The sequence below is a fragment of the Vigna unguiculata genome, chromosome 7 (genome assembly GCF_004118075.2).
Source record: "Vigna unguiculata cultivar IT97K-499-35 chromosome 7, ASM411807v1, whole genome shotgun sequence".
NCBI classification, from domain to species: domain Eukaryota; kingdom Viridiplantae; phylum Streptophyta; class Magnoliopsida; order Fabales; family Fabaceae; genus Vigna; species Vigna unguiculata.
This window is the reverse complement of record NC_040285.1, coordinates 480994-534189: the sequence shown is the minus strand read 5'-3', so window position 1 is coordinate 534189 and position 53196 is coordinate 480994. Positions and strand designations below refer to the sequence as shown.

Below are 53196 nucleotides of genomic sequence, written 5' to 3'. Positions count from 1 at the left end.
AAATATATATTTAGTTCTTATATAGAAGTAAATATTTATTTTGGCTCTTTTTTGTTTGTTTAATTAAATACTGTCCATAATATTATATAATCTTAATAGTGTATTCAGCAAAATATATTTTATATGACACACATTGGTGTTCTAACAGACATGTGTTATCTAACAAGCTATAAAAATTTATACAAATATTATTTATTTACCGTGAAAAAAAAATTGAAAAAAAAAATTAAAAGAAAAATTCACATATTTTATAAAGATTAAAAAAAGAAAATTTGAAATTTATAGGAATAAAAAATAAAGAATTTTTTTACAGAAATAAAAATGAAAACTAGTTCATTTTAGAAAAAAAAACATAATTAAGTTTATATATAACTCTGTTTTTACTTCTAATATACTAATATTTTTATTATTACCACTTATTCATACAATTATTATGTTATTTTCGTTCACTCGTTACTAATGTTAAGCTAATTAATGAAATGTTTATAAATAATAATATCTCATATTTATCACCACAAAATATGCAACAGTAAAATATATAAATAAGAGACTTAAGGTTTATAAACATATAATTATTTTTTATTATTGATAAACATACAATTTTTTTTTTACCTAGAAGTTAATTAATCAATAAACAATGTAGAATGTAATAAATAGAAACTCAACTGGTAAATTTTTGTAAGGTAACTTTTTTATAGAAGTGTAAAATATGTTTTTTATAATTTATTTTCAGCGTAGTTTTTGAGTTATTGTATTGTAGGGGTCTATTTCTCACAAAGGTTGATTGGGATTCAGAAATTTGCACAACGTTGATTGGCGTTCAGGTCGCGCCATATGTTCCACATTGTTGGTTATCTTGCAATCCAACAGTTAGAGTTTGAAGTTGTGACTAGTTGATGTGACAATTACACCGAAATGAAGTTATGTGGCAACAATCGAACCGTGATTGTGCTTGGTTGACAATGGCATGTCATGGTCCATGTTGATCAATTCCATATCGAATAATGTTTGGAGTCGACAGCCAAATGGTTCGCTAGCTTGTAAAGTTGTAAGTCTGGAAATAGAATTTATGTCGACAATGTCATGTAGGCAAATGAAACAAAACAATGTCGTCCGGTAACTCTCGTCGGACGGTCGTAACATGGATCAAGTAAGTGTTTATGTAATTAAGGTAAACAAGTTACTAATCAAGTTTACAAAACAATTGGACCTCAATTAAGCCAACCTTAATCAAAAGCCTAGGTAAAAAATTATAAATAAGACTCAACCATAGGTTGGCAAGAAGTTTTACCTCACATTTATTATAATATTAATTGCTTAGATTGAACGAATACCTACTTACTTAAGCATCATAGCCTAATTGACAGGTACCCTGGTCATTGACAGATACCCCGGTTGCATGGATCACCGAACGGGAGAAAGGAGACCGAAGATTTTATGTGAAGATTACAAACAAAGTGTTTAAGTAGACACATAATCCCTACACCTTAAACATTTTGTTGAACAATTACTTTTAAACCTTACGGTGAGAAAAAAACATGACGAACAATCTTTAAAGACATAAAGATAAAAAATATAAATTAACTAAATTTATATTAATTTAAATGCTCCAGCTTTGCTTGTTAGTATATAAGTAACCATTAATAAAAAGTTTCCAACCCTCCATGTAATTATATTTTGACCAAAAGCCCTATATATGTTTCTAACACATTCATGAGAGTTTTCACATTGTGTGGTAGTTATAAGTTTGCTTGACCAAAAGGGAAGTTGACTTTATACCAAAAGACATATGTTGTAAGAAAACATGATAACATGATTTTGATTCATTTCTATTGACCAGGAATTACAAAATTTTGATGAAACTTTATAACTTATTTAATGTCTTGTTCTTGATTTTGTAATTTTTTAATAAAATTTATTCAAATGTTAGAAAAGACGTGTTAAAGAAAGTGCTTTTAACACTGATCTTATGAATTTGTTTAAATCATTAAATATAAGTTATTCTTTAAACACTTTTTAAATTGTGAAACTTTCTCGTGCAAAATTAAATATCCCTTAACCAAATGAAAAGAGCGTGCTTGATTTTGATTTACGTGTTTTTATTATTAATTCAAAATTTCCTACTTCATGCATTTTCATGGTGGAAATGCTAAAAATAAACATACCAATATATAACATGGCAAAAGCAAAAAATTATTCTTAGATATTTTACGTCAATTATAGATAAGACAAAAATATATAAATAGATACAAATATCACCGTACAAACTGATATAAATAATTAGATTTGAAGGTTACTTCTTACAATGGTATCAAAGTAATTTGAAGTTTATTTTGATAGATTTTATTTTATGAAATTTGTTGTTTAATGGATATAATTGTCACTGATATCGAACTATTATCATATTATTAATTAATGTTTAGTCTCACCCTTAAGATATATATATATAAACTTTGATATGAAAAGTATATTAAAGATTTCATATAAACTATAAATGAGACAAATTGGCATGAGAAAAGGACTTCAAGATCCTACCTACAAATAAAACAAATTTAATTTAATCTAAACTTTACCTTATAAACTAATTCTATAAAATTATAGAATTAAGCTAGGATTAAAATTTACATTTTAAAATATATTGATTTATCTATTTTCATAACACTAACCACAAACTAAAAGTAAAAACATTCAATAAAATTTATATTAACTAACAAATTTTTTTCATCGAATTGAGAATTTAAGGTAATCCATAAAGTCCCATGTCGAAAATGACGTCATGATGGCGTGAAGATCCCGTTGATGGTGGCTTCGTAACCCAATATATGATAATGAAACTCCCACATAACATGTCACTAAAAATCAATTATAACATGTCACTAAAAATCAATTAGGAAGAAGCAGACCATAGAAGTTGTTTGAAGTTGGATACACAGAACAATAACTGTTTATATTCTTTCAAACCTCTCCATATTCCAGTCTTCTCCAATTATACGCATAGTTGAACTTTCTCGTAAATTAATTTATATTAAAATTCAATAATTGCAACTACACTCAATTTAGAAGTGAATTTTAAGCCTAATTCAACTCCACAAAATCGGCTTCTAAAAATGTGAGGTTTGTACTTCACTTATATATTATAAATTGACTTTATCTCTAATCGATGTGAGACTTTCTGATACCATATTAAAAGTGTGCTTTAAGCCTAACTCAACTCCACAAAATTGGCTTGTAAAGTGAGTTATATATTATGAATTAGCCTTATCTCTAGTCGAGATAGGACTTCCAACACTTACTCTTTTAATCACACTTTTGCAACTGTCGATATTAAAGTGATCGTTAAAATCTGAGAATTTTTTTTAACAGTGGTTGGTTTGATACGTAGGGTTGTGTGTATAAAATTGTTGTTATATGTTCTTCTTAATATTTTCTTAAGTTGGGTATCTTGTAAGAATATGAATCTATCAAAAATACACTAAGCTCACTCAAAAGATTAATACCTTTTAGTATATAATTATTTTATACATAAAGCTTATAATATTTTACATGTTTGAATAATATAAGATTATAATAACTCTCTCAATCATATCACATTTGTCCACTTCATTATTATTGATGTCATAATTTTGAATGCTCTCACTGTGAACCCTTTAGTGGGACTTAGTGTATCACATGCTTTACATCAATTTGTCAACAAAATTATAATAATATTAATACAGTTTTCATGACTTGAGCCAATTTCACATCAAATTATTGGACAAACTTTCCAATTCATGAGGTGTGTAGAAGAAATTGGAGTTAGGTTGAGAAAAAGGTTAGATTTTAATAATTGGACAAATAAGAATTGGGCAAAGATATGTGTAAGGTACATTTTCTTACTATTTTTTAGTATGCTCCTTTTATTTTATGTTATTACTTAGTATGGCATGTTTTGGCCATTTTTGGTGTGGCCAAAGTAATGTCTATCACTATATTTTATTTTATTTTATTTCATACAAATTCCACTCAAAAAGATAGAATAAGCATGACATTTGCATATTATAGTGTCGAAAACATTAAAATGAATTTCAAAGTTCACCACTCAAATGAGATCCCTTCAATAAAATTATGCATTCTGCAACTTGATTCATTCCACCCAGAAGAACTTTCTCAATGATGATGCCTTTAGTCACAACATATATTTATGGTTTTGTGGCCAAAGAAAAAGAAGAAGAAGAAGAAGAAAAACATCTTATGCACCATATTTTTGGTTTGAATTTTTTAAACTGAAAAGAAAATAACAAGTGTGCATCTGCATGAAAACTTTTATAAACATGAGAATATATTATTATATATTTTTAGTTAGTAATATTCCTTATACTAACTAAAATTATGTAAAATATGAATTTAAAACGAAAGAGTTAGAAGAAGACGCATTAAAATAACCTAGTGAAATATATATCTTTAAAAAGATTATAGTTTTTTTTTTTTTGAATCAAATAATTATTTTCTTAAGTGATGAGAGGCGATGAAATAAAATATACGTATATAATGGATATGTTTTTCTACTTTGGGCAAAGTCAAAGGTCTTCCTATTGTGTTCTTGTATAGCTTACCTTTCTAATATATTAATTATGATTTAACAAAGAATTACGCTTATGTACAATGAGATGCATAGATAATATAATATTAAGACAATGATGTTATGATTCTCATTTTTTATTTTTTTTTATCTTTTATTTTTTAATATAATTTAATGTAGATCATTGATTAATGTACCATTATAACAATGTATTGGAGAATATTTATTATGTAGGAATTTGATAACATCAAGACAATAACACTTTCAAAATTAAAAAAAAATAATTAAAGAACAAAGAAAAATCTTAAAATAGAAGAACAATGCAAAAACTTATTTTTCTAATGACCAACCTCCCCTTGATGATTCCAATGGTGAAAATAGAGAATCATAACTGGAAACTTGTGGTCAAAATTTTAACCTGATTAACGATGAACGAAACACGAATCATATATATTTTATTAAAACACTTTGGTAAATATGTGAATCAATTTTCTCTTTCAAAGACAGCAAAATTTACACTTTTTTTCACTTGAAAAAACCCTTAAATATTAAGTGATAAAAAAGACTTGACTAATGTGAATCTTTATGTATAGCTGAAAGCTGAACCCAACTCATCATTATCTCTAATTCCGATAGTGCTTCTTCAATGGAGACTTAATATACATTGCAATTTATCTTAATTTACAAACTTCCTTTTCTGATTAATTTTCTACATATCATATTCACATATATGTGGTTATTTTCCTTAGGAAAAAAATGTTTGATTTGAAGTATTTTATATGTACAAGAAGGCGATGATCGAATGATATATATTACAGTTGCACATTTTGATTTTGATTTTTTAATTTAATTATCCATCTAAATAAGAGGGATCATACTCATATTACACTAACAAGTACGTGATATATTCTGTCATTTACGTATAACACACTCTAATGTAGAGTAGAAGAATTTGAGAAGAATAAGCAGCCACAAACTTTAACAACTAAGTCACTTTTATGCATTATACACTGAAGAAAAAAAAAAACTCATCATTGGCTCTATATACGTGTCTAACTCCAAGAAACTTTCTTCAAACTTTAGCAGTAACGTTTCACACAAATATACGTTAACTGCATTAATATATTGCATGCGTGCAAGTTTACAGAAAACGTTATTTTAATATTTTGTCATGCCACGGGTTCATTTTATTTTGTTAGAAGTGGGTTTTAAGTCTAACTCAATTAACTTGTGAGGTAAAGTTATACATCTCGTACATGTTAGAAGTGAACTTTAAGCTTAACTCAATCCCATAAAACTGGTTTATAAGGTGAGATTTGCATCTCACTTATATACTATGAAATTGCTTTATTTATGATCGATGTGGAACTTCTAACGTATTTTGCCATAAGTTTTCGTAGTAGACAGAGATTGAATATGAATTTTCTGCTATTTTATCTAACCCACTTTCTATTATGTTTTTGAAGTGCAATGGGATATTATCATAATACTAAATTATAGGTTGAAAAGTGTTCATGGTAAAAGAGAATATATATAGCAAAAAGAAATAGGTTTTTAATTTGAAGAAAAGAAAAAAAAAAAGAGGGAATAAGGGAATTGCTTAGTGGATTTTGCATTATGGTGGTTTGATTATTAATAAAGTACAATATTTTGATATGTGGTGAGCCTATAGAGAGGACTTGTTATTGGTAGACAGATTGACAATGATCTGGTATATAGCACCACTGTTGAAAGTGTGCACTAAGAATTAGGAGCAGTTATAATTTTATGTATGTAGTATATGTATGTGTATTAAGGATTTAAAGTAAACACATGATCCATCTTATCTTAAAAATGGTAAATTAAAAAAAACATTCCATGACTCTTGTGAAAGGATAGAGCCATCTTATATCAGATGAGACTATAAAACAAGCTCAAATACTCCTCTTCATTATAGTAACTAAGCTTATGCATATATATAAAGAAAAAAGAAAAGGAACAAGTAAATTAATATAAAATAAACTAAATATATTATATAAAAGCCTATTTTGATGAACTAATCCTAGTGCTTCTTGCCCTTTTTCCCATACCGAAAACACTTATTTGAGAGATGGACCAAAACGACAAATCAGAATTCCCAAAAACTGTGTAAAAAGATTCTTAACTTTGTGATTTCCAAACCCTAGTGTTCATTACAACATTGACTTAGGGATATCCATTAATACTGATAAGGTGTAAGGAGGGAAAAGTAAGCAACATTCCTTATAATAATATTAAGTAATATTCTTGCTGCTAGTTTAGTTATACAGTGTGTGGATGAGATAATAAGATTCTGCATGTGTAGCCTCCTCAACATTATTGGGCCAATCTAATCTTAAACTGTGTTAGCGTAGAATTTGAATTTTTTGTTGTTGATTTTTTGCGTGTTATTTTTTTACCGTGTTTTCATAATATACTGATTACCACTAATTTAAACATTTTAAAATATATTAAAAAGATATTTAAAATATCAGTACAGTGTATTTTTAATGCCTAACAAATGATAATATAAAAAAACAGTAGAAAATTTAGACTCCTTATTATAAAACATAAATTAAATATTAATGTAGTATGATTAACGTATATGCTATTTTTAGTAAATGGCAGTTATTTATATAGTAGGAAAAAAATGTTTAGGGTGCTAAAATCGATTAACGTTCATGTACTTTGCAGTTGATAGACATTTAGTTCTTATTCTTTATAGATAAAATGGGTTTTGTCCCTGATTTCAAATGGTTCAACATGTTTTTCCTTTTACAGAAAAATAGTTCATTATGGTTTCTAAAACACTAGGAAATTATTAGCATATGGTTCATGAACCTTGTATATCACATTTATTAGCTCATTTCGTGCCACACGTCCTAACTTGTATATCTTAATCAGCTTTTATATTACTTTTTGAATTTAGAAAAAATATAATTAATAGTATTTGATTATATCTATGTAAAAATCAATTATTAAGATTATAATATCTATGTAATCCTTTCTTGTTTTAATTAAGATTTAATTTTTTTTAATTAAGATTTTAGATTTAATTTTCCTAGATAAAAAACTCAATTAAAAGAAAAGACTTAGCTTGTAAAAATAAAAAATAAATTATCTACACCATTGATATCAAAACACCTTAACAAATCATACTAATTTCGAATATTGCAATATCATAAGATTCTTATCAAGTTTCTGCTGTCCATAAAGCAGAGACATTACTTCCACAAGAACATATTGACTATGTCAAGATTACTACACTCTCATATGTTCTTAACATGAAGTTTTTGGGAAAAAATTCAATTCAAATATATTTAATAACATAAAATTTGAACCTATAAAATTCAACAAATCTCATTAAAACAAATCATGGTAATATTTAAAAAAAAAATTAACTTAAACTTATAAAACTAACTTCAAAAATAATATTTACATTTATACATAACGAGTTAACAACCCAAAGTCTTCTCACATGTTAGAAGTCTCATATTCATTTAGAGATAAGACCAATTTACAATATTTAAGTGAGTGCAAATCTCACCTTACAAACTGGTTTTGTAAGATTGATTTAGACTTAGTCCACTTCTTAATATGGTTCCAGAGCTATTATTTAGAGTTTATCCTAGCAAAAATATTTTGTTGGGTCAATTGTTTCATTCGTTATCGGACCAAGAGCGTATTGGAAGTCTCATTATCTAGAAATAAGACCAATTTACATAATATAAATATATGTAAATATAATCTTACAAGCCGATTTTGTAGAATTGAATTAACTTAAAGTCTATTTTTTTTAATGACACCCACTGAACTTTTGTTTCAAGGCATGGAATTTTTGTTCTTTTTGAAATGAATTAATCAAAACTTGGCATTCACCAAGGGCCATTCCTATACAATCCCAATAACTTTAAAGCAATGTATATTTTATATAAGAGATATTGTGTTGTGTATTAGTGGGAGCAACATAATAACAATTATGGGCACCTCCATGTACCAACGTCATGATCCACATTAAAATGAGAATTATTGTGTAAATTGGCTGTGGTGCCACTAAAGAAAAAAAAAAGAAACAAGTTGTTTTATCACAAACACTGTAGTGAACAACTATGCAATAGTTGAAGCAAGATCCTGTGTGGGGTGTAGATTGGCCATGTTTCTGTTTGCATTTAGAAAGTAGGTCATGTTCGTAGATTCTGGTGGAAGGGAATCTAAACACGTGGTTTTAGACAACAAAACCTCCCCATTACTAATCGTGCCTTTGCTCTGTCATCGAGAGTGATTTTTTAAACCATTTAAAAGATGACATCTCATGTTGTAAGAAAAAATTATCAAAATTTAGTAGTCAAAATATCATTATCTTTTTCAAAAAAAATGATTTTTTTACTACTAAATTTTGACAACTTTCTCTTACAATTTTATGTGTCATCGTTTAAGTGGTTTTCCATTTTTTCTTTTTTCTCATTCTCAATATTTCAAAACCACTTAGAAGATGACATATTGTAAGAGAAAATTGTTAAAATTTAGTAGTCAAAATATTATTATCTAATTTCCATGTACCATTGTCTACACATACACAAGTGTTGCAAATCTCACTCAACTGATACCATCGACTTCAACTATATAAATACAAAACTTTTATCTTTTAAATTGGATTTATATGACGGAGGTAGAGTTTACTTCAGTTCATGACATTAAAAACTATTTTGATTATTGTTGTTAAGGTTATCAAGTACTTTATCATTTATAGATAGATATTTGGTACATTAGGTTTATTATTATCATGATCTTGTTAAATTTTCACATTAAATTTTATTTATCTGTTTTTATTTGACTAAAAGTTAGTGTATTCAATTTTTCATTTACCTTTTATCATAGTCACAATTAATTTTAGTAGTGTTAGGATATTGAGGAAAACCACAAAACAAAAACAAAATTGAGAAATTTTCTTTTTTAATAAACTCTCGACCTTGGGAGGTCAGTTATAGGAATACCGAGACAATGTCATTTCTAATGGATGACATCTTGTTAGACATACTTAACAACAAAATTGCCATACTAAGATAATACACATCATGCTTAATCTACTGGTTTTTTTTATTGTTTTTTGTTGTGCATTAAAAATATATTATACGGATATGTTAAATATATTTTTAATATATGTTAAAACGTTAAAATTAGTGGTAATCACTGTATTATGAAAACACAGTAAAAAAATAATACAGATAAAACTAATAGAGAATCCAAATTCTTTGATCGGATCTAAACAACTTAAACTCATATTAAAATAATATAAAAAGATACCAATTACGAGATATTTATTACTTATTAATAGTATTTATTACACATATTTATATGGACAATGATACTATAATTCTTCTTTTTTTGACTTTCATCCTTTATTCTCTGGTATGACGTAGTGTGAGTCATGAATTAATGTACCATTATCTTTACTTTTAAAAAAATCAATAATTTACATTAAATCATAATAAAACATAAAAGATGAAAATAAAAAATTAGGAGTCATAATATAATTTTTCTATTTACATAATTTATAAAATGTCACTACAGACACTGAAAAATCCTTCAAATTCAAAATATATCAAATATCGAGGATATAATGATAAGTGAATATTAAGGTTTTATGAGGACAACTTCCTTGTAAGAATAATTACATAGTCTATTTTGCCAACTAATGCTATCAATAATCTCACCCAATACGAAATGATGCATTATATAACATAAATACATAAAAATACGACTAATGATTTTCAAATAGTTCATATCATCATGTACAAATTTATATTTTTATCTAATTGTTAATATTTTAAATATAATTTTTTCAAAAATTATATTTTATTCATACCAATAATTCATAATTAGATGACGATGATGTAATTTTTACACAAGTAATATATTTTAATTAATGTAGTATTAAAAAATTCTTGAGATATTTTGAAAAGTTGAATCTACACTCAATTAGTATAATGATGACCAAGAGATAAGATAAAGTCATGGTGATAAATTACGTATAAAATTAACAACACTAAAAGTTTATTGACCTAAAAAAAGGATAATTCTTGTGTAGAGGAAAAAGTTTATTCATACATATATATTTCTTTTGTGAAAGCCAATCCCTAGCCAAATACGTGTTAGCTTCAGATTTCACACTTTAGAGATTCATATGCATAATATTATTATTATTAATAAAAATATATTATACATTTTTTTCTTTTTCGTCGTATTTATACATTATACATAGATGTGGATTGTGCTTATGTTTGCTAGCCAATATAAGAGGAAATAAGTGTTATTCTTGTTCATTATTAATTAGGTAGCCAATAATTTGAAAGCACTTTTCAAGAAGCTTAATTGAGTAAGAGATTTGTGATGAATAATGCTTATCCATGATTCAAAGGAATAATATATTTATTCAATTCACATTTTAAACATCAAGATATGAAGCTAATGGACACACATTTTAATATTTTTACAATGTCTTGATTTTGCAGATTATTATGAAAATGATCTATGTTTTGTTATATTTTCAGCATTTGAGATATGTATTCAATTGAAATATTATCGTGAAATTATTTAAACGTTGTCCTTTCCAAATATTAATTCAAAGAAAATACTTTTTTTTAAAAAATAATATAATAACTTATCTTCATAGTAATCTAAATGGAAGGAGAAATCATTTTCCAATTAACTTAAAAGTGATGACACATTATGGAACACTAAGAACAAAAGTTAGTCATCATATTATATTTAACTCCCATTCCCTTTTTCTATTTTTACCTTTTCCAAGCTCAACCCTTTCTTAAATCTATGCTGAATTTCAAAAACCACTTAACTTTGTTGCAATTAATTACTTAAATATAAAATTACTATGAAATGTTAAAAAGCATTAACAAAGTGTATCTCCTCTATATACATATATATATATATATATATATATATATATATATATATATATATATATATATATATATTCGTGTATATGTATGTATTTGTTGCCAATTAAGTGTTAAGATACGTATCAAAGTCGCCAATGAAATACAAAATCAAAAGCATTTTGTAAACCTATTTGGCATTAATAAAGCATCGAAAAAACTGTATATCATTAATAGTTGTGAAAAACAATTATGTTTAGTAATTTACTAATTATTCTATCTTTTTCTCTAAAAAATTGCATAAGGGGTTTTTCAGTTGTTCACTCCTATGCAAAATAACAATAATAAATAAATAAATAAAAACTATCAATCGAATCCCTATGATTAATATGAAGCAGATAAAAAGTTGGAGGAGTTTTAATTATGGATTGTGGAAGATGAGGTAGCATACGCAGAAGCAATAATTTGGCGTCCTTCATTTAGTTCCACAACTTCACTAACCTTGCAGATTATGATGTTAGAGCTTTCCCCAACCTTAATTAAGTTGCATTAATTAAGTTTTTTATTTGGGAATATTCTGAGTAGATACCTCTTTCACATTAAAAAGTATAGACCCTTTTCAGTCTCCACTATTAAAGAAAAGAATGCAAGTAAAATGTTGAGGGATTCCAGCTACAAACTTTTTAGTGTGCACTTTGATCTTCACAAAAAGTTATAGAAAACATTCCAAATTGGAACTTGACAAAATGTTTATATACAAGATGGAAGTTTTATTTCTTTAATAATTTTTAGTTTTGTTTAGAGATGTTAAAATGAGTTTTAACCCGTGAGTCAATCTGGCTTACCATGGGTTCGAATCGGTTTGGGTTGAAAAAAATTCAATTTTTTCAAAAGTGGGTTGAACTCAATCCGACTCACTTAACCTACGGGTTAAACAGTTTCAAGCCGGATTGAAGGTGGGTTGACTCACTTAACCCACTAACATTTTTTTATAATTTTTTAAATTTTTTAATGATTATTTACTACTCCTATTATATATGTTCAAAAAAATGTATAATTTTTTTATTTATATTTTGTTGAATAACATAACAGAAAATTTGTAATATTAGCCATGTTTCTTAGACTATATGGATATTTTCTTGGAAACAATTCTTCATATATTGGTGGTGAGCATGATCAAGACATTGGTTCTTGATTTTACTATAATTGTCATCTCATGGGTTACTTAAAAATTTATTTAAATATTTGAATACTAAAAAATGAATAAATAAATAATTTTTTTTATGTGGGTTGGTGAGCCAATCCACTTAACCCACTAACCCGTGGTGGGTTGAGCCAGGTTACAAAATTTCTGGTTCACCATAAAGTGAGTCAGGTTGGATTCACTCATTTCTAACCCGGCTCGTGGTGAGTCAACCCGTGTGAGCCGAGTTGGTTCACTTTGACATGTCTAGTTTTATTCAACAAATTTGTCAAATTATAATAATAATTATGATTTTTTTTAAAAAATTTAAATGTGAGTTCAGGTTTTATGTTAAATAAGATAAAAAAGTTGAATAATATATAAAAAAAAACTCTTAAATAAATTATTTTAAGATTTTAGATTATAATTATGTGAAATTCTTATGTAGGTCTCGCTCGGATTTAATTATTGTCGAACCTTTTCGATAATTTTTTGAAAGACTCATTTGTTTTTACTATGAGATTAGGTAATTTGATTTTGATTGTTTTGGTCATTGGTTTTGTGTTTTTTTGTTATAGATTGTTTTGTTTGATTTTATAGTTTGGACAGTGGTTAAATGATTTGTGTAGACAAGATTGTTGATTTTGATTGCTACATTTACTTTCCTATTTTGTTTTCAAACTGTGTTTTTTTCTGTTAGTTTTCATAATCAAATAACACTTTATACAAAAATGTCTCAAACTAGAAGTATTTTACCACATGAAAACCACATCAAAATAGTAGTTAACATGATGATGTTAAATGGATGGAACTAAAAGTAATGATAAATAATAGTTCAAACTAGAAATTTCATAAAGAGATAAAAATTAAAATAAATAAAAAATTGTTGAAAAATTAAAAGTATAAGTTTCATAAAAAGATGACGAATAAAACTAGTTTAAAAAATAATTAGGCGTATATATAATAATTACTTATATGGTTATTACGTCTTTACTTCATAGTGATATTTAATAATAAAAACTAGAAAGTGCTAATAATACTAAATTATAGTTAATTTTGTAGAATTTAAAAGTGAGGTTAAAGAGATTAAAAATTAAAAACATATTTAATCAATGTAATTTCTATATCACTAGTAATTATAACTAATTTAATAACATATTTCATAATTTTAATTTTATAGCCAGTATATACAAGGTTTTTAAGAGCAGTTAGTCATACTCTTAATAATGATGTTTAAACTATCATTATAAAATATATATAATATATAACATTTTAAATCATCCACATTAATAATGCTTTTAAAAACAGTTTTAAAAAGAACCATCACTAAAAGTATCATTATCAATTTTTTCCTCAATTGTCATTGAACGTGAGTTAAAAAATAAAATACTTTTGCAGGTATATGCCAACCATGTTAGAAAGAATCATTGTATGTGAATTTTATTTTTATTAAAAAAATTGGTTTGCTTTTGATGGTGTTTTTAACTTCAAATAATCTGATACCTAACGATACTTCATAGGAATAATTTTGTCCGAATTATCGCATAAAACCAATATAAAAAAATCCATAAATTAATATATAACTTACTTAAATGCCTAATTAAAATTTAATCGCATTGTAATTAAATATGTAAATTATTAAAAATGTAAATAAAGTTTCAATTAAAATTGAAAGTTTTGTAAAGAGATAATACCATAAAAATTATACTTTTGTTGTTATAAATACTAATGAAATGTTTCGTTTACGTGTTCTTATTGTAATTCAAGGTTTTTAGTCTAGGGTTCTGATTTGCGTGAAAAGTTCCAGCATAGTTATATGAAAGTTAGTTCAAGTTCATGAATAAATAAATAATAAATAGTGTTATATATATATATATATATATATATATATATATATATATCATTCAATTAATTATAATATACTAGATAATTTTAATATTATAATAAATAAAAGTTATAATACATCACTTTATCAAAATCATGTAAAGAACAAACATTAAACTAATAATAAATAAATCTTAACATAGATCTCCTATGTTTTGAACTTCAATATATGTTGATGGTAATAAAAAAAATCATGGCAATTACATTAAATTTTTATATTATAGTAAATAAAATTTATCTATACAATTATAGTGACAAAATTAAATTATGATTCATAATGAATTAGAAAATAAAAAATAATTGGTTAAATTATTCTTTTGGTCCCTCTATTTGTCAAGAAATTTTAGTTTGGTCCTCGAATTTTTCGTTGTCTCAATTTGATCCTCATTTTCTTAAAAATGATTCAATTTGGTCCTTACCGTTAGTTTGACCAGACGGTGTTAAAGTCAATCCCACATGTCAATTTCTGTTTTTTTTTTAATTTTTTTTGAATTTTTTTGAATTTTTTACACGTGTCACTTCATAGTTGTGCCACATGTCAAAGTGACTCAATTTGGTCCCTATATTTGGTTTTAGTTTCAATTTAGTCACAATTTTTGTAAAAATGAAGTAATATTGTTCTTCCTTAAATTGACACTAAATTTACTTTTTTATAAATCTTATGGTGATATTCTTACTAAAATTAACGTTTTTATTAAATATTTCTATAAATATTTAAAATTAAATTTAAATTCTATACAAAACATTAGACTTTGGTTTTGTTTTGAACTCGAAATTTAGTTCATAAACTTTTTGTGATAAGTTATTTGATTTTTAATCTTCACTAAGTTTGTATAATATGATACACTTGATGCCTTTTTATATATGATGACAAAATTGTTAAATTTTGAAATTATGTTTGGGGTTTAACTTTGTTTAATAATAAAACTAAAAAAAGAAGTTGTTTAAAAATATTTCTACAAATATTTAATAAAAACTTCAATTTTATTAAGAATATCATCATAAGTTATATACAAAAATTAAATTGAGTGTCAATCTAAGGAGAGACAATATTGCTTCATTTTTACAAAAATTGGGACTAAATTGAAACTAAAAATAAATATAGGGACCAAATTGAGTCATTTTGACACGTGACACAACTGTAAAATGACACGTGTAAAAAATAAAAAAAAATTCAAAAAAAAAACCAGAAATTGACACGTGGGGTTGACTTAAACACCGTCTTGTCAAAATTAAAGCAAGGACCAAATTGAATCATTTTTAAGAAAATGAGGACAAAATTGAGACAACGAAAAATTTGAGGACCAAACTGAAATTTCTTGACAAATAGAAGGACCAAAAGAGTAATTTAACAAAAATAATTATATAAAATATATCAAAATAGTATTTTATATGATAAAAATAAACAACAAATAAAAATATTAAAAAATTATCAAATGTTTGTCTTAGAAACAATTTGAGAGATTATTGAACGAAATCGAACAAAGGAAAGCGATGTATAATTAAGGGTATGATAAGATGAAAAATACCTTAAAGATCTAAGAAAACTTGTCAAATATCAACATAGTTAATGGTTGAGAGATAACGAAAATTGTTTTAGCAAAACAAAAGAATTTTTCAAATGAAACAAAAGTTAATAATAATAGAGTAAAGAAGATAAATTTTTTATATTACCTAGTAAATGAAAGGTTTATGTTATTAAACACTTGAATTGAGAGTGTTAAATATTCTTATGTGAAAGAAATAATAGAAATATTCAAATGTGAGAAAAAAAATATTTAATTAACATACATAATTTCATAAAGACTATGATAAGATGAGAAATATATTGGAGATGCGAATGAATTTCATGACAAATCAAACAATTGGAAGAAATAAAAAGTAGAAAGTGTGTGTAATAAGATATATAAGGTTACTTATTTAATATTTAATTGTGAATATTTTAATAATTTAAATGGTGACGAAAATATAACGGGAACGAATATTATGGCGGGTATGGGTATGGGGATGGAGACGAGGCGTATATGTACATTCATATGCTCATCATCCCCATACTCAATTGAAAAAGTTAAAGATTCTCCATACCCATACCCAATGTGGGATTGACCGTCAAAACGAGAACGAGTTCGGGTAATACTCACGGATCATCCCTATGTTTAAGTAATAAAAAAGATATTTAAAATACTAGAAAATTTGTTATTATTGACGATAAGAAATTCGTCGATAAATAAAAAATTTACCAATAATTTTCTATTGATAATTACTAACAAAATATTTCTCATTAAACAGTGGACGAAAATTTGACACTCGATCTACTGATAGATTTTTTTTGTCAATAATCAAAATTTTAAATTATCGATAAATTTTAAAAAATTCAATTACCAACATATTTTATCAAAAATCAAAGCATAAAATATAGTGTTGGAAAACTCCATCGATGATAACAATTTTAAATTACTTACAAATATCTCTCAATAATTTTAATTTTAATTTACCAATAAATTTTAAAGACGAATTTATTTTTGTTGTTAAAATCTATCTATAAATATTATTTTACCGAAAAATTTATTTCTATCGGTAATTAAAAAATTTCTCATAATGTACTTTGTACAAATAATCTATGGAGAAAATATTGGTCATCTATGTCTTTTAACATCTATATCCTTATCGCAATACATATTACACAAATAGTTAGAACAATGTTAATAAAGTATTAGAACGACTTGAATATAACTAAAGTCTTTACAAGAAAATATATATTAAAATATCGTATAATACTAATCATATATTTAAGTATTCAATATCATAATATAAACAATTCGATGCGTATGAAGCAATTTTAGTTAGCATTTAGTCAACACTATCAAACTCATATATTAATTTAAGGCAAGATAAGATATATATGAGATGAAGGCACCATTCATAAATATGAAAATTTAGCCTTTAAATATTTGTTAATTATCCAACTTTGAATATTTAAAAAAGAGACATATTAAGATAGAGGAAACAGCGCAACTCATTTTTGTTGAAGTTATCTTACAATACTTGCAAGAACAAACTTCATTTTAAATATATTTGGATAATTAAGTATTCATTAAAACTTCTAAAGAAGAAAAAGAAGTAATTAATTTCTCTATAACTTAAACAAAATAGTTCAGTTTATGCATAAATTAAACTTTGTAAAATTCTCTCATCCAACTTATGTAAATTATTTTACAAATTTGTATAATTTTTTTTTCTTATTTTTTTGTTGCAAAAGTGTCGGGTTAAATATGTTTTTATTCCTTAACTTTCAGTTAATTTTGAAATTAGTCTATTTCAAAACTTTGCATCAAAATATTTCTTTCATTTTCGAAATACGTGAATTTAGTCATTCTAATCAAATGTTGTTAGGTTTATTTTATGAGTTGTTTATACTATTTGACACATTTTTACTCTAATTTTAAGTCAAATACTATTATGAAACACGGTTGAAATGTCAAATAAATTTGACAAAATTTGATTAAAATGACTAAATCCATGTATTTCGAAGTTAATTTTGAAATTAGTCTATTTCGAAACTTTGGACCAATTTAGTCATTTATCTTTCGAAATACATGGATTTAGTCATTTTAATCAAATTTTGTCAAGTTTATTTGACATTTCAAGCGTGTTTCATAATAGTATTTGACTTAAAATTAGAGTAAAAATGTGTCAAATAGTATAAAAAATTCATAAAATAAACCTAACAATATTTTATTAAAATGACTAAATTCACGTATTTCGAAAATGAAAAAAATATTTTGATGCAAAATTTTGAAATGAACTAATTTCAAAATTTACTGAAAATTAAAAGATTAAAAACATATTTAACCACAAAAGTGTATGGGATATTCCAAATTTTTTTTAATCCCATTTTTCTGTCAATCCTATTCTTCTCATTAAGGCAAACAGTAATCCAAAGCATGTATGAAAAAGCAATGTAAGCATTTTTTTTTTCTTAAAGTTGTCCACACTTCTCTTATAAAATCCCCCCTTCATCACATTCTCAATCTCTCACACTCTTCTCTTTCTCTTCTCTTTCTCTTTCTCTTTTTCACACCACAAAAACCAAACCAAAAATGGTGAAATTCTCAAAAGAGCTTGAAGCTCAGCTAATACCCGAATGGAAGGAAGCTTTTGTGAACTACAGACAGCTCAAGAAATACATCAAAATCATCAAAATCAAAAGAGTTCTCAACCAATCACAGCCCCCCAAACAAACCTTTGGTCGTTCCATTTTCGATTCTTTTCGCTTTCTAATCAACAAGCTCTACAATTCACACAACAACAACAACATGCAACAAGAAATCATTCAGGTAAAGTATATTGCAATAAATATATATATATATATATATATATATATATATATATATATATATATATATATACACACACACATAAGTAAGATATCATCACTGTGTATAGTTTCTAAAGTCTCTGCATGTGTGTTTTCTGGTTTTGTCTGTCACCTTTGTTTTCCCTTTTTGTGGTTTCCGGTAAAGTATGAGTTCCAGGGACATGTCTGAAACCTTTGCGTGTGTTTATGATGTTCTGTGTGCTTGTCTTTGTTTTGTCTTATCATGTACTTTTTTTTTTTATCAGAAAATTAAAATGAAGAAATAAATGACAGTGAAATTTCTTCGAGGCTATTTATTAATTAGCACGTATTTAAAGTTAACTATATAGCTCATGCAATATTCAGAAGCTAGCTAGCTGGTAATTTTGTATAGGAAATTTAACATAATTCAAGTAACTTAATTAGTTTATGGCTAAGAGGGTTTGAAATTACGTGAGTATAACAGCCACGTGAATTGCTTGTGGTGAATATGAACCACGAAAAAGTAACGGGGGTGAAAAGAGTCAATGATCTATGCTTTTCACACAACCTAATATATATATATATATATATTAGAAAAAAATATTTTAACAACTAAATTATTACAACTTTTTCTTATAATATGAGGTGACATTTTGGTATTGGAATATAGAGAAATAAAAAAACAGAAAAATTGAAAGTTACTTAGAAGATGTCACATTAGATTGTAAGAGAAAGTTTTCAAAAAATTATTTTCATATATATATATATATGTGTGTGTTTGGAACGTGGTGTATCACATTAAGCATCTTGGTAGGGTTAAAGCTATTCTCTTTATTGGTGAAAAAAAATGTGATTATTAACCTTTTGATCATTAATATGTAACTTCTAATTTTAACCTGCTTTAAATCCATTATTTTATGATCCAAAAATCGTACGGTATTCTCTAAAGGAAACTGAAACTGAACTGAAGGAAATACATTATTTTAACCTGCTTTAAATACATTATTTTAAGAAAACTGAAGGAAATATATAAACAATATAAGGTAATGAAGAATAACAAATATTAATGAAAGGTTTGACACATTACTCAAATAAATGTTTTACATGTAATTATTATTAATTATATATATATATATACATATATATATATATATATATATATATATATATATATATATATACACACACACATAAGTAAGATATCATCACTGTGTATAGTTTCTAAAGTCTCTGCATGTGTGTTTTCTGGTTTTGTCTGTCACCTTTGTTTTCCCTTTTTGTGGTTTCCGGTAAAGTATGAGTTCCAGGGACATGTCTGAAACCTTTGCGTGTGTTTATGATGTTCTGTGTGCTTGTCTTTGTTTTGTCTTATCATGTACTTTTTTTTTTTATCAGAAAATTAAAATGAAGAAATAAATGACAGTGAAATTTCTTCGAGGCTATTTATTAATTAGCACGTATTTAAAGTTAACTATATAGCTCATGCAATATTCAGAAGCTAGCTAGCTGGTAATTTTGTATAGGAAATTTAACATAATTCAAGTAACTTAATTAGTTTATGGCTAAGAGGGTTTGAAATTACGTGAGTATAACAGCCACGTGAATTGCTTGTGGTGAATATGAACCACGAAAAAGTAACGGGGGTGAAAAGAGTCAATGATCTATGCTTTTCACACAACCTAATATATATATATATATATATTAGAAAAAAATATTTTAACAACTAAATTATTACAACTTTTTCTTATAATATGAGGTGACATTTTGGTATTGGAATATAGAGAAATAAAAAAACAGAAAAATTGAAAGTTACTTAGAAGATGTCACATTAGATTGTAAGAGAAAGTTTTCAAAAAATTATTTTCATATATATATATATATGTGTGTGTTTGGAACGTGGTGTATCACATTAAGCATCTTGGTAGGGTTAAAGCTATTCTCTTTATTGGTGAAAAAAAATGTGATTATTAACCTTTTGATCATTAATATGTAACTTCTAATTTTAACCTGCTTTAAATCCATTATTTTATGATCCAAAAATCGTACGGTATTCTCTAAAGGAAACTGAAACTGAACTGAAGGAAATACATTATTTTAACCTGCTTTAAATACATTATTTTAAGAAAACTGAAGGAAATATATAAACAATATAAGGTAATGAAGAATAACAAATATTAATGAAAGGTTTGACACATTACTCAAATAAATGTTTTACATGTAATTATTATTAATTATATATATATATATACATATATATATATATATATATATATATATATATATATATAGTAGCATACCCTATAAATTTATATACTCACGAGGAGACTAAATTGGCGTTTTAAGAGAAAAAAATAATAATAAAATTTATTAAAAAAAAAAACATATACTTTTATACACAAAACATTGAAATTTGGTTCCGTATCAAATATTGTCCTTACAATAATAAATAAATCCAAGTACAGAAGTTTGATGGAGTGAATAAAATAATAATAAAAAAGATGAAGTGGAGAATGTGAGAATGGCATTAAGGGCTAAAAAGCACGTTTAGTGGTCGTTTTTTTATTTCCTGAAACCTTTTCTGCTTTTGCTTTCAGGAGTTTCTCATTCTCTCACGAAATCAAGGTGAAAATGGATAGTGGGAACACTATTGCATACACACCCATCACCAAACCATTGTGCACCCTAGAGAAAAATATAAATTAATCTACATGTTCATGAATATATAAACTCATACAAAATTATTTAAAAGTGAAAGAGGTAGCTACAATATACATAAAATTATAATTTGGACTATACATTCATAAATACCTATATCTTCATGCACATTAAAGATAAAGGATTTGGATCTTTCGATGTCTTTTTAATATATTTTTAATATATTTTTAATGTTCAGTAGAGGACAATACCAACAAATTTATAAAAAAATTTAAATTCAACTTTAAATGAAGATTTTAAAAATCGATCGGAAATAAGACTAAATTATTTACGAAGATTTTTTTTCTTCTATAAATCGATTTTGTAAAATTGAATTAAATTTAAATATTTCTCGTGATATTTCAGGTGAATAGAAAAACGACAGAAGAGAGCGAAGATGTGTATGAAACTGAACTGGCACAGTTGTTTGCAGAAGAAGATGAGGTGCAAGTGTTTTTTGCAAAGCTTGATGGAGAACTTAACAAGGTGAACCAATTCTTCAAGAAACAAGAGATTGAATTTGTTGAAAGAGGAGAAGTGTTGAATAAACAGCTTAACATATTGTTGGAGCTTAAGCAAGTTCTGAGTAACAGACGCAGAAAAAATCAGTCTCTGAAGCCTTCTAATACTGGAATTTTCCCCCACTTTCCTAGCCAAGGTTCAAATTACTCAGGTACAGTTCTTTTTTTTTTTTTTTATTATTATTATTATTATTATTATTTATACAAGTATTTTTGATAAATCAATTAAAAAATAAAAATAAAGGTTAATAATAACAATAATTTATATACAATTTCTTATAAAACAATATTTAAAGATCAAATGGTAATGAAATTGATAAAACAAATAATACATGGAAGGGTATTTTAATGGATTTGACTTTGGAATCATATGCTTTTCTTCTTAAATACAAAATTTCTTTAATTGAGAAAACAAATAAATAAACCTTCAGTTAATTGAGTAATAAATGTAGAAGAAAATTGTTTACTAGATGTGACAAGCTAGTAATATAGCTTGAAGGTTTCTTATAAAACATAAAATTTCTTCTTGTATTTGAAGCACGTTGTTTAGTTATACGTTTGATTTATTTGTGATATAAGTTTTGTTTATCGCATATTCGATTTAACAGATAATAAAGTGAACAATAGAATCATAATAAGAAAATCATCCATAATTTATATATATATATATATATATATATATATATATAATATGGTTTTTTGTTTCTTATTTTATTTATTTATAACTGTATGCTTAGGGGAAAAGAAAAAACATTATAAGCCCCACTCTATAAGAAACAATAACTCCTATTTAATTACTAACAAGTTAAAATAAAAACTATATTTTAAGAGGCAGAAATTCATTTAAGTTAATATAGAAAAATTACAGAATCTTTCGTCACGATCGAAATTCACCTCTTGTTTAAAATTTTATTAGGTTCATTTAAATATAGGTAATTAATTATGTTTTTATTCATGTTCATTATCGATTAATTTGATGTAGTTTTAATATTGTGCATGTATATCGAGGAATTTGGATTTTTTTCTGGGTTTTTGTCTCCGACATACTGTACTTTCATAATACTAGTTACCACTTATTTTAATGTTTTAAAATATATTAAAAAATATTTAAAATATCAGTACAATGTATTTTTAATGTCGGAAGCAGAGGATAACACAAAAAAAATCAACCAACAAAAAAATTAAGACTCATATATTGAGTTTGATTAAAAGAAAAACGATGAACTGATATCATTAATATTGGGTTCTTTGAGATAAAAGAAATGTACAGTATATAAATAAGAACAAAAATCTCTCTATTTTGGTAAATGGGTGTTTTATGAGAATAAAATTTGGTTTAAACTCAAAATTTATTTGTGTGTAGAAAGTGTTGGAAAACCAAAGGATTCAGATACAGAGGTTTCAGAGATGGATGAAGTGATGTCAACGTTGGAAAGGAATGGTTTAAGTTTTGTGAACTCAGGCATGAGGGTGAAGACAAAGAAGGGAAAGCCTCAAATGGCCATAAGAATTGATATTCCGGCCACCACTCCGACGGCGGTTACTTCCATGCTGTGGGAGGATTTGGTTAACAGTCCAATGAAAGCAGCAGGGTGTGGAGGAGAGTTCATCAACAAGAGAAAAATTCAGTGTGCTGAGAAGATGATTAGAAGTGCTTTTGTGGAGCTCTATAAAGGTCTTGGTCTTCTCAAAACTTATAGGTAATTAATGTACATAAATTACTCTAATTTTAATTAAGGTTAAAATATTTTTTTGTTCCAATTTTTGTCAACTTTAGTTAAATAGGTGTCAATTTTATTTTTTTACTTAAATAGGTTTTAATTTTTATCAATTTGATTTAATTAGGTCTTAATTGGGTAATGCCGTTTAAATTGGTAATGTTTCAATATACATTTGACATTTTTGTGCTACGTGTTGCATTAGTAAACCTACATGGCACTGTTGTAAGTTTAATCAGATGTTTAATCATCATTTTTTTTAATAAATGATGATTAAACTTAAAACAGTGCCACATAGGTTTATTAATGCAATACACGCAACACCAAAATGTCAATTGTATAGTGCAAGTTATCAATCTAACCAGTGTTACCCAATTAAGACCTAATTGAATCAAATTGAAAAAAATTAAGATCTATTCGAACACAAAACAAAATTGGGATCTTGACAAAAATTAACGAAAATTGGAACAAAAAAAGTATTTTAACCTTTAATTAATTTATCATTTTTTTATGTTGTATTTAATTATATATATAATTTTTGTTTTACGATATTAATAACAATGGTATTTTAGAAACAATGTTAGAGAATTAATTTCAATCTTTTTATAAACAAGAATGGAAATAGCGTGCTTACTTAATTACTTCATGACTCATCAATTATTATGTGACAGGATGATATTTGAATAACTTAACCGTAATCGTATACTAATATTTCAAGTGATTATTATAAAAAAACTTATTGTGTGTGTAACGTTTAAAAAAATAATATATAAGTTATATTTAAGTAAAATTGATTTAAAAAATGTTTCTTAAAAGTCAAAATCAATTATTAATTTAAGATATATAACAAAATTTTCAGAATCGATCATGATTATAATAGTCTAAAATGTAGGTAACTTTTGTGGTTATCTTTATTCTTGGTTAAATTAAGTATATAGGATCATTAATGGAATGTTGATATGAGGAGAATGTGGTAGGTTATACTTGAATCGTAATGATGGAAAAATTGATGGCTTTTTTTAGTGGATTCACTAGACAAAAGTCATATATGTGTAACCTATTTTAATTTATACAAGAAATTCACAACACTTTTAATTCAAAATCTCAAAATATTAGATGTTTAACTATATTATTTATTATTTATACATAATATTATATTTAGACTAACTTATATTATTTTTGTCAAAATTTAACTTAGGAAAATTATACTGTGACTACCATTTTTTTGACTTCCTTCATTTATTTCTTGATGTGGTTTAGTGTGGACCATTAATTCTTTCTAAAGAAAATATAGTGATACATTAATCAATGATCCACATTAAATCATATCATAAAATATGAGAGTCATAATATCATTATCCTTTATAACGAGATCAATCTGAGAATATGGACTTGCATGGAGTAGTTTAAGTACACCACGTAAGAAGAAAAAGGTGATGATTTGGTAGATAGACGTTGGTGTGATAGGTAGGTTATATCGTCCTACACGTTTCTACTAGGACATAACCTAAATTTCTACAAATAAATCCTTAACTTATGTCATCCAACACTCATGCATGCTTCAAGATAATGGAGAACAAATCCAAATTCTTCATCTTTTTGCTCTTCTCAACTTTACATGATATCCATGACGAGAACAGTGACATGCTAAAGATGCAATGAGACTACGAAACTTTTCCTTGCTGCAAAGCAATTCTTACGTATCAATTTCAGCTTTTGCTCATGCCAATAAATACGTAATATATATCTTCTTTTTTTCATTAAATGGCATGTTATAGGTCATACCCTACCATAAGTCCCTTTATTTTTATGACCCATGTGAACACTAGTTTTGTTCCTAACCACATATATATTCTATCTTCTTTGTAGTTCGTTGAATATGGTAGCATTCACCAAGATACTCAAGAAATTTGACAAGGTATAACTCCATCACACTTATAAATATGTTTTTCTTTTTTATCAGCAAAGAATAAAATAAATTAAATAGAACATGTGAGGGGTATTCTAATCCTTATACAAAAAAATAGAACATAGACAAATAGATGTAATAACTTAGCATCGTAGTTCCATCTAACAAAAGACCATCCAAAACTAGATAATCACAATTTAGAACAACTTTCTCATAAACATGTATGTGTATAAAACAAAAATACTTAATATCACATAAAAATGATTTACTTTTCTTAAGTTCATAAAAGAATGCCATTTTTAAATGATCCTTAGTCACATTAATTAGAGGTTATGTTTGTAAGAGTGTTTTAGACAGATAGTATTGTAAATACATGGATGAACTAGTTTATATTTTAGTTTACTAAAGATGGTAACAAAACAAGTGTGTTTTGATTTTGTTCGTTTTTCAGTTACATTTTGTGTATGTAAGCATAGTTAATGTTGTTGGTGTTACTATAGTCTATGGTGGTACTCAACCTAGTTATGGGAAGAGTAAAGAGAAATGAAAGCACATTAAAATTGGTGTTTTTTACATTATTATTCATGACGCTTTCATTTGGAACCAAGTTGCAATTGTGGCCTATATTCTTCACGTGAAGGTAGTAAGAAATATAAAAACTTATCTCAATTTATTCAACTCCTCATGTTACCAAACCTAATCTCAAAACACAAAACCAGAAATATTTTTTCTTCTTTATAGTTACATTGGGTCATGTACTTTTGTTTTTAACGTATAAAAGAGTGTAATAACATACTTATTGACTGAAATTTTATATATGTTAATTGATGAAATTGTTAATTTTTATAATAATTACTTTGAAAATGATCTTAACTCTATAACATTGGCATTTGATATAAGGTATCTTGTCAAAAGGCTTCTACAAATTATTTGAAGGAAGTGAAGAGATCCCATTTTATTAGTTCTGACAAGGTATGATTTATTTTCCCATAATAAAAAAAAGTATTAAATTTTTATCAAAAGTATTCAACCTTGTACTAATTAATAATTGGTGTTATATGCAAATACAATATACTTTTGAGTAAAGGTTGTTAGAGTAATGGATGAAGTGGAAAGCACATTCACAAAGCACTTTACCAACAATGATAGGAAAAGAGCAATGAAGTTTTTAAGACCCCAACAACAGCCAAAAGCTTCTCATATGATCACCTTCCTTGTTGGTAATGCCTCTCTCATTCAAATTTTATTTTCTTCACAATTAAAAATATATTTAAAACATAATATAATTATTTATATATATATAAAAAAATACTCTCCACTATGTTATCCCATTATTTTTTGCCTAATGGTAGCTGCATCACTTCAAAATAATGCAATAGATGCCAAAATTTTAAGTGTATTGCAACCAGCCAGTGGCCACTAAGAGTGGTGAACCCCACAGAGTTTCATAAGTCAACTTTTTTTTTTTCCTTTTTCTAACAATTCATTGATTTTTCTACGTTACTTCCACTGTAGGGTTGAGTACAGGTTGTTCTGTATCCTTGTGTTGTGTGTACGTAATCTTGGCCCATTTGTGTGGCATATTCTCTCCCAACACAGAGCAAGCATATATGGATGCAGTTTACCCTGTTTCCAGGTGATAAAATGCATAGTTCTTATTCAATTTTCTTTTCTTTATAAAAAAAACATTTAAATATAAACAAATGTCAACTCCGAGAGTATAAGTCCATAAAACCAGTTTGTAAGGTGAGGATTGCATCAGACTTTAATCTAAATAATGGCTCTGATATTATATTAGAAATGAGCTTTAAACCTAACTCAACCCCACAAAACTGACTTGTAAGGTAAGGTTTGCACCTCACTTATATACTATGAAATTGCCTTATTATAGTCGATGTGGGATTTCCAACAATATATAAAAAAAAGGTCCAAAAACTCATTGTTTTAGAATTTTGAGATAAAAATAGTGTCACTATTTTATGCGGATGAAGTTGAGGTCTTATTAGTCTTAAGTTTCTTCGGAAAATCCTAGAAGGATAACAACATACTATACTATGTATTTTTACTTGAAATCATATAAGCAATATCAATTTAAGAATAGGACTACTAACTACTTAAAGATCTAAGCTGCAAAATTAAAACAAGAAAACTTATGTTACAATGATTTTTGTGCAGTGTGTTTGTATTGCTAAGCCTACACCTGTTTATGTATGGATGCAATCTGTACATGTGGAAGAGCACAAGAATCAACCATAATTTCATATTTGAGTTTTCAGCAAGCACAGCACTGAGACACAGAGATGCATTTCTGATGTGCACCACTCTCATGACAACTGTGTTTGGGGCAATGGTGATGCACCTGCTTCTAAGGGCTGCAGGTTTTTCTCCAAGCCAAGTTGATGCTATTCCAGGAATTCTTTTTCTGGTTAGTCCAATGGCTATTGCTTTTCCATGTTACTAGAAAAAAAATACCATTGTTTTTCTTGAAACTCGATAAAGTGATTTATGATATAATTTAGGGTTAAACATGGTTTTAGTATCTGAACTTTGACGCAAAATTGAAATTTGTTTCGGTCTGAAATTTTGATACATTTTGATTCTCGATCTTTAAAAATGAATGAACGTAATCGTTTTAACTTTTTTTTTTTTAACGTGTCAAATATATTTTTCAGCTGATATTGAAACAGAGATGTATTAAACCATGTAAATAGTTCAAATGTTAGCGTGAAACGTGTTTGACATGTCGAGAAAATTTATAATAATTGAGTTAAAAGAACTATATCCATCTATTTCTAAAATTTGAAGACTAAAATATAACAAAATTTCGATCACAAATTTTAATTTTACGTCAAAGTTTAGGAGCTAAAATCATGTTTAATCCTAGAATTTACTAGAATTTATATTGATGCTCGAGTCAAATTTTTGTGTTCTGATTATGAACTTCCATTTTCAGTTCTTTGTAGGCCTTCTCATTTGCCCATTTGACATTTTTTATCGCCCTACTCGTTTCTGCTTCATCCGTGTTATTCGCAACATAGCTTGCTCTCCATTTTATAAGGTAAAATTCTTCCATGTATGACAAACAATCTATATGCTTGTAGTGTTTTTCTAATTTAGGTTACTATTTTTACAGGTTCTTCTGGTAGACTTTTTTATGGCTGACCAACTAACTAGCCAGGTGATCTTACTACAAATCCCAGAACAAGTTAATTTCGTTTCCCTTTGCTTCTAAAACATCATTACTAATAATCAACATTAAATTGACTGTTATTGGTTTCAGATTCCATTGTTAAGGCATTTGGAAACAACAGGTTGTCACACTTTTGCTAGAGTTTTCAAATCACACCACCCAGAGGCTTGCCATTCTGGAAGGCTCTATGTAGAAATAACCTACCTCATATCATTTTTGCCATATTGGTGGCGTGCATTGCAGGTATGCCCTTGGTAATGCATTATAATATATAGAATCTGTATCAATTTTGATGGGTTTTTTTATCCGAGGGAGTTCATTATGGAAAGATTATACTGATTTGTTAGAAAGATTATATACATGTGACATGAGTTCAACTCTCACACAAGAGACTGACATCACTTTTTAACTCAAAATCTCAAGACATTAGATTTATGAATGACCTTTACTTAAACCGATGTTGTTATAACAATCTAAGCTGATCACTAAAACAAACTATCGGTTCTAATTATGAGTTTTTCTTTTCTTATATGACGTTTAATTGTTATTTCTACTCAATGTGGGTCATATGTTGTCTAGATACGGACACGGAGATACGGCTAAATTGAAAAAATATAAGACACAGGATACGGCATGTATATACATGTTAAGTTTGAAACTGGCAACTAACACTTTGTCAACCAACATAAAAATGAACCCAATCTATCTATCTAATATCCAATATGCGAAAAGTAGTGATAGAATAATATTTGTTTCTTATTTTAATCATCAAAATCATGTCAAAGATAAAAAAATATCTTTCAGATAGGACATAGTGTGTCCTACAAGTATCGTAGAATGTCGGTGTCCGATACGTGTCAGACACGGGACATGTCATTTATGAGGCGTGTCGGAGCATTACACTTCGATTATTTTTAACAAATTTATATCTTGTGACATGATATATTTTCTAGCAAAATTTTTTAGACACTTCATTGTGTTGTGAACTAAGACATGGTACTTGAATGCTCCATGACCAGTGTGCAAGAAGATGGTTTGATGACAGTGATATTAACCATTTGGCGAACATGGGGAAGTATGTTTCAGCAATGGTTGCAGCAGGAGCTAGAGTCACATATGGCAGGCAAGATAATAATCTATGGTTTGCTATAGTCTTTATCACTTCTGGGGTGGCCACAGTTTACCAATTGTATTGGGATTTTGTCAAGGACTGGGGTTTTTTCAATCCCAACTCCAAAAACCCTTGGCTAAGAGATGATCTAATTCTGAAGAACAAAAGCATATACTACATGTCTATTGTAAGTACTCTTTCACCACTTTGTTACATGAACGTTAGAATCATGAACTAGTCTTTTGATCACAAAGGGGCATTGGATTTCTCTTTTCAGGCATTGAATGTTGTCCTGAGAGTGGCTTGGGTGGAGACTATCACGCACCTCAACGTTGGACCTGTTCAAAGAAGGCTACTAGACTTTTTTTTAGCTTCACTTGAGGTTATTCGAAGAGGGCATTGGAATTTCTACAGGTACTTTCTCAAACATTTTAGACCATCTCAAAATGACTTTTTTTTTTCAATCGAATAACAGCAAAACATGGATATAGTTCTTTTCAAGAAGTGTTCCGATTTCAACTCCGTCGAGTAATATCGTTAGGGTAATCACTACATCTGAGTCTGGAGTTTTATTACAGTTTTATTCTTAAAAATCTCGGACAGAGTGATTGTCCTAAAACGATGTCATTTGATGGATTTGAGATCGGAACAAGAATTTTATTGAAGAGTGAGTTAAACGTCATCTTAGATCTTCATGTTTTATGATTGATGACTTTTTTATGACGAAATGGTGAACAAAATTCACTGAATTTGACAATTTCTGCATGAACACTGCAGATTGGAGAATGAACATCTAAACAACGTAGGACATTTCAGGGCAGTGAAGGCAGTTCCATTACCCTTTCGTGATATAGACTCAGACAACTGAATTGATTTTCTCACAGGTGTGCACAGATTGTCCTGTGAAAGAGACTTGCTTGCAATTGCCTTAAAGGAATAAAATTTTGAAGGTCACATCCCTCACCATGCATTGGATACCAATTAATTGAAGTATCAATGGAAAGTACAAACCAATTTTAGTGCCAACAAAATGCATAAAAGATGGCATTTTGTCGTGTGAATTGGCTCTGACAGCTTTTGGATTTCGTGTTCTAGATCAGCATAATTGTTAACTTATTGATTTAGAATGTGGGTTTGAAGAAGATCGTGTGTCGAATATTTTGTAAATTGCGATTAAGAAAACTGGAACCGTTGATTTAATTTGTAGAAGTGAGTTGAAAAAAGTTTTCTAATAATCAAATGAGAATGGAAATTTAACAGCTAATATAAAATTTGATCTTCCAAACATATATGCCATAAGTCAATGGTGTTCCTTTATTGTGAATGTATTGATCCCCTAATTTTGAGTCAATAATATTTAGTTGAATTATATTAATGATATGAAAAGGTGTTGGTTTCATTCGTTCATAAAATGTAACATTACTAAAAATCAATAACTTTGATAATAATTCAAAAATCATATGTAAGATCATTTATAATGACCTAATATTAACACTGCACTAAAATTAAATTGTTATAATGTTCTCTTTATTTTTTTATATAAGAAACCGGTAATAATGTTTTTATTAACAAAAATAACAGTATCTGGCTTCTTATTAAAAGGTTGAACTACATATACTAATCTCTCCAACTATTTTTAAATTCATCTCAATTTGGTCTCATTTGAGTGCATTGGTGTAGCATATTCTCAACCAAATGTATCTGAAATGCCGAGTTAAATGATGAAGGATCAATTTCAGATCATACACGGATAATGCCATATTCAAATGTAGATTCAGAATCAAAGAAGCTTTTCAATGGTCATTTTATGCATATAAATAGATTGAATATGGAAATATACAGAGTCAGGGAATAGTATTGGCTTGACATATATCAGCGACAAGTGGTCACCCGGGAAATGAACCTATTGCATAAAACACCAACACCAAAGCACCCACATCTAACATAATTAATTCCCTCTAAAGTATAACTTCAGTCCTCAGCATACCAAGTAAAAAAGAAAAAAAGAAAAGCAGCACACAATGACACATTCTTAAGAATTAATCATAACTATCAAACTATTAGATGCCTCCACATAGCAGGTCGATCTCTTGATATGAGAAGAGCACGAGAGCCAAGATAATCAAAGGAAGGACAGTACATGTCATCTGGGCCAATAACTTCTCTGAAACTTTGAGCACTGGAGTGATCCGTGTTGAGACCCCTTAGTGCATCATCTTTGACTGCATCAAACACAAATAGTCCTTGGCCACAGACACCCATCGCAAAGTCAGAATTACCCCAAACTTGTGAGATTGCTGCATGGTGTGAGTGTGCATTGGATTCTGGGAGAGCATAGGTGCTGAACAGGCCTTGTCTGCGCAATGAAAATTGTTGCAGCATTGTTGATTGCTTCTTGCCCATCGAACTTGAGTTGGAGCAACCAATGAACACAGAATCACCACGAGAGAAAACTGACTGCACATTCACACCAACTTTTGATATCCTTAGGCCCACACCAGACTTCTGGCGAAAGTCCATGACATTGATGGAATCTGAGGTGCAGAACACACCATCGTTTCCTTCAGCCTCTGATGAACTCATTCTGCAATGTTAGATTTTTTAACTTGGTTATCGATTGGGAAAGATGCTAGCGAAAATGCATGAATTTTGAACTACTAAAGAAAACAGTATAACTTCTTTGAAATTAGAAGATGAGAATGGAAGACAAAAAAGAAATTAAAATTCCCTTCTATTTTCCCAGAAGTTATCCGATTATATGAGGAAAATTTCATGTTCTTTCCAACATTGAATAACTTTCAATGTTGTATGTTATACAAAATTTGAAGAACTATTCACATATTATGTGATTGGACAACATGACATCAAGGACACGATGAACTTGATCTAAGTTTGGCGCGTTCCAGTTTCTTAAGAAATAGAAAAATGAATTGCAATTATCAGGTCTACACTAGAGTTTTAATATAATGACGAGATAGCTAAAATATTAAAGATACATGTGCCTGTGGTGTTCTATCAGTAGAAAGAACGAATACAGAAAGTAACTAAGATATAGCTTTCGTGAATAAAAGGCATCATGCCACAAAGCTGTTAAGAGGCAAATAAATAAAATAGCGACCTCGGAAGACAGAAACATAATATTTTAGATAAAGACAAGAAGCAAGAAGTTAAGATTAAAACAAACTCACCTTTTGCGAACCCCTCCACCCAATTCTGCATCAGTGTTGCTGACATGGAGAGCAGAAACTTTTCGACCATCCAAAGGAATAGAGAACAGAGCCTGAGGAGTGAGTGAGTTCACATCCCACAAAGAAATGGATTCAGCTTCAGCTACCACTATTTTTCCTCTGTTACTCCACTGCAAAGGGCTGCAGTAATCCATGGCTAGAACAGGCTTCTCAACGTCCCATTTCATGATTTGCTCGCCATCACGAACATCGAAAACTTTCACAGCTTTCTGTGAACTGGCAGTTGAGATGATGAGAGGTCCACAGGGCCTGTACCAGCTCTGCTTAGCTTCTGCTGCCACAATGCCAGAGGTGGAATTTCTTCTTTGCACAACATTGTTAGGCAAGGGTCTAAGGGCAATTCTTGAGGAGGTTGTTCCAGAATCTACCTGCAAAGCTCGCACTTCTCTGGTGTAAAAGTCCCACGAGCAAAATCCTGAATCCATAGTATTGCCAGCAGATGCAGCTACTACAAACCTTCCAGCACAACCATCAGAACCAGGGGCACGAATTACCCAACAATCTCTCCATATGTTGGGTGAAACTTCTGCGGGTGGCATATATACAGCTTTTTCCTGAAAGGATTGTAAATTGTCAGCAAAAAAAATGCTTCTTTGTTCTTTAAACACTTCCAATATAACTATTTTTTTCTCGTTTCAAAATCTCTTTTGGAGACCCTCAAGAATATAGTACTAAATGATAATCAACAATCATGTGAATGACTGCCTCGGTATTCATTACTATCTACGTTCAAATAAAAAAGAACTCGATGAGACCAAAAATTAAAGACACTTGCTGAAACTCTATGGGTCATATGAACCATTAATTATGTTTTATGGAGAACATTCAGATCTCACCATTAAATCTAAACATGTGTCATTTTTCAACATTGAGCATTAATTATAATTTTTTAAACTAATCATTCATTTCAAGCTTTTGATAACTTTTTCCGTAAGCACTTTAGGAAAGAGTTAGAAGTAAGCTATTATTATTTCAAAATAAACTGAACCAACACAAACTGAAAATTGATAGCATCACATAATGAGACATAAATAACCACAGTGCAAATGACCTACGACAGTATTCACCACTATCTACGTTCAAATCAAAGATGAACTTGGGGAGACCAAAACTAATAACACTAAATTGCTATTTTAAGAAGGTCATTCAATCCTCTCTTAGTGGCTTTAATTGAGAAGATTCATAATTTCAGATCCTATCACTAAAGTCCAATCTAAATGGCCACAAGAGAAAAAATAGAAAATTATACTCAGCCATCTAATGAATCACATACATCTATTTTGACCATCATTTCATTCTCAACTAAAATGATCTGCTCCTAATACCAAATCAATGACACTACTCCACAATTTGACATTCAGAATCAGCAACAAATGAAGAACACATACCTCACAATTGGCAATATCATAATAGCTGCAAGAACCATCGTGGTGAGTCAGGAGGACTGCTTCACCTTCCGCTACAAACCACCCACCACAAGCAACCTTGTTACCAATCTCATTCAGCCTAAAGTTGAAAGCCTCATCCACCTCCTCCACAACCGCCCCTTCCTTGTTCTCCTGCTCATCAAACTCCTCAAGCTTCTCATTCGCCGTGAGCATCGTATCAATGCCGTTCCTCGGATCACTGCAGCCCCCATTCCCACCACCCTTTTCCTTCACTTCCTCCCCAGCATTCACCTTATCAATAAAGGCCAAAAACTCAACCGCAACTGAGTTATCATCAACAGGGCTCAACACCTTCTCTTGTTCCAAATAATGTTTATCTTTACCACTCTCGGCAACCACTGTCCTCTCCCGAAGCAGTTTCTGGTGAGGGAAAAGACGCGCCTCGAGCTCCTCATTCTTCAATCTCGGGCCTTGAACCAACTTCTTGTCTTCTTCGAGGGTGTCACCTTCACTGTCCTTATTGGAAACAACATGAACCATGGCCTTCTCAATTCCCGAGATCTTGTCTTGAATGTCGGAAAGAATCACCTTGGAGGCATCAGGGTTGTTCATGTCCAACATCTCCTTGGTCTTCTTTATGTCTGAAGCTATTCTCTTCACTTTGCCCTCAAGAAAAGCGAGCTTCTCGTGAAGCCTGCTAGGGTACTTTGCGTTGCTGTTGTTGCTACTTCCATGGTTAGGTTCTTGGGAGGTGGTGGTGGTTGAAGGTTTGAGCTTTTGGGGGTTGGAGGTGGAAAGTTTGGATTTTTGTGTGGAGAGCTTGGGGGTGGGATCACGGGTGGGCTTTTGGGCGGAGGCCCGGGAGAGATCGGAGGGGCTGGAACTGCGGCCGCGAGGGAGGGTTTTGAGGGAGGGGTTGGAGCGGGAGGTGGAGCGGCGAGGGTTGGAGTTTTCTTTGAGGAGGGAAGGGGAAGGGAAACGGCGAGAGGCGGAGATAGGGCGGGGACGGACGGCGGCGCCGTCGTCTCCGCTGCCGCGGCGAGTGGCCATGTCTGTGTGGAATAAATCGATGACAAATTGATTGATCTGTTCTGTGGTGACTGTGAGAGAGAGAGAGAACCAAGAAATTTGCACAGTGAATGGATGAATCGAAGAAAATGAGTAGAAGGGTAAGCGGGAAAAACACTGCAATTTTGAGTTTTGAAATTTCTGGGCCGGGAATTTCTTTATTCTTCCATTGCAAAGAAATACATTTTGTTTCATTATAATTATTTGTATTCTTGAGAATATTTATACATTTATATGTATTTCAAACATCAAAAGACAATAGGTTACTCTTACCAAAATCTTTAATCGATATCATTTAATAAAAGTAACATGATATTTTTTAATTAAGTTTTTATTTTAAGGATTAAATATATTTTTATTTCTAAATTATGAATCAAAATTTAAATTTATTTAGTAAAAGGAACTTTGTCGATATTTTTATTTTTTTTAAATGTACATAAAAACACCAGTGATTTAATTAGTAATTTGATTCTTACATTTTTATTTTTGATTCTATTCAGTTCTTATATATTTTGTTTATTCAATTGAGTCAAAAGAGTATATGTTTCAGACGACAATCACACAGTTAAACTTATTTCGGTCAGGCGATCACAACATCGTCAAGATCACTCCATCAGAGCCTAGATATGTTCCCACACGTTGATCATAACTTGTGGTCGTCATCCTTTCTGGTTGCACATGACGGTGCATGTGTCGTCTTTGGCGTCGATCACCTTCGTTGGATTCATCATAGTCTCCTCTCTCTAGATTTGGCCTTGTTGTGTTGATAAGGTCTCTTCCAATTTTTTTGGTTTTTCTCTCTTCTGCTCGTCCATGATTTCTTCCCATTTTGTATCTTCTGACCTCTCTTCTGCCATTGCTGCGTCTGACTTGTCTATATATACTAATTATGTCGGTATGCATTTATCCATTAATAAGTTAGATAACACTAATTATATAATTTGGACATTAAACGTTAAACTTTGGCTTAAAAGTCAGGAGTATGTTGATCACATCACTCAAAAAAGGACTTCTACTGATTCTGCAGAGGATATATTTAACATATTTACTTAAAGTATATTTTTAAGACATTTAGTGTGAAGATATGACCGACTTTCAAAAATAAAGTCATTGGTTGACAAATTGTGTTCAACAACCAGACAAATCCTACACTTTTTATATTTCATGCAAGTGCCTTGTTTGTAAAGGTTTATGGACCAAACTAAAGTCCTAAGTTCTTCCTACTCTTTAGTTGGCATATACATTTATCCATCCATTTATAACATAACTTATACAAGGAAATACATTTTTTTTTTCTCAAGCATTAAAAGTTCCTTTTGAAGTATACTCCCCACTTCAAAAATATTGAGTTTTTCATATTAAAGTGATGTTTTTCTTCTTGTACTTATTTTTTTTCTTAGAAAGTGACCTATTTCTTCATCTCTAATATCTTTCATTTTTTTTCTTTGTTTTCATCGTTCATACACTAGTGCAGGGAAGGGAAATGACAACGGTTATTTCCAGCTTTTGGCCTCGGGTCCGCAACCGCTGCATATACGACTGAGGTAAAAAACTAGTATTTTATGCCTCGGTTACAACCCGAGGCATATTTAATCTTTACTGCCTCGATTCTCACACAACTGAGGCCTAATGAGCATCAGAATTTAAAAAAAAACACGCAGCGGCACCGGAAGAACCTCCTGGAGGTGCGTGCAATGGTGATGGTTGCTCGAAGAACACACAGCGGCTCCGGTGGCAGTGCACAGCTCCTCCACGGTGCAGCGACGATGGTGGTTGGTCGAAGAAGAAGAAGCCGCGGCGGTGCGGTGCGGTGCAGGCGACGAAACGATGGCCTAGAGCGTCGGAGGTGTGCTGGACGGTGGGAGCTGTGCGGGACGGTGGCGCTGGTCGTTGGAAAAGATGAAGGATGGCCGAAGATGGTGAAGCTCGCAGAGAAATCGGAAAAGATGTCGCTGCACAATGAAGAAATTGGGGTTTTTTAACCCTACGAAGGGATACTGCCTCGGTTATTCGAAACTGAGGCATATTGTACCCTTACTGCCTCGGGTGGGCGCTTGACCAACGCGTGAGTCAATTTTTTTTAGCCATATGCCTCGATTGGTATGATAACCGAGGCATAAAAGATGAATTTAATTACGAAACTGTCACCGCGTGCTTATATGCAGTGGATCCGCAAAAAACCGAGGCATATACTGCAATGTAAATGCTCCCAAATGCACTAGTGATAATATGGGTTTATATAATTCATAATTGATTGGAAGTCATGTTTGATATATTATAATTTTAAAACATACAACTAGAAATATATTGTGTCTATAATCTTGACGGGTGATATTAAATAGATTTATAGTTTTAGACATTAAAATTATACCATGACAACTCTAATGTTTTATTTGTGTGGCTAAGAAAAAAAATTAAAGTGAAAGTAACATAACAACAATATTAAATATTTAGCCATAAAAATATATGTCAAGAATAAAAGAATTGATGATAATTATGATAGAATCCAAATTATTAGCTAATCAGTAATTAATCTCCTATAATTAAGCTAATCAATATAATTAGGTTATTAAATATTTTGTAATTATGTTGTGCATAATTACATGCCTAATTTAGATCATTCTATTATATATACATATCCGATGCATAATAAGACACACATTCAAATGTCAAATAATCTTCCTCTCTTACATGTTATCATGAGTCTCTCTTTGATCATAATATCATATCAATGATATTAGTCTTCATCTTTAAAATTTTTGTTTTAATTTTAAACTAATTGTTTCCTTAAACAAAAAATATTTAATAAAAATGAAAATTTTAATAAAAATATCATTATAACTTTTATATACAAATTAAATGTAGTCTCAATTTAAATGGAGACAAGATTACTCCATTTAAAAAACAAATTTTGGAATTAAATTGAACAAAAATAACAAGTATATGTATCAAATTAAATATAAAACATTAATCCTGACACGTGATATAAGACTGGGTTGACATATGAACATTTAAACAAAAAATGAAGTCACATATGGTCGTTACGATTGATTACTGTTGATTATTTAAACAGAATTGTCAAATTGAACAAAATTGACAAAAAATGGATTTAATTGAACAAAAAAAATATTAGAATTAAATTGACAAAACTGAATAAAAATATGAACTAAATGTATATTTTAACTTTATTTTTATAGTCAAAGAACATTTTCATTGATATTTCTAAAAATAAAAAATATTTTCTCATAAATGTTATATTGATTAAAAGAATATTATCCATTTATTTGAAAAAATATATATTTTAAAGTTCAACTCCACCCCTCTCAATTTCAAAATTTAATTCTAACAATATTCACATGATATATCTTAGTTTATTAACATGTTTATCTTAAAATCTCTAGTTATTTTTTAAAATTCAATTTATCTTTTGGTACTCTTTTTACGTGTGATATAAGTTTTTAAAGAGGTATATGATAAGATATTTTTAGTAGTAAAGTTGAGTATTGAAATACAAGTGAATTAGCTATTATAAACACGAATTCTTGAGATTAAATTTTCAATTTAAATTGATGGACTTCTCTTAAAGTATTACGATTATTACTAAGTTGTATTTGTGTTCCAACTTAGTGAATTTCATATACACTTAACCTAAGCATCACATTAATTTATTAAGAACAAGTGTTTTAAGTTTTTTGGCTATTTGATATATTGCATGTCACATCATTCATACATGTATTTAGAGTGAAAAATATTAATAACATGTCTTGCATATAAGGATTTAGTTCCCATGCATGCTTATGTCACAAGTACACATTATATTCATGCTTCAATGGTAATTTTTTTTTATTAAGTTATTTATTTTACAACTTTAACAATTTAATTTTTTCTTTTAATTCAGATTAAATTATGATAGTGACAAAATGAAACCTAATACATTAATTTCATTGAATAAGAAGGAATTGAAGTTGAAATCACACTTCAATAAAACAATTGCATAAAAACCTGAAATAATAATTTACAATTTGCAAAACAGCATATCAATCTTTCTCTTTTCTCTCTCTCCCTCCCTAAACTCTTTCTTCACATATTACTCTCTCTTTCACTCAGCCCAATTTAAACCCTAATGGGCTCAAGGGGCCCACTTTCAGAACCAGACCCAAAATCTGAAATCGAAATGTCACTTAGAGAGTCTCCTTTCGACGATCTTCCCGATTTCTTCACGGAACCGTCCTCTAAGTTCTTCGATTTCCGCCGGCTGCCTCTCGGCGGCATATCCTGGGAGGAAGGCGATTCACCGCCTGGGTTCGACCCGCGCCGGTTTCGCCGGTGGCGGGAGCCGCCGGTGGAGGAGTCTTGGTTTGAGGTCTCTGAGGCCGTGTCGGAGGACCGCTGGCTGCGGCGCGTGCCCTTCGGTCTAGGCGCGTTGTTCTCCGCTTCCATGGATTGGTTACTACGGGACTTGGGAACGGCGTTGTGGCGGGACTTCGAATTTTTCGAACTTTTCTCGCGTTCACCTGAATTTCAACCAATAAGAAACCAAATCAACAAATTGTAGAAAAGATTTTAGGTCAAAATGGTTTTTTTTTTTTTCACTCCCTTTTATTTTTACCAAAATTAATTTTAACTCTTTTTATCTAAATTTTAGTCTTTTATTTCCTACATTTAAGTTAACATTGTTCTTTAATCTTTGTGTTTTATTTTATTTTAAGACACTTTTGAAATCTTTTTTAGTTTAAGATGCGAAATTATGCTATTCGAGTGCACAAAATCTAGAACCGTTGTCTTAATTTTGGAAATTAAAGGTTAATATGAATCATGATAAAGGACAAAATGAGTTTAATGATAATATATTTTTCCCAAAATTTTATGATATTAGTAACCCTAAGTTATTTTGAAGAAGTTAAGTACTACTTCTTCATGATATTAAAATCTATTTAAAGAATTAATTTCTTGCCAAATGCATAGAAGTATGAGAATTAAACTCCTGGTTGCATGCTTAAAATAAATAAATATATATATATATATATATATATATATATATATATATATATATTACACCAAATGTAATATTTTATATACTTTCTTATTCTTAAAACTATTTAAGAAAATCAAATTTAAAAAAATGGTTTATTCATTGTAAATTATATTATAGTATATTACTGAAATATTTTCTCTTAACCTTATTTTCCTATTCTTAAACCAAATGAAACATTTCATTTTTCTCCCTTCGTCTAAACCTCATTATAAAGGGATTTAAATATTCCAAGAAAGATATATTGTGGACATGTTGTGTGTAAATATATCTTCTGCACATAATTATGAAAAGCCTATAGATTTTAAATGTTCACAGTGTTTTCATTAGAATATGTTTTTTATATTTAAATATTAAGAATGGAGAATAAAAATTTTCATTTTTAGAAATAAGTGTCAAACATGTAAAAAACATGTAAAATACCAGTAACTAAAAGATAATAATATTTTGACTTATAAATTTGGATAATTTTTTCTTACATATTATATCTTTAAGTGATTTTAGAAAATTAAAAATGAGAAAAATGAAAAACTACTAAAAATTGACACTTAAAATTATAAGAGAAAAGTGTTAAAATTTAATAGTCAAAATATATTTTTTTAAGAGAAATATGTTCAAACCTTCTGGATTAGGGTTCCCGACTGATGAGGTTTCTTTAGTTCCTCCTTTGAATTCTGTCATCTGCATAAAGATTTTAAATTGCACACAAACTAATAAAGTTTCTTAATTAAGAAAGATTTATGACCTAAACAAAAACTGAGAGAGTAGAGAAAGAGAATAGTACCCAGCTTGGTGCATTTGCTGATGGATCATCTGATCCAATATGTGCCACATGTTTTACATCAGTTGGCATCCCAATTTGAAACTGTTCTTCTTTCTCGTCTGCAACAGAGTTATCACCATAATTTGTAGTTTTCATTTTTCAAATTCTTACCATAATTTTTCAGTTTTCTCATCATCAACCAAAAGGATGCAACAAAACTAAACAAGTTTCAGAAAAAAATACATCATTATATGGATACAACCCTCTAACGAAAGCATTTCTCTTCTATATATCAGTTTTCTACCTTCCATGTGTGTTTTTCTCTTTATATATATATTCTTAAAGAAAAATGTAGTTTTGATTTAAATCTGTGTGTGGGAATGGAGAATGCACTTACCAAATATTTGGGAAATGTATTTAAATCCTTTAAGGAAGCCTTTCACCTTGGTCGACATTAATCAATGTAAATAAAGTTTTGTTGATATATATAAATATATATATCTACAGCAGAAATCTTTCAGTTAAAATATTGGTGCTGATTGTATTCAATATTCAATGGAATAAGCTAAAACCCTTCTGAAAAGCAAAGAAAAGAAGAGAAAAAAGTGAGTGAATTGATAATGAATATGATTTTGATTGATATGAGACATTGAGAAAGTTTTTTTCTGTTACTGTAAGAAAAGAAAAGAAAAAGAAGAAGAAGAGCTATATACCTGTCTAGTTTGAGAAGAAAAGATTAAATTAATCATATTATGTATATGAGTTTAGAAAAGGTGGTAATATTGTTGAAATCTCAGAAAAGGTGAAGCATGAAGAAGTGAGGAAGCATTGAGACAGAGACATGCATGCATGCAGAGAAAAAGATATGCATGGTTGGTTGGTTGGTGTTGGTGGTTTGTGTGGGAGAAATAACCAACCATGAAGAGGGAGTCTTCAGGGTGGCATAATCTCAGAAGTGAAAACAAAAACAAGATTGGTTTTTTAGCCACCACCCTCTTCCTCAAATCAAAACCAGTAGCTCAACGTGTTTTTAGGTGAAAATCCAGCTATGTACCACTGTATTTTTCAGGTGCAAAACCTATATTTGGGACTCTTATCTTTTCTAAATCAAAGGTTCACAACTCATTCTTGGTGAACCATACAAAACGTAAAACCTCAACTCTTTCTATTATTAAGACAAATGTTTTATCCTTTCAACTTCTTACCAATTGTTTTGTTTATTTTTAGAACGATTGTATTTTAACACTTGCATTTTCTTTCTACATTATTCAACTCATTTTTATTATACAAAATAGTTATCAATACTGGATGTAAATAAAATATTAATCATTTAACAAAACATTATAGAAAAATGTATGTACAATAAGATTGAGTGACGTTACAAAATCAATTTGTAATGTGATATTTCTATACACACGAGTAGAACTTCCAACGGTATTCTAAGTCTTGATGTAAACATTTGAAAACAAAATTAAGAAAATGTGTACCTTAGCTTTCTAACACAAAAATGAAGAATTTGTTTTCATGAAGTAACAACACTCCCCTTGAGTACAATAGTTGTATACCGGGAGAGGGAGAAACAATTTTGAATATTATTATTATTATTATTATTATTATTATTATTAAGTATTTCATACAAATGTTTAAAATTTAAAAGTTTGAATTAAAGAAAAGGAAAAAAAAAATAGTTATGAGAAATGTATCTACGATGATGTAAAAATAAAATAAAATATTACATTTTCAAAGTTAAAAAATATTCATTCTCAAGTCTAATTTGAATACAAAATTACCAAGAATGACTATTGTCATGTGAAAAATTAGTAATTATATATATATATATATATATATATATATATATATATATTTGAAAACACAAATTGGTATAAATTTTAAGAATTGAAGTATAATTTTTTAAAACTTACACGTGATCAAGAAAATTAACATTTTATACAAAGTTGGTGATTGTATTTAATTACAAAGAGAGAATTTTTTAACAAGAAAATTTTGAAAAAATAAAACAATTTAGTAAACTTTATCAATACAAAAAGGGTTAAAAAATTATTGTAAGAAAGTGTTGATCATATATTATCATATACATATAAATTATTATTATCGATAAAAATACATTTATAAAAAATTAGATCATCATTATATAATGATATTGATTATTATTTTTTTAGTAAATTATATTTGCATTCTGTGGGTTTTTTTTTATAATTTTTTATATTACACAGTTTTTTTATTTTTATTTTTATTCTTTTTGGTTAATGTGTTGCATTTACCCCTTACAAAAGACACAGGGTCTGACGGGCTTTTGATTGGATAGTAAGATATAAATGTAATAATTCAATCGAATTGTGACTCACAAAGATATGTGCAAATCTCAAAAATCACAAATTATCTATAATCTATTCTTGTTACGAATAAAATAGTATTATGAATATCATTGTTTTTCCTTTATACTGTATTTCAGAAAACAAGTTCCTAAACAACTAGCCTTAACCTTAACCTTTGTAATAAACTAACTAATAGGGACCAACTTTGATGTCACAAAGATACAGTGTAAGATCTTAATAGAGTACTTAGCAGTAAAATTGATGCTTGTATATTGTGCTAGTAAAATGGATCAGAGCATGTAAGAGCCACTAATCGAATTTCTGACCACGTATCTGTGGTTCATGATGCTTTCATGTCATCCAAGCGAAAACGAGCCTGTTCAAAAAGAGAAGTTTCATGAGTTCATGGGTGAAAGGTTTAAAATGGATAACACAGGTCATCACTGGTCTCAATTTTCTTCTCAAAAAATATAGCTTTTGCATTGGTTTGAAAATTGTATACTAACTTTCCAAATATTAATCATTCACTTCAAACTTAATTTTAACCAAAAGAAATTCTGCAGAATCAAGATAATCTAAAAGCAATGTCATTCTACATGCATAAAAATGATCCAATATATCTTATTTCTTACCAGAAACTTGTGATTTTCTTCGAGTAGAGGAGAAAATGCTGTACAAAATTTCTCAATGTCAGCATTGATATCTCCGGTGCCTCCTATCACCTCCATGAACTTCTTCCTACTAGGAGCAAGCTTCATGACAACCTGTAGGAATAATTTGTACAATGTACAGTCAGTTTCTAGTTAAGAAAAAAGAACAGTGGAAAAAGACAAAATAAAACAGAAGACAAGGAAACAACGAAGACACATAGATAAGGTAAAACTGCATGGTATTTAAATGCTTTAATCTAAATTACATGGAATAATGTGAAGTGCGAAGAAACTAGAAGAAGCAAGCTTATTTATTGTTAGTGTAATGTTTTACATGATCACGGCATCATTAAGCTCATTTACTTAGAATTAGAAACCTTAATGCTAAATGTCTCAATACTGGAAATTAGGACAAATAAAGCAATAACATTGAAACTTATACTATTTCATACAACATTGAATATGAAGCACTGTCGTGATAAAGTGCAGAGGTGGTAGAAAATTGACAACACAATGATGCAAATGGTAAACTCAACATGACTTTCTAGGAAGACTATTTCAATGTCCAGCCATTGACATTCCACAGATTTGCAAGATGATTTATAGACCTCTAATAACTCAATAAGCTGTATTTTGTGTTTCTATCGAAACATTCAAGATTATATCAACAAAGAATTAAACATAAGATTACAGAGAAGCTTGAGCTAGCAAGCCAGCCATGCCACTTCTTCAGAGTCTTGTTATAGGAATCAGTACAAGCTTGGGACATTGTCCAATCTTCCTGGTCGATTAAGTTTCGGAACAAAGCCACCAAGAAATCCATTGCCCTGAAGATTTTACCGGTTAGTGAAATAAACGTAGCATAAATAATATTATTGCAAGGATAAATATGGCAATGACAACTAGTACTCATTAGCCAAGGTCTCTGACAACCAAATAAAAATAATTATCACATTAATGTCACAACAACTTGAGAAAGATAAGCAGAACTAGCTGAAGCTTCATAACAGTCTCAAGAAATAAAAGATAAAATCTAATTGAATCAAATTTAAAGGATTCATCATAGTTTCATACAATGACAACACAAGTTCCTGATATGTTGGAGAAAGCTAAATGACCATCATTGTACTCTGAAAAAAATGAAGCCTACAAAACGAATATTTAGATCTAAATCCCTTTTATGGTTATCCCTACGATTCCCCTTTAATTGTCCTCAACCTCTATTTATTGGGCTTTCTATTGGTCTTCATGTTATCAGCTCTTCTCACCGAAGCTTCTATTGGTCTATTTCTCACATGGTCAAGCAATCTTCAGAAAAAAATTATCATCTTTTTCCTCACCCCCTACTTTCTCCCTTATATTCTTTCCTAATTTTAAGCTTTCTTGTATGTCCACTTGTTTCTCTTTCAAGGCAGTAATGTTCTTGCAAAACATAGCTATTTTTGTTGCTATAAGGTAAAATTTTCCATTGAGCTTTGTTAGAATGTATGAAACTATCTTATAATATTGTAATCATATACTAATATGTTTAGAGCATGGTAGTAAGTATCATATGATAAAGGATTCATATAGCACAATATGATACAATTCGCAATCCCGTGATACAAGTTGTTGGAAAACTCATTCATGCTCCTGAATCAATGCTATATTATTAGTATCACACTTGGAATAGCATGAATCGAAATTGCAACCAGAACTGCATGTGAAACCAAATTTAGGTCTCATTCCTTTAGATCGAAGGCCTTGTATGCTAAGATATTCTTATCCGTGCTTTTGTGGAAGTCTTACCTACCAAGAAAGTCTGACTAAGAAATGCCTTAGCACCTCAGCTCAGTACGAATACAAATAGCAGCAACCATAGTCTGTAGTAATCGTGCAGTAGCAACCAACAACACTTATTTTTGGATGACTATAGTGCAAAGTTTTTTTAGTATCATATAGCCACTGTTTTAAGAACTTTAAGCACAGCAACAACAGTGTTTCTTAGAGGCTGTGTTACTGACACTATGCAAGAAATACACTACAATCACTATTTTTGACTATTCCGTTGCTATTAATGATATTTTTGCATGTTTTTATGTCTTATATTTAAGTATATGGTAAATTTTTTAAATGTTTATGAATATTACTATTCACTATATGAAATGATTTATGGTTTAAAATACAAGCTCTCCAATACATAATTTGTCTATCTAGATTCAATTAACATGGCTTAGAGTACCACAGGATTATTCAGAGTATCTAACATATAAGAGGTGACGAAACAAAATATCAAGCCTAATATGGGATGCAGACTATAATGAGTCTGGTCAAAAAACACAATTCAATTTATGTCTCCAAAATGAAGCATAAACCCAGTGAAAACCTGAATAACTTTTTAGCTTTCAGCAGTTTTTTTATCAGATCAGGTTAAATGGGTCCACATTTACTTTTGACTTAACGTAAACTCAAGCTCTATTCGTTACCAATTTGGTTCAAAATAGTCTGGTTAGCTGACTCATTTTGTCAACTCTAAAGAATATGAAGATTGCATCTTAAACTATTTTATGTTATCTTTGAGATTAATTCTTAGGGTTAGCTTATCTATTTTATTAGTTTCCATGTTTCCTAGTATCATTATTTGTTTAATATCTAGTTAGGATTACTATTATTATAAGTAACTTCAGGATTTGTGGACAACATCATCACTTGTAAGTTTGTAACAAATCACAATATCAAGAAGTATTTTTCACTTTCTTCCAATCTTTTCCTCACTCAGTACCTTAGCTCACAAAATTTCAGCAAGCTTGATAAGCTCCTTTGGTCACAAATAGGCCTAAATCCTTTTTTGAGTTCATCCACCCATTTTAAATTTTATAATTTACATCTCCCCTTGTTTTTCTACCAGTTTGTGGAGAAAAAACCAAGGTAACTAAACCATGTAGCTTGTGGCATGAAATGACCTCCAATTTCACCTCAAAGCTTGCTCTATTATTTGTCCTATTGAATCACCATTCCACATGTTCAGATTTACTTAATAAAAATCACTTGACTCCAAACCTTTGGCCTACAATACTAGTTTTCCATTTATTTCAAAGAAACTAGATACCAGTTATGGTTATAATCATTTAGAAGTCTTAAAAAGTAGACTTTAAGCTTAATTTAACTTTACAAAACCAGTCTGTGAGATGAGATTTGTATCACTTATATACTGTAAATTCACCTTATTTCTAGTCGATGAGGGATCTCTAACAAGAAAAAAGAGACAGCTGTCTCTACTCGTCCACAACATAAGTTACATAAGAGCATCAAAGCAAATTTGTAATGTTAAACATACTTGTACCTACACCATGCATGTATTCCGTATACATGCATTGATGTTTAATGTTTCTATACAACCTCTATTAATTATGGTCAGTTTCAAGTGACATTAAGATCCAAATTTTGGAAAGCATGCCTCAAGGGACTCTTGAGAGTTGAGATTTCTTCCATAACTTTGTTTCTAAGTATAGAGGCATTTTTTTTTTATCTAATCTTTAACCTGTTGGCCACTCAAACTTCCTACAGGATCCAACGTATGATTGAAATAAAAAAATTAACCCTACTACAAATTTTAGATAAAGTTCTCCAAAAAACAGATTTAGGAATGTCATACCAACAAACACAAGTTAAAGCAACTGCATGATGTTCATTACCTTGTCAGCCAAAGAAGTCCATTGGTGCAACTAGATGATGATTTAGCAGTTTTAGTTTCAACCTCCACCTGTACCAAACTGTACAGGTAGTTGAATCTGGATGGATTGGTGGAATACATATTTTCCAATCTCTGCCGATAAAATCAGAGAGGTATAGAATTAGAACAAATCATATGATCCCAACTTATAATTGTTAAAAGTTCAACTGAAAAACATTTTATGTAAATCAGATAGAAACCCACGAATTAAAACAAAATGAATCACAATCAAACACTATTGAATACATATAGCCATACCATGTTACCACAAGAAGAAGTGAAGAATAATACATTCAAAGCTGCACCAAATCATCTGACAAAGTATACAGTATCATTAGAGTCGGATACAACAGTTCACAAAAACATACCGATACGTTGCCACCTATGTCAGATTTAACAAGGGCCAAAGCAGTTCCAAACTTATCTGTTACAAGAAAAGTGTTAGCTCTTTTAACCATGACACATGTATCCGTTTATACTTAAACAAGCACTAAACCAGGATGCAATGGTTCACAATCTATTGGTGTTTAAAAAGCCGCAGATGCAGAGTTAGGACTGTAAGATAAAAATTACTTCTGCACATTAATAGTCATGGATCTAGAATGAAGATATAGATACCTAAGAGACCAAGAAAGCAAAATTAAAAGTAATCAACAACATTTTATACATTTTATTGATGAGAAAAGAAAAAATCTCGGGATGTAAGCTAACAGAACAGGATCAACAAAAGTCCACCATGGAAAAACTCACATTATGCATCTTACCTGGCTCAAAGAGGTGATAATTCATTTAAATTTAGCAAATATAGTATCATTTAATTGACCACAGATAAAAAAAAAAGGATAATTGGATTATCCCAAACCATTGAAAAGGACAAAATATATATGGAGGTAGTACTCTAGGAAATGTTAGCATCTATTATTTCTTTCTTTTAAGAGCAAATAACAAGGTAATGAACAAGACACACCTAGTACTGGCAATATGTGCTTGCACACTTCCAAGAAATGTTTGGTCAAAATTTCTCCATGCTCAGACCTTACATGCTCAAGTTCTTTCAGTGCAGGAGCGAAAACAGTCCCCTCCATCTTTGGGCTTTGCTGCACGAGACAAGACCAAACAAATACATTAACATCAGCTAAACAGATATCAAATCCAAACATATGTAACTGAAATTCACGTATACAAATATCACCTTTCTTACGCCAAGCAGAAAAATACAGGAATACGAAGCTAAGAAAGAAAAACTCAGAACATCAACGGGAAGAATGCAGATTTTATACAGGTGGAATGTGACATTAGTCATTGGTTCAACAGATACATAATCTATCCTTGTAGCGAAATTTCTAAAGTAGGAAAGTGAACAAAAATTCAAATTAACATCATATTGTATAAGTAGAGTTTTTACTCTATTTTGATAGCTTGTAATATAGGAAAAAATGAATTTCTTTAAATCTCTCTAAAAGTGGTGGTTTTAACTTAATTTCACTTATAACACATCAGAAGCTTGAACTTTGCTTACAACTAGTGATTCTAAAGCTTATAAGGTCATCACAATTTGCTTTCCTACCACACATAGTATGCTGTTAACTGAGATTAGGAAATTTTCAATGAACTAAGACTTTAGATCCTTGGATTTCTGGATGAGACACCCTTTGAGATGCTTAATAAAAATTGACAACTTCACTGAACAAATTGCAAGGAAAAATAAATAATAGCAGATCTTGCTCCTGCTAAATTTCCCTAAGAGCAGAAAATAGCAGGGACTTGCACAGAAATTGAAAGTGAGTTCAGAAAAAAAGAAGAATTTGGAATACCCATTTTCTAGATTTCCAAAAGAAAGAAAATCTAGATTTCATTTGTTTCCAGAAACAATGGGACACGCATTGATCCGTGAAGAAATAGAGAAGAGATGATGTTCATACACAGGAGGAATTGAAGGGACTGTGATCCAAACAGCAATTGCGTTGGAGTTAAGAGATGGGAACAAGATTCGAAGATTTTCCTCTTTCTCCCTCCTTCCATCATTCATTTTCAAGTATATATACGCAGAAGGAACTGCACTGTGAAACAACCAAAAATTATTATAAAACTTAAAAACTCACATTAAAATAAGGCTTAATTAAGTTGTAAGCATAAATTTGAAAACCTTTGCATAGTTTTTTTTACTAAAAAAAGGTTTCTGTAGTTCATTGAATTCTAAAAACTTAACTAAAAACATTTTTGTACTTCATTAAATTCTAAAAAATTTAAATTTTTTTGGTGTTATTAAAACACACAAAAATTTTAATTGAATTTTAGATTTTTTTTTATTAATTAGATCATACAAATGTTAAGTGAATGAAATAACTATTCTCTTATCACTTTACTTAGTTTTTTATATATTTAAAACTTTAAAGATAAAGTTTTTGAAGTCACTATTATATTTTAAAAAATTATGAAAAACTGTGAAGTTAAAGTGTTAAAATGTGGTATATGAAATAGTATTTTTAGTTTGAAAATCGGTTACGTGAAGGTAGTAGTATGACGTCTGTTTAAAAGACAATATCTTTACTTAAATACACAAAGTAGATTTGATTTTTTAAAATGTTTTATTCTTTTCATAATTAAGAAAATGAATTTTTTTTTTAAAACAATGTCTCGAAAAGTATTAACTATTTCTTATGTATTTTCAATGAAATTGAAAAATCAAGATTTACGTAATTTTAAAAAATTATTAAAAAACTATTTAATTTCTTTAGATGAACACGATAAGAAGTGATCTTGATTTTCCATATTTACATTTAGAATGAGAGATTAGGTATTACGTAGTTTTTCCGAAAGAGTTATTCATTTAAAAAGTTTATTTTAATTTTGAAAATTAATTTTTTAGTAGTTTTGAAAAAAAATATTGTATGGAGTACTAAGAGGATACTAAAGTTACATAAATATCCATACCTTTATTTTGAAGACAGTGTGATGAGCGTGTCCATATAAGTACCCAAATAAAACATAGAAAAGCATGTTTTCATTTTTAATTTCTCTTTTTTATTTTTTAATATTTATTATAAAAATGTCATTTTATTATTATTTTAAAACATATTTTTATTTTTATTAAAAAGTTGGAATATATTTGAATATATGAGGTGCTAAATAATAAAAAAGGGCCAAAGTGTAAATACATAAATATGTATTGTAAAATGGAAAGAAATCCACTCAAAACTTTACTTACATAAGTGGTGCAATCAATACCATAGAGAGCCCGGGAGAACAAACAATAACATGTGGGCTGTTTCTTCCTGTACCCATATTTTCGCTATGCACCCCATAGCTCAAAAGAAAATAACCTTAATACCCTTTATTTAAAAATTATTAAAAGATTTAACATGAAAGAGACCTATTTCCAGGTTTGTAAACCTAGCCGTTGGACCTCCATACACTTTTGCACCTCCATACATACAAATTGTGCACCTCCATTGTCGGAAGACACACTTCCATTGTCGGATGGCTGCAACAACGTGCATATCCATTGGTCAGAAGTCCGTCTCATCAATGACGTGTCCCGTGTCTGACACGTATCAGAACATCGACACTCGTTGTACGACACATATCAATCAAATGTTCAATTTGAAAGACATTTTTTTGTCTTTAACATGATTTTGACATGACTCCAACACAATGTTAATAATCATAAATTCATTGATTTTCTAAAAAAACCTATAAATTTGTAAATTTATCACATAAGTTTTTATTATAAGTATAAAAATATGAAAAAATATTATATGATACTACTTTTCACTTTTTTGGATATTAGATTGATAAATTATATTCATTTTTATATTAATTGAGAATTTGTTAGTTAAAAGTTTAGAACTAATATGTATATGAATGCTATATCCCGTGTCTTATGTTTTCCAATTTAACCATATTTTCGTGTCCGTGTCGTATCTGTTTCCGTGTTTGTATCCGGACTTCATATTCGACCCCATTACTTAAAGCTTCAATGGTTTGCACCTCCATAGCTTGAACCTCCAAGCACCTTCATAGCTTAAATCTCGGCACTTCCATTGCTCAAAGTTTGTGAAGAAGAAGGTGGCTTGTCAATAGTGCGTTGCGAAGAGCAAGAGATAACTGGGTATATGAATTTGTTTTTTTTTCATATTCACGGTTGCTTGTTAGGGTGTATATGTAATACGATTTATTTTTTCGGATTCAAAATTCATTTCGAATTTTAAAATCTAGATTTTAAATTCGGAAAAACTCTCGTTTGTAAAATTTGGTATGTATTTGTACATAAATGATAATAAAATATTTTAAAAATAATTAGTTATAATTTTTTATATAAGAACCAAACGATATACGAGTTTTAAGTCTCGATCAGGAATCATTTTCCATTTTTAGTTCAACTTCAGGATTTTTTTTTTTCAGTAAAAAAATGCAGTCTTAAAATACCACACAAACATAAATAAACGCAGTGTGAAACCATTGATGTTGATATTTTTTCCTATAAAAATGGTAACACGTAATAAATTGGAACATGTGAACAATGTTGACATTTTTTATTTTAGGGTCTATTTGAAAAAAAAAATTGTAAAATAGGGTCCATTGATTATTTTTTTTAAAATTGGATCAAGTTGTTATTGGGGAGGATAACTTTCAAGATGAAATCGTTCTCCCGGCCGATTTCGTTTTTTTTTTTTTAAAAGTAATGTCGTTACGTGAGAGAACGACTTCTATTTAAAAGAAAAGTGAGGTCAAAGAAAAGTGAAGTCGTCTTCTAACATGACGATTTCACTTTTCAAATTTTTTTTTAAACTTTTCACTTTTTCAGTTTAATTATTTGTTTTCTTTTTTCATTATTTTATTTTTTAAATATTTTAGAATTTTTTTCCTTTTATTTAATTTAACGGTTTTGCTTAATTTTTTATTTTTCAGTTTTGATTAAATTTTTATAAATTTTCAGTTTTCGTTATTTATATTTTTTTAACTTATCAGTTATCAATATTTTTTGAATTTATAATTATTT

The 53196-nt window shown here is 29.1% G+C and overlaps 4 protein-coding genes across 5 annotated transcripts; 1 reads left to right on the top strand and 3 right to left on the bottom strand.

Annotated features, from left to right (window-relative positions):
- The first annotated feature begins 18545 nt into the window (after positions 1–18545).
- Positions 18546–31263, top strand: LOC114191558 (phosphate transporter PHO1-like). Its single transcript, XM_028080797.1, has 14 exons — positions 18546–18852; positions 21915–22221; positions 23433–23769; positions 25657–25705; positions 26597–26668; positions 26784–26916; positions 27212–27332; positions 27872–28121; positions 28650–28754; positions 28830–28874; positions 28977–29129; positions 29906–30184; positions 30275–30411; positions 30775–31263. Exons 1-14 carry the CDS (start codon positions 18616–18618, stop codon positions 30863–30865), a joined length of 2316 nt encoding a protein of 771 aa, XP_027936598.1. The 5' UTR covers positions 18546–18615; the 3' UTR covers positions 30866–31263.
- Positions 31264–31785: 522 nt separating this feature from the next.
- Positions 31786–35865, bottom strand: LOC114192468 (KIN14B-interacting protein At4g14310). The gene is made up of 3 exons (XM_028082200.1): positions 34634–35865; positions 33186–33799; positions 31786–32581 (listed from the first exon to the last, which is right to left on the bottom strand). The coding sequence occupies exons 1-3, from the start codon at positions 35681–35683 to the stop codon at positions 32050–32052; spliced, it is 2196 nt and encodes a 731-aa protein (XP_027938001.1). The 5' UTR covers positions 35684–35865; the 3' UTR covers positions 31786–32049.
- Positions 35866–39683: 3818 nt separating this feature from the next.
- Positions 39684–42433, bottom strand: LOC114192685 (CRIB domain-containing protein RIC7-like). Its single transcript, XM_028082467.1, has 5 exons — positions 42210–42433; positions 41894–42072; positions 41518–41615; positions 41354–41414; positions 39684–40215 (listed from the first exon to the last, which is right to left on the bottom strand). Exons 2-5 carry the CDS (start codon positions 41949–41951, stop codon positions 39815–39817), a joined length of 618 nt encoding a protein of 205 aa, XP_027938268.1. The 5' UTR covers positions 41952–42072; positions 42210–42433; the 3' UTR covers positions 39684–39814.
- A 1460-nt stretch (positions 42434–43893) lies between these two features.
- Positions 43894–50234, bottom strand: LOC114189565 (glycolipid transfer protein 1-like). 2 transcript variants are annotated; one of them, XM_028078167.1, is made up of 7 exons: positions 50117–50234; positions 49162–49291; positions 48563–48618; positions 48157–48287; positions 45174–45309; positions 44465–44596; positions 43894–44208 (listed from the first exon to the last, which is right to left on the bottom strand). In XM_028078167.1, exons 2-7 carry the CDS (start codon positions 49277–49279, stop codon positions 44173–44175), a joined length of 609 nt encoding a protein of 202 aa, XP_027933968.1. In that variant the 5' UTR covers positions 49280–49291; positions 50117–50234; the 3' UTR covers positions 43894–44172. The 2 variants fall into 2 exon arrangements, with proteins under 2 accessions (XP_027933968.1, XP_027933967.1); XM_028078166.1 differs by having other exon boundaries at positions 50009–50209.
- Positions 50235–53196: the final 2962 nt, after the last annotated feature.

Excerpts from the sequence above, each read along its gene's own strand:
- LOC114191558 (XM_028080797.1), top strand. The coding sequence starts at position 18,616 with ATGGTGAAATTCTCAAAAGAGCTTGAAGCTCAGCTAATACCCGAATGG. Across the intron at positions 22,222-23,432 it reads CCAAGGTTCAAATTACTCAG|AAAGTGTTGGAAAACCAAAG; the intron begins GTACAGTTCTTT and ends ATTTGTGTGTAG. Across the intron at positions 28,875-28,976 it reads CTGACCAACTAACTAGCCAG|ATTCCATTGTTAAGGCATTT; the intron begins GTGATCTTACTA and ends TATTGGTTTCAG.
- LOC114189565 (XM_028078166.1), bottom strand. The coding sequence starts at position 50,050 with ATGAAATCTAGATTTTCTTTCTTTTGGAAATCTAGAAAATGG. Across the intron at positions 48,288-48,562 it reads ACATAGGTGGCAACGTATCG|AGATTGGAAAATATGTATTC; the intron begins GTATGTTTTTGT and ends TTTTATCGGCAG. Across the intron at positions 44,209-44,464 it reads AAGAAAATCACAAGTTTCTG|GCTCGTTTTCGCTTGGATGA; the intron begins GTAAGAAATAAG and ends CTTTTTGAACAG.
- LOC114192685 (XM_028082467.1), bottom strand. The coding sequence starts at position 41,951 with ATGTCGACCAAGGTGAAAGGCTTCCTTAAAGGATTTAAATACATTTCC. Across the intron at positions 41,415-41,517 it reads CAGCAAATGCACCAAGCTGG|ATGACAGAATTCAAAGGAGG; the intron begins GTACTATTCTCT and ends ATCTTTATGCAG. Across the intron at positions 40,216-41,353 it reads CGGGAACCCTAATCCAGAAG|GTGAACGCGAGAAAAGTTCG; the intron begins GTTTGAACATAT and ends GTTGAAATTCAG.
- LOC114192468 (XM_028082200.1), bottom strand. The coding sequence starts at position 35,683 with ATGGCCACTCGCCGCGGCAGCGGAGACGACGGCGCCGCCGTCCGTCCC. Across the intron at positions 33,800-34,633 it reads ATGATATTGCCAATTGTGAG|GAAAAAGCTGTATATATGCC; the intron begins GTATGTGTTCTT and ends CAATCCTTTCAG. Across the intron at positions 32,582-33,185 it reads GGTGGAGGGGTTCGCAAAAG|AATGAGTTCATCAGAGGCTG; the intron begins GTGAGTTTGTTT and ends CTAACATTGCAG.